The 60,948-nt window shown below is 32.0% G+C and overlaps 4 protein-coding genes and 1 long non-coding RNA gene across 8 annotated transcripts; 4 read left to right on the top strand and 1 right to left on the bottom strand.

Annotated features, from left to right (window-relative positions):
* Positions 1 to 235: 235 nt before the first annotated feature.
* Positions 236 to 15,155, top strand: LOC105339751 (uncharacterized). 3 transcript variants are annotated; one of them, XM_066071854.1, is made up of 5 exons: positions 236 to 377; positions 10,357 to 10,559; positions 10,744 to 10,957; positions 11,993 to 12,151; positions 13,299 to 15,155. In XM_066071854.1, the coding sequence occupies exons 2-5, from the start codon at positions 10,521 to 10,523 to the stop codon at positions 13,349 to 13,351; spliced, it is 465 nt and encodes a 154-aa protein (XP_065927926.1). In that variant the 5' UTR covers positions 236 to 377; positions 10,357 to 10,520; the 3' UTR covers positions 13,352 to 15,155. The 3 variants fall into 3 exon arrangements, with proteins under 3 accessions (XP_065927926.1, XP_065927924.1, XP_065927925.1); XM_066071852.1 differs by lacking the exon at positions 236 to 377 and adding an exon at positions 7,314 to 7,463; XM_066071853.1 differs by lacking the exon at positions 236 to 377 and adding an exon at positions 7,344 to 7,467.
* A 3,895-nt stretch (positions 15,156 to 19,050) lies between these two features.
* LOC117691140 (uncharacterized) lies at positions 19,051 to 21,339 on the top strand. Its single transcript, XM_066071939.1, has 3 exons — positions 19,051 to 19,653; positions 19,874 to 20,046; positions 20,321 to 21,339. Exons 1-3 carry the CDS (start codon positions 19,430 to 19,432, stop codon positions 20,563 to 20,565), a joined length of 642 nt encoding a protein of 213 aa, XP_065928011.1. The 5' UTR covers positions 19,051 to 19,429; the 3' UTR covers positions 20,566 to 21,339.
* LOC136271602 (uncharacterized) lies at positions 20,648 to 21,915 on the bottom strand. Its single transcript, XM_066071938.1, has one exon. It carries the CDS (start codon positions 21,797 to 21,799, stop codon positions 20,759 to 20,761), a length of 1,041 nt encoding a protein of 346 aa, XP_065928010.1. The 5' UTR covers positions 21,800 to 21,915; the 3' UTR covers positions 20,648 to 20,758.
* Positions 21,916 to 24,739: 2,824 nt separating this feature from the next.
* On the top strand, positions 24,740 to 29,286 carry LOC136271132 (uncharacterized). The gene is made up of 5 exons (XR_010708972.1): positions 24,740 to 24,831; positions 25,797 to 25,949; positions 26,125 to 26,165; positions 28,529 to 28,732; positions 28,989 to 29,286. It is a non-coding gene; the product is annotated as an uncharacterized lncRNA (long non-coding RNA).
* A 1,291-nt stretch (positions 29,287 to 30,577) lies between these two features.
* On the top strand, positions 30,578 to 42,325 carry LOC117691354 (uncharacterized). 2 transcript variants are annotated; one of them, XM_066072052.1, is made up of 5 exons: positions 30,578 to 30,721; positions 39,566 to 39,837; positions 40,001 to 40,217; positions 40,345 to 40,500; positions 41,152 to 42,325. In XM_066072052.1, exons 2-5 carry the CDS (start codon positions 39,784 to 39,786, stop codon positions 41,217 to 41,219), a joined length of 495 nt encoding a protein of 164 aa, XP_065928124.1. In that variant the 5' UTR covers positions 30,578 to 30,721; positions 39,566 to 39,783; the 3' UTR covers positions 41,220 to 42,325. The 2 variants fall into 2 exon arrangements, with proteins under 2 accessions (XP_065928124.1, XP_065928125.1); XM_066072053.1 differs by lacking the exon at positions 30,578 to 30,721 and adding an exon at positions 31,870 to 31,982.
* Positions 42,326 to 60,948: the final 18,623 nt, after the last annotated feature.

Here is a 60,948-nt window from a genome sequence, read left to right as displayed (position 1 = left end):
TATAAGGGATCCATTTTTCAAAATATTTGTTTTTGTCTTCTTTTGTTTTTAAAATAATTATTTCATTACATATACTTTGCATCATAAAAAATCTTTAAATAATGAAACAAAAAGAAATGAATAGATAACATTTATGTTTAAGAAATATTTTTTCTAATAGTTAGTACTTAACGTGAATCACTCTTTTGGCATGCTCTATAAATAGGTCATATCATTTGGTTTAAATTTACAGTGGGAAATATACACATCTGAAACCTGTTTCGGTTTCGATGGGTCATTCTGATTGGAAAACCCAAGTTAGAAGAAGAAAAACGCTAAGAAAGCTGGGGTTTCTGACTAGATGTTCAGCCCATTGAACGGAGAAAGAACTCTCGTGTGTGAGTGTCATATTTCTCATGGAATAACAAGTTATGTGGCATTTCTAAAAATAATATAAGGAATTTAAAAGCGTACATAATTGTTGTTGGGACTTTATGTGAAACCTTTTCTCACAGAGACACTATATGATTTCAACATGCGATTACTATTGACAAAGGATTAAAACTACGTTCAATTCTCTCGTCTTATTAGCTCACCTGAGCTGAAAACTCAAGTGCGCTTTTCTGATCAAATTTTGTCCGTCGTCTGTCCTTCTGTCCGTCTGTCTGTAAACTTTTTTCAAGAACCATTGGTGGGGGGTCAGTTTCAACCAAAATTAGCAAAAAGCACCCTTAGGCAAAAGGGATTTAAAGTTGAAGGACCACGCCCTTTACATCGGAAAATAATGAGAAATAAATAATTTTTTTTTTTAGAAATTTTCAGAAGTCTCCTTAGAAACTAATCAGTCAGGAAAGCTGAAACTTATATGGCAGCATCATCAGGTTGTATAGATTCAAAGTTGTGATTATCATGACCCCGATGGGTAGGGTGAGGCCATAATCGGGGGACAAATTCTTACATAGGAATATATAAAATAAATCTTTTTCCCAGAAACCTATCAACAAGGACGCTTGAACTTGTGTGGAAGCATCCTCATGTATTATAGATTCAAAGTTGAGAAATTTATGGTTTCCAGGGGTAGGGTGGGACCACAATGGAGAGTCAAATTTTTACAAAGGAATATATAGAGTTTATTTTTATATTAAATCTTCTTCTCAAAAAACCAATCAGCCATGAAAGCTGAAACTTGTCTGGAGGCATTCTCAGGTAGATCAGATTTAAATTTGTTAAAATCCAGTTCCCAGGGGGTAGGGTGGGGCCACATTGGGGGTCGAATCCTTAGCTAGTAATAGAGAAAAGTCTTTAAAAATATTCTACTTAAAAACCAATTGGCCAGAAAAGCTGAAACTTGTGTGAAAGCATCCATAGGTAGGGTAGATTAAAGTTTGTTCAAGTCATGATCCCCAGGGGGTAACGATGGGGTCACAACGGGGGGAGGCGGGAGGGGGCAAATTTTTACATAGGAATATATAAAGAAAAATCTTTAAAAATCTTAAAAACCATTTGTCTAGAAAAGCTGTAACTTTAGTGATAGCAACTTTTGATAGTGTAGATTTAAATTCGTTAAAATCAAAATATTAAGGGGTAGGGTGTGGCCACATATATGATTTAAATTTACAAAGAAACACATTTTAATTATTAATAAAAACTAAAATGTTTATCATATATGGTTTTAATTATATGCAAACATTTTGATATATTGCTGATTCTTTAAAATTGTTTAGACTCTGGCCCTGGACGATTCTTGGGCCTCACAAGGGGGTTCAGAGTTTGATGTAGGTTTATATCCCAAGTATAAAATTTGTTTAGGATCTTTTTTAGAACTACAATGCTCAGCATGTGATATGACTATAAATTCATCCTGTTAGAAAAGGAACTTGATTATAAACGTAAGAATATCCAGTGGGAAATGGATTTTTATTTATACAGGACCTACATGTATTATACCATATTGTCCATATATTTTGTATTCATTTATCATGCCTATTGTTGAGCAGGTGATCGACGTGGCCCATGGGCCTCTTGTCATTACTCTTATTAATTTGGATGCAAACTTGTGTTGTATAAACAAAAAGTGCCTTATTGTGTTGGCGAAATTAAGGAAGAAACAAACATCAAATATACAGATAACTAAATTCAAAGACTTATAGGTTTGAGAATAATGTGATAGATATTGCTTCAACTAACGGAGACAATATAATGTACTTATTATAAAGTGTGTTAAATTTATAAGAATATAAAGTATAGGTGTTGAAAAATATTTAATATTTTTTTAAAAACTAAATATATATCTTTTAAAACAAATGTCGCATAAATTATCCAAAATTTGTAAACATGGAATTCTCGTAAATGTTCCCAACCTACATAGAAGTGAACGTGAATGTACACTGTAATTTGCATAAAAAGAAGACGAATTTTTATTTTCGTTTTATATTTCCTTTCATCTTGACTCTTACGACTTTTACTTTCGGTGTACATGTACGAAGGAAATATATATTCTATACAATGTACCCTTAAACACTTTGAAAATACAAGGGATTAAATACTGTGATAATTGAAAAAGGGATAGTTTAGATTTTCAGTAAAATGAACTGTTGTGATTTCAGTGCCAGAATTTTCAACTTGTTTAACAAGTGAAACCTAATGTTCGTATATGTAGGGCAACTTGTCGATACTGAGTGCCATTGTTGTACATTGTAAATTGAGATCCTTTACTGTATTGAGAATGTGAATAAACATAATAAGCATGCGAATAAACATGATAAGATGACGTCTCATTGCAATTTTAATTGTTTCCAAACTTTGATAGGTAGATTATAGAGATACGTAATTAGTTTCAGTTTTGATTTGAATATAAAAATCCAATCCAACCAAAACTGATACTTAATACTTCACTCTATAAATAATTTATCCAAATATACATACTCCCTAATTTTGTAATTTCTCAAGTGTAAGGTATAGCTTACAAAAAGAAAACAAAATTACATCTATTTGAATATCGAAATTATAAAAGCGCCATGATAGCAGAACAATGAAGAGAAATTTGATCATTAAGATACTGTACGTAACTGCTGTATAGATTATTTACGTTAGCGCTAATATATTTTTTTATACTAATTATTTTAATGAGTTAAATAAACAAGAGGCCCACAGACCTTTACGGTTACTGAGTACCATAGCCCATAGATGTTTGGACCTGTCAGGGAGTATCATGTATGAGGGCTTCATGGACATAATAAACATGCATTTCACACTCCCCCCCAATATATATGGCCATATTGGCCACGTTCTAGGACCTGAACCCCTGAGCCAGGGGCTATGAATTTCACAAGCACGGAAGAGGGCTTCATCAACAACATAAACATGCATTAAGGTTGTTTTCAACAAATATGAGAGTAGAGAAGAAGAATATTCTAAGATTAAATACATGTTCACTATATGGCCATATTGAACCCCCTCTTAGGGCCTAAAACCCTGACTCATGGTCCACAAGAATTTCACAATTTCAATAGAGGGATTCAAAGACATCATCACCATGCATTTATTTTTGTGAAAATTTTGTCTTTTTTGCATATTTGGCCCCAGGTCAACTAAGTCAACAAGTCATAAAACACGATATCTATTATTGTGTAAATACTGGTGAGGGGAAAAATGATTGTTCTAGAAAATGTTATCATTAATGTAATACATTTTTAATCTTTCAAAATGAGCCTTGTTATGCTTTTTTCTAACATGTCATTCACAATGTTGAAGGATCCGTTTTAATTAGAGGTCTATTCTTTAAAATGTTTTCTGGGTTTTTTTTGTCCAATATTTCATTCATCTTACTTAACAACAAACAAATCTTTAAATAATGAAAAAAGGAGAAATGAATACTTAATATTTATGATCAGAAACTGTATTTTCTAGGTTCATAATTGATTTAATCAGTAGATTTGAAATACCGTCGATAGAATGTACATAACAAGTATCATTTTACTGGCATGTTCTATAAATACTTCACATAATTGCTTTCGGTTTCCAGACGGAAACAAATTATTTATGCAATGTACACATCTGAAACTTGTTTCGACTTTAATGGGTTATTCCTTTGGGAAAACCCAAGTTAGAACAAGAAAACTTTAAGAATGTCGGGTTTTTGACTAGTTTTACGACACTATCAGCGGAGAAGGAACTCGCGGGTGTCAATATCACAGTCCGTGTGGAATAACATAATGTGTCAGTTCTTAAAATAATTTTGAGGAATGTGCAAGCGTACATAATTGTTGGGACGTGAATCTTTTATCACAGACTAACTATCTGTAGTTTCGATATTCTTTTTGCCGAATGACTAAATCTACTTGAGAATTTACCTGTATTTAAATAAGTATCTGTTATATAGATATTGGGGGCTTCATTGTTATATCGATGTTTATAAAGAAACAGAAATTATATGTACTTAAATTGTCAAATTTATGGATAAAAAAAAACAATTCTTGAACTTGAAGTCTTGGTGGCTCGAAAAAAACTTTGAGGTGATGAATTTTGCCTCAACCAACAGAGGCAATAGTTGTAAAGTGTTTTAAATTCATCCAATTTAAATTATGAATGAAAATAGCTAATAGTAAACCATTATTTGAATATCTGTCATCCACTTATGTGCGAGATATAGAGCTCTCAATTCTTTGTTATCTAAACAAAACCTAACAAAGAAATTATCCTTTCTGCAGAACCTTAATTTACCATTCTCCAGTCAAAATAAATAGACCAATATGAGTTGCAAGGATAAAACAATGCATTTTGTCAAGGTAGTCTTAAATTCCTTTATCTATGTAGGATGGATGTTATATTAGTAACTGAGTCGAGTCGTTTACCGGGTAGGTATTACCTGATCAGTTAAGTTAAATATTATTACGTGACTTTAACTGATTCGGCGTTATCCCGCCTCAGTCACTACATGACTATATAAACAAATTTACCCCACCAATGACCTTGATCACTCTCAAACTGGTTTGCATTCGTCAATATCTGAGAGGGGAGGGGGGTGGTCAACCAACTGAAGAAATCCCTTACAAAAGTAACAGAAAATGAAACAATTTATTTAAGAATGATTCGGTGTCGTCCAGTTCCCAGTCACTACCTAACTGCACAACGAACTTACCCCACCAAAGACATTGATCACCCTCAAGCTGGTTTGGGACTGTGTGGCAAGTCATTGTTGGCTGACCTGAACTGAAAGCTCAATTGAGCTATTCTGATCACATTTTGTCTGTCGTCTGTCTGTCTGTCTGTCTGTCTGTAACCTTTTTCACATTTTCAATATCTTCTCCAGAACCTCTGGGCCAATTTCTACTAAACTAAAGCTAACGGAATTCAAAGTTGTGAAAAGTAAGGACCACGCACTTTTTAAAAGGGAGATAATTAGGGATTATTGAAAATTTTCGAGAATTTTTCAAAAATCTTCCTCTCAAGAACCATTTGGCCAGGAAAGCTGAAGCTTGTGTAAGCATTCTTAGGTAGTGTAAATTAAAAGTTGTGAAAATCCTGAACCCCGGGGGTAGGATGAGGCCACAATGGGGGGTTGCATTTTTATATATGAATATATAGTGTAAATCTTTAAAAATCTTCAAAACCACTAGGCCAGGAAAGCTGAAACTTGTGTATACGCAATCTCAGGTAATGTAGATTTTTTGGGGTAGGGTTGGGTCACAACGGGGAGGGGGGGGGGGGGGCGAAGTTTTACATTGGAATATCAATATATAGAGTAAATCTTTTAAAATCTTCTCAAAAACCATTTGGGCAGGAAAGATGGAACTTGTTTGGAAGCATCGTCAGGGAGTGGGATTTCAAGTTTATTCAAATCATGATTGCCGGGGGGGGGGATGGGGGGGGGGTAGGATGGGGTCACAATGGGGCGGGGACAAATTTTTACATTGGAATATATTGAAAAATATATGTAAATCTTTTTTTGAAAAAAAAACCCATTTGCCTAGAAAACTGTAACCTAAGTAAAAGCAACTTCAGATAGTGTAAATTTAAATTTGTTTAAATCACAATCTTTAGGAGTAGTGTGGGGCCACATTGGGGATTCAGTTGTACAAAGGAAAATTTTTTAATATTCACAAAAACTGAAATGTTATTATAAATGCTTATACTTATATGCAAGCATTTTTTCTACATTGCTGATTCTTTCAAACTGTTTAAACTTTGGCCCCTGTACTATTATTGGGCCTCACAAGGGGTTCAGAGTTTGATGTAGGTTTATATCCTGTATATAAAGAATTGTTAAGGGTCTTTTTAGAAATGCAATGCTGAATGTGATATGACTATAAAATCATTCTGTTAGAAAAGGTACTTGATTATAAATATAAGAATATCCCGTAAGAACAGATTTTTTTGGTATAGTATCTACATGTATTATACCATAGTGTCCAGATATTTTGTATTATGACTCCATGTAGCTTATTTAATCATGCCTATGGTTGCTCAAGTGAGCAATGTGGCCCGTGGACCTCATGTTTATCATTTACCATAGCGCAGATACTTTTATATGGTTTTTATTTTTTGACGGCCGATTTGATGCTTTGCATCAAAATCAGACCCCGACAGAATATACGAGGGTTGTCCCAAAATTGCGTAGACTGAGCCCAATACTAAAATTCCGTTCACTTTAATTTCGTCAGACGACTGGATTTTGTTTATTGATCTTATGTCGGACCATACCCAAAAACGCAAATGCGTGCCTAATATATTCATTGAGAAATAGAGTAATGTGTTCTGAATCATAAGTATGTCACGAGGTTACGAGATGATAAGATAATTGTAAAGCAGGATATGATTAAAACGTGTGGTATTTAAACTTCCCTGTGTATACGAATTTTTTAAAAGTACATGTAAAACGTCGCTATTAAAAACAATAATCTAGTCTGAATTTTTACAAGCAGCTTCGACGTAAACTGCAAAGATAAGGTATAAAAATTAATCAATGTTTCTGGAACGCCTTAATATTGATAAAATTTTATCATGATACTTCTAATTGTATGCTGATACCTTTCATCATCGTCTTTACTGGATACTAGTACATTGACAATAGTTGATGATATATTTCTATAAATCCTTATATTTTGTTATATGCGGTTTTAATTGTTTTGAACTTAAAGAAGATCCTCCCCAAAAATAAGGATAATAAATACTAACACTGTGTCATATATTTAAGCATTGAATCATTATTTTTTGAAAAATATAGTCTCATAACTGCAGCGGTGTGTTCATACAAATTTTCATAACGCGCCAGCGCGCGTTACTCAATTTGTATGCTCATACTCCGCCTACTACGATCTGATTGGATAGAGGTCAGTCAAAACATTACGTAAACCGTTCAGGAGTTAACGCCCTATTAAAGGTTTCTACGTAGTTTGCTATATCATATTCATAAACAGTGTCTCTTCGGATAACACAAGGACATTCGTCAAAGACGGTGTGCATATATTGGTGCTTTTGATAAAGTAGGTAAATTGGTATATAAAACAATTTATTTGTATGCAATACTTTATTTTATCATAGATTATTTTGATATAATTGACTTCCGGTTTTCTTTTGCTTCGTCTCAAGGCGCTAATTCTGGCCTGTAGTGTTTATTGTCTGAAAATATGCAAGAATTCCAACAACACTGTATTAAAACAATATCAAAATAACTGTCATATTCTTTGGCTTTGGAAACTGGTGCAAATGGGGTCAGACAAAGAGCTATATTTACATTCTGCTGTGTTTTTCCATTAAATTTCGTGATGTTTAAATGCCTCTAAATGCAACACCTATTCACTGTGTATGAATTTACGAGTAGTTTACATAAGTAGTTCTCAAACAGTGATTTCTATGTTATCGGTTAAAAATGTATTTCATGAATGTTGTCAAAAAACCATGTTTTATAATTATTCAACAAGAAACATTTTAAGAGTTATTTATCATGGATTATATTTTCATGCTCGTCGATCTCATCTCAACAGTCTATGTGAAAACCAGTTTAAACCGGTTGTACAAAACAGCTGTTCTTGCTGTTACTTATTCACTCCCTCCGTGATCTGCACTTTATATCGATTTATTTAAGTAAACAATTGATTTCTTCAGTAAGGGAATGTAAATATAAGCATTAAATGATTTATTTTTGACGTCGTCGTGTCAATAACTGCCGTCAGGTGAGCAGACAAATTATCATAACGCGCTAACGCGCGTTATTCAATTTGTCTGCTCACCTGACGGCAATTATTGACACGACGACGTCAAAAATAAATCATTCAATGCTATAATATCAACAAATCTATTTATATATTTGACCTACAAACATTAGCAGTACACGAAAAAGTCTTAAAACTTTATAATTTACAATATGCTTCATTTAAATGCACTGATCGAATGACATTCTTTTAAATCGTGCGACCTGTTTGAAATATAAATGGTCAGGAAGAAGCTAAACTAACTAAAGTCTCTAATTAATTTAATTTACCTTCTGTAGGAATGTTTTTATTGATCATTAACGAAAATTGATATTCTATATACTTATTCATGTGAAAGATGATGAAAAATAATAGCTGATGTCAGTTTGATAGAGTATACAAAATGAATGTTATTTTTGTAAACATAAAAACTGGTGTAAATTTTGTTCAAAGCAAGAAACAACTGAAAAGTAAGTAGGGGTTTTGCGTTTAAAAGAGGAGATCCAAGCCTCAATCACGAATATTTATCTACAGAGACGTTTAATGGCCTACACTTGTTATGTTATAACTTATACTGTCTAATACCTTTCATTGTCTTACCAACATAAAGCTATTAAAGAAGACACGTCTGTTCTTTCCTATGACATCATATTAATCAAAGAGATTACATTTAACGCATTCTGTAAACTTGTATAATTAAGACTTAATGAATGTATCTATGAATTTTAAAAGGATATTGAATATTTTGGGACTAACCTGGCTTCTCTCATTTATGGTATATAATACAAATAGCATACTGTGTGGACAATTTGTAACTGACGAAATGAACAAATTATAATAAATAGCCAGCAATATTGTTAGAAACGTATTCATTCTTTATACTTTGTTTTAATTTCTTAGTCCTGTTATCATTAGAGAGAGGGAAAAGAGAGAGAGAGAGAGAGAGAGAGAGAGAGAGAGAGAGAGAGAGAGAGAGAGAGAGAGAGAGAGAGAGAGAGAGATAGATAGATAGAGAGAGAGAGAGAGAGAGACAGTCACCTTTTCTTTTTTAAAACTAATTTCATTAGAAGTACAATGAACATTCATTTATCTCTACATTTATGAATTAAAACATTTTATTGATAAATATCGATCTTAAGCATAATGGCTTAGTATGGTCGTAAAAAATATTAAAGAACATTAGGAAATAAATCAGCATAATTTTATCGATTTCTGTAAGATAAGTTTAATATATTCTAGTGACATATATTCCACATATATTCCACTACGAAATCTTTATACAAAAGATTATAATATAAAATATATAATATAAGAATTGACGCTGTATAAATCTTACAAGATTATAGGGGCCGCCATTGTCTTGAATAGTAAACATTGCAAGCTATATTTGGTTCTTTCTTTACCTCTTGAATAGTAAACATTGCTAGCTAGATTTGGTTCTTTCTTTACCTCTTAGAGTAAAAATTGATTTTTTTTTCTTTTTCGAAAATGCAGTTTTGCTATATACTCTAATATCAAACATAAAAAATACAACTCTAAGTTACATAAGTACTTTTATCTAAATTTCAACTATCATATGTAAGTTTGCAACACGTTTAGCATGCATGAAACAATTCATACTGTTAACTGTACGAAAAAAAAGTTCCATATTTTGTAATAGATACACAAGTCAGGTAACAGAACTTCCCATTATATAGTCAAATTGTATTCTTGTTATGGCTTTAAAATATAAACTGACATTTTAAAATTTACCGTGTAGAAATTTAACGGGGTCTTGTGTTTGAAGCTCAAAAATATTGGTTATGAAGTACAAAGGATTTTGTATAGAATTTAGTAATTTTCTGGTCTAATAAATATTTTTGTGTATCATGTTCTTGTTTGTTTGACTACAGAGCTTGATTTTACGTGACTTTATCGGTAATAGAAATACAACGTATATCTAGGGCTTTTGTTCAATTCTAAAGAATTAACTGTGTAAGCGTGCAATACCTCACGACCATGAAATAAATTTCATTAAGACAAACTACAAGATTTAAGCTACTTTTATAAAGATTTGGGTTTTTAGAATAATTTAGAAAAAATAGACATCAAGGATCTGTGAATATCCGATGAAACTAGACAAGATTCACAAAATGTTGTCATGCTATTTTTAATATTTCAGTATGATTTGATTTTACTTTTGCAGAGCAATGGTACTAAATCGTCTAACATAAATGGCCTGGGTACCTAAAACCTTACCTACTGCATTTAGACGAGACGATTTTTGTTTAACACTGTTAAGCCCTGTACGAAAACACCATATTCATCTAACAAAGATACGTTTTAGAAGAATTTGGACAAGTGCAGATCATGGCATCGTCTATGACACCCTGGACTAAAGAGACAGGGGTAAAAACAACTGCAGTTGTTTTAAAAAAGGGCGTTTCATTATATATATAATAATTGTTTCATAGATCAAAATATAGATTTTAAACAATGAACTATAATGAAAATCAAAAAATAAACAAATCCAATCTATAATGAGTAGTTATATAAATCATAAACAATGAATCTTTTTCTAAACCATTTGCAGAGATCCAATAAAAACAGGTCGAACAAAATACTTCCCCAGTTTGACCATACAAGACGCAGTTCTCTCAGACGATTGTCGACGTTCTCGACTATGCCTGTTGATGACGCTCGCAGAATATCAGCCGTCCGACTTGCAGGAAGCGGATGTGTCCTCAATCCCGAAAATGTTTACTTTGATTGTATCGGATGTGGAAAAATCACTATGCTTGCCGACGGTATGATGATTCTGTATTTTGTGTTTCGTTGTGCTATCAGTACTAATATAAACAAAAGACTGAAACAACCAGCAAACTAGTAATTTAAAAATCATCATATTTGTAATTTGTTTTCATTTTATCTACTTTCATAAATTAAATTTTATCAAGAAAAGTCAAGTAAAGTTAGTCTCTTTGATATAATTAAGCATATCCCTTCGGGTCATCAATATTTGCCCGGCAAAGTAAATGAGAAAGTTGTGAAATATATGCATTTATTTATAATTATTGCAACGGAACTCAACTGTGATTTTATCATCCTTAATTACTGATTGCAGGGAAATAAAACATAAAAGGGTATTGTTAAAGTAATTATTATCTTTATCTTATCACCATTTTCCAATATCAGCTTTATTTGTAAAGTAAAGTGGCCCTCAGTCTGCCTGCATTTACAGTACCTTATTGGCCAAGCTTAACGAATTATTGTAACCTTGCCGACAAAGATGAAACAAAGCCACAATAATGTTTCCTTGCATTCAATTCTGTCTTCTTCCTTATGTCCCTCAGTTTGGTCATTTACAAGCCTTCCATGTATTATCATTGGATTTTCTTTTTAGATGTGTCGTAAAAAACAAATCTATTTTGCACTCCATGCTTTATAACAAAATTTGAACTGTCAATTCAATTACATGTTGGCGCTGATTTGAATGTCTAATATATCAGACCTTATTTGAGTGTCTGATATTTGTCTGATATTTCAGACGTTATTGTTAGCGACTAAAGTTTCGAAAATGCTTCATGAATTTAGATATTTTGACAAGTAAGTTTTCTATCAAAAATGAGAAATTGTCAGACTATAGACTAAAATAGTTAAACTACATGCACTGACTTTAAAAATCAATAAACATAACAACGTGTGATTTATAATCTAGCTAGAGATCTGACAAAATTTTATCATGAAGAATATGTGTAGTTAGAAAAAAGATAAGATTTGTTAATTTGTTTAGCATTTTACAGGATTTATCTTTTTTTTTTCAACAATTTTACATTTTATAGCTCCTACAATTATTACCCTGAATGACATTAAGGTATGTCATAGCCTAACGTGCTATTGCGCAATGGTGTACATAAAGAAACAAGACGAACGGATAAGTGAAAGGGATATAAATCTCAATGAACTGGAAACACCACCTCCACAGCGTTCCCAGCAAGATGGTTGGTATATAGATAGGGGCATATAATTTTCTAAATTCTCGAAATAAATATAATGAAGGGTAGGTTTGAATAAAGTTTACTAAAATGATAAAATTCTAAGTTAAATAAGTATATATTATTAATCACAAGACAATCTGAATACAAGTAGAATATATGTGTTATTGATCTTAAAAGGAAAGAGATACTGTAAGCGTATTATATCTGGCCTGTAAATATTTGGCGGAAATATGTTTTTGATCAAGTTGGCATGGATTTGAATTAGCTTATTTCTGAATTTGACTATCCTTATACATATATGCATGATATTCAGCGATGTACTTGAGCGCTAAATAGAATACACAGTAAAATGTAATACGTTTACAGTAATATTTCATGAATAAATCATGGTTAGATTACAATACTAATAAACATAGATATTTTCTTTTTCCTACCTAGCATTATTTTTTTAACTTTATTTCCTATCCACATAATAAAGCTGTTTTTTTTAACTTACCCAGGGCTAGCAATTATCGCCCAATTAACTATATGTAACGTCTTGTGATTGTTTTGAATTCACGTTTAAAGTGACTTCCGTCGAAATGCATAATGTTTGTAAGCTGGCAAGGAGCATGATCACGATTTTGTTTTTTATTATTTACAATTCTTTAGGAATGTATTTCTAATAATCAAATGAAATTTGAGAGTCAGTCGTAGAACTATAAGCAAGACACAAGGCTCTCAATTCTTTTTCTTGTAAACAAGGCTCGTGCCCTGTTGTTATTTAGTTCAATAAACCAGTAACAAAAATCTTTTTCAAGCTAATTTGTCTATCTTTTTATTAATTTTGAGACACTTAAATTATAGTTGTCGGTTAAACATGCTTTACCGAAGCAGTGTAAACATTAAAATGGGAAAAATAATTTTTGATAAAAATCGTGACCATGCCCCTTTAAGGAGGTTTTGTGGTCAATAAATTACCCACCAGAACTACCTTTAATTTTAGCACACTTTTGCTTAGCTGTGAACTGTTTTTTAGCAAAGAAATATACTTTAGCTTATAAATTTGAGCAATTTCCTCTATCTTAATACAAAGCTTCTCTTGTAAAGGGGATCAATATAGTAAAATAATGACCACGATTCTCATATCTTTTAAAATGTTCTTTTTTAGATGTACGAGGCTATGAAGAGGTAATTAATGAATACGGCATTTTGCAACGCTGAACTACAAATTTTTTTTTTGACTTGGTAGTGTTTCATAATTTTTTTGATATGAGTTTGGTCTGATTTTTTATTTCATTGTGGTTTTATGAATGTTCGTTGAATTAATTTTCATGGATTTTGTTTTGTAGACTATTATTGAAATTCCATTTCTGGTAATATATTGCATTGATCACACGAATTTACGTATTCCTAAAATTGTGATTTTGACTAAATTCACGAAAAAATGATACCAACGAATGTTAATGAAATCAAAGGAAGACTGTTTGACAAGGTCAGGAATAACAATATGGCGTGTTACAGCTTTGATACTTATTATTTTGTGAAGAAATTCTACTGTTCAAATTTTAAGATACATTTTTACTACATTGTTTGCAGGAAAAGCAGGTAATAAATAATGATGTAACAGAAAACCTAAGTCAGCACTAAAATTAACTGATTCTACGACTAATATGAAAACAAATAATTATTGAGACCTCTCTAAAAACGATATAAAACAAATAAAAAAATAACTATGCTGCTTTATATGCAAAAAGACATCAATATTAACGTGTAGTTTTCAAAATCTTGAAAAAAATATAAAATAAAAAGAAATAGAATTTGCTAATCTTAAAACTTCTTGTCTAGGATGGGCGTTGGTGTGTATTCAAAGATTAATCGTTTTGGTAATAACTATATATTTTTTTATGCTCATGGTGGGTATGTATCAAAGGTATTTTTTTAATATAAGATAAATTTATAGACTACATTGATATCAAAAGTCATTGTTTCAAACTAAACCATCTGTTTTCCAGCTAAAATTGATATACTGCCAACTTTACGTAGTTTTTGAAAATACTCCATACAGTGTAATATGCAAGAAAGTTCTATGCGAATTATTTGTACATTTTAAACGTGTTTGATATTGCCACTCATATGTATATTCAGTTAATATTTTTAATATCCTTGAGAATGAAGAAAAGAAATATAACATGAATACTTTCGAAAACAAAAACCAATTTGCTTATTATGTAAACAACATGTTGCTGACAATAAGGCCAAGATCTAGAAAATAAAATGTGCCTACAGGTTTATGAAATTCAAGATATAAATTCCTTCAAGTATGCTTAAAAGATAGCAATGTTTGAAAGGGTGTATCGGGACTTAAAGATTTGGTTAACACTATGCAAAAGCATGTTTTAACTGTCATTTGCTATGAAATATAAAGAAAATAAGTAACAAGTTTTGTCCATTTTGATTAATGAAAGATATCTAGAATGTCAATAGTCTCTCTCCAAATACGGCATTAAACAAGCTATTGATGACCTCCTCTTTAAAATAATGTCAAATTAAATATGGATATTGAGATTATTTCCCCAAGATTTAATGTACATGTAAAATGTCAAAAAATTATTCCATTTTCAATATAATTTCTTTAAAACCGTAAATTACTAGGAATTTTTATCAAATCAATTATGGCGGCAAATGGTTCTGGCACCTAAAAGACAAGATCTTGACCTTAACAGCACAAGTACATAACTCTGTATTCTTATTTTATTAGCTTTGAAGGGACCCATAGTGCTGTTTCATTGGTTGTTTTTTTGTTCGAAAAAACATTTGAATGAAACACTTTTCATTACATGTAACTAGAATACACTGTAATTGAAAAGTTTGAATTTATTTGTAACGTTTGCTAATGCTTTCACTAAGCTAAAGAATTGCAAGGTACATCATTTTTTGAAATATTAATCTAAAGTTAAAGTTTAAACAGTTTGCTTGTTCTTGATAAGACAGAAATATCGATAACTAGATGTATTAAACAGTTTGCTATATTAATATAATTTTTTTGTGCATGATATTTTATGTCATATAATATTTTTTCTCTAGCAAAGTCTGTATTCACCAATGTATTAATTAAATATCATTTAAAAACCTTCGAAGTTGTTTTGATTTTTGTTATCAGTATTGGGTACGCGTTAAAAAAAAAAAAAAAAAAAAAAAAAAAAAAAAAAAAAAAAATATATATATATATATATATATATATATATATATATATATATATATATATATATATATAAGTGTGAGCTGATTTTTCTGTGATAACAAATAAAAAATAGATAAAGCAAACAATTTATTTTGTCCGGGCTACCGTTTTTCACGGAGTAATAATTTTTCACACGTAGTTTTGTGGACTCAATTACATGAATATCAAATAGCAGATTGTTTGTTTTATTTTGTGAAGACGATTGAGGCAAGTGAGATTTAACCCTCGAAATCAACCAAAATAAATTAACTACAAATTTAACAAGGGCACTGCAAAGCGGAGCATCCCCTCGCGAAATGAAAATAATGTGCGGGGAAATGCATTATTTATGAATATTTACATTTGCATAGATAATTCCTTATACAGGTAATAGATTTCCAAAAAGCTTGCCTGACTAAACAAAATTATTCACTGGTAGCATACATGTATCAATTAGACTATCTTATCAGAAATGAATTTTAATTGTCGCTGCTGATCATAAATTTATAAACGGAACGTGGAAAATTAAGACGAAATGTAAGTTTTTTCTGCGATCTAGAACATATATATCACTTGAAATTCAATTATTTTATCAATTCATTTTTTTAGGAATGTAAACATATCAAATAAGTGCATGTAAGCTTGAAAGCTTGAGATTAAATAGTCAACTTTTAAACATTGTATTTGTTATAATTATTTAACTTATGCAAAATCAAATGAAAGATATTTTAAAAATATTCCCAACCATATGAAATATGAAAGGGTATAGAAACACGTATTGTTTTTTAAGGGGGATGTCTACACCAAATAAGTGTAGGAGATTTTTGTTGCATGCATTTGTTACTAATAATAGGCAAAGTATTCAACAAAAATAGACCTCAAAGTACAATACTCTATTTTTAAGAGAATTTTTAAAATATCAGTCTGCTTCCAGATAACCCCTTATATGGCACATTTTAAAACATTTTTGTTTTAAAACTCCAATGAAAGCGAAATGTTATAAAGTTTGAAAATGTAAAACAAAATAATCATGAATGAAGTGTGGAAGATTTTTATTGCAATCCACATAAATATGAAACTAAAATATTCAAAAATTATTTTAAGGCAAACTGCTGGATGAATCCCACAAAAATCTGAAAATAGAAAAATATTCGTTGGTTAATGAGATGTAAAAAAGAAATTGAATGAAATTGAAAAAATTAAAAGAAATGCTGAATTATTTCAAAAATCTTGGTTTGAAAGATCCTGTTTAAGAGTTGTCTTTCTTGATTTTACTTGGTCTCAAATATCTGGGGATTTAAAAAAAATCACGAAGAAAAATTTAAAAAAGGTAAACGTATATGCTAAAATGTAGGAATAAGGTTAGTAGTGCTTATGATAATGTTTGAATCTGAAAAATTATACTTTTTATGAATGCATTATATTTATATTTAACTCTTTAAAACAAAATGTTATACTCTGTCCAAAGATATTTTGGATTCACATTTGGCTTAATTGCTTGATATTTATAAATACCTCAGGATTCAAACGATGTTCATTCAAAAGTATGAAAAATTTCCAAGATTTCTCAGTCAAAACGCCCCTGTTAGCTTATCAGGTTTCAATACAATGCTAAAAAATGTGATGTCTACGGAGATTTTGTATTGCAGCAAGCCCGGATGATAACGTTGAAATATTGCGCGATGTATTCCGAGTGTATTCCGAATGGAGAAAAGATGTAAACATTCCCCATTATAAATCTCCGTAAGGAATCTGTTTTCGTTCCTGTGAATTTTTCCAAGTGAAAGATGATAATGTGTCAATGAAATTATCTTGGAAAATATCCCTTTCAACTATTTCAATTGCACTTCTTTCACAGGTAAGTGTATTTTTATTAAAAATCGTCCAAATGTACTGCATAAATATCTTGGGACAGACTATAGTAGTTACATTGCTTTTACTTTTTTATATACAATACACATTATAAACAACCATATGCATATTTATACATACATTAGATGTCCATAGTGATACACATGTATGTGTGGTAATTAAAAAAATTCAACTGCGTACAAATTTTACTTTGTCTTTTATATTGTTTCTTATAACGCACTCCTACAAAGCTTCATTTAAGAAATAAACAGCAATGTTCAAAAGTTAACGGGATATGAAGTTGGTTGGTCACGTGATCAAATCATGTGAAGCCCGAGGGGCTTCTTAGTAGATTTGATCACGTACCAACCAACTTCAAATCCCGGTAAACTTTTTAACATTGTTGTTTATAACTTATTTTTACGTTTGAAAAAGACAAATCGTTAAGGTTACCGAGATTATATGTTTACAATAATCCAAGCGACAAGCGATAAGCGTGTGCATTGATTATTGTGACGTCACGAAAGAGTTCATACAGAATTGAATGCATTCTATAGGTTCATATAAGGAAACATATTTGCAAATGTAAATATTTGAGAAATGAACTCAATAGAGAGGTTTAGCAGACCAACGTGTACGTGTACTTGTACGTGTAGGTTACAAGTTAGAACTACGCGTACCAGCTCAATTACTTTTCTTTTTTGGCAGTTGTAACGTGTACTTGTACGTGTAAATGTTTTAATGTAATAATTATTATGGATATTATGGATATCCTCTCCTACTAAGCTGAAAATGTTGGTTATAAACGAAAAGTAGGAATTCTGCATGTGTTAATTTTATTAAACATCATTTATTATATATGCACATTTTTATTTATCGCAAATTAATAAGATAACAGAGCCATTGCATGTTTTGGAGGAAGAAATGCGTCAAATAAAACTCCAATAACATATTAAACGCTAATGAAAATTTATGTTGGTAGATATCAGCATTCGCATTGAATATTCAGGCTTAAGAAAAGTTAACATATTTCTTAAAATTAATAGACAACAGGGAAACAGAGGCTACAAGTTCGACCTTACGGGTACTTTGCAATTTACACGTATGTTCAGTCGGGTACATACGTGTAGAAATTCGTCATTACACAAACTGATGACGTAATGCACATATTTTCCGTTCTACACGTACACGTACGCGTACACGTTGGTTTGCTAAACCTCTCTAATGTCTACCAAAGTTATACTCGTATAACCTGGGTTGGGGCAATTTACGCTTTATAATCTGAGAAGTGGTTAAAGGTTAAAAAATGCGTAAATTGCTCCAACTCAGGTTATACGAGTATAACTTGGATAGATATTAGAGAGGTTAAGCATTTGACCGTGTACGTGTACGCGTACGTGTGACAAGGGGAATCCCCTTATTTACTGCGTGTTACGTCATCAATTTTGCATACCGCGTAATTCTACAAGTTGTCAACATCGTGTAGATTCAAAAGTACACGGAGGTAAGAACTTCTAGCTTCTCACACTCAAAATGAATTTTTTTTGTATGAAAACTATATATTTTTTAAAAGAGGAGGATTCATTTCATACGATTGTATTTCTAACTTGATTAAAATCAGAGAATTTTTTGATCAAATATGATTTTAAAATTACATTGGTAAAAGACGTTCATCTGTAGAGGAAATTTAGTTTAAAAAAACCTTTAATCGTATTTTTAGCAATTAAATTGACACCATAAATTAGCAATATACATTCGAGGTCACATATATCATAAACTGTGATGAATCTTTAAACACAGAACGGGATGGGGGGGGGGGGCACGAACACATTGCCGGCGGTCCAATATAACTGTACTCTACTACGTATGTTAAAATTTGATGTAAAAATGATCCGCTATACTGTTAGTTTAAAAATTGATAGACGATAGCAGATCAAAACCAGCTAATTTTTAATTGATTATCATTTTTTATGTGCCTGCATGTTCAGCTGTGCAGGCGCTTGTGAATTCCCTTAAATTCTTATTATTAATACTTTAACAGAGATTGAAAGAGCAATCACGAGCACCTGCTTCGCTAAACCGAAGCTAAACTCACATGTAATTGTATATGTACAATAAAACAAAGGCGTTGTCGGGGGAGGGCCAAGGTGATGCTTACCTCCCCCCTTTTTATAAATTTGATTTCATTGTAAAATTACATGTTTTATTATTTTAGGTGAGATTCGAATATGAACTTCGACAGGAAAAAACAAATAAGATTTAAGAATGATGATGACATCAGGCTTCTGAGGGAAGTTGTTGCGAGAAATCCAATAAAAAATAAAAACAAATGGACAGAAGTCGCTGCAGTTTTGTCAACGCCTATGTTTGTGCTTGATGCTAGGAGAGTAAGAGAACGTACAAACCTCCTCATTGAACAACATAAGCGAGAAAATAGAGAAAATCTTAAAAGGTATTTTAAAAGATGGATTTATCCCCCCCCCCCCCCAAACATAGAGAGAGAGAGAGATAGACAGACAGACAGTCAGAATTATAGTATCTCTCTTTCTCTCTATCACACATGAACATATACACAATTCGCAAAATAAATCCTTGCTTTTTCTCATTTTATTTAGATCCATGAAACGTGTTTGATCCACTTTTTATTGTTTTTATCACGTTTAATTTTTCAGATCTGGCGTTGATGAAGATGTTACTGAAAGAACAACTTTACTAGATGAAATCATGGAACTGAAAGAAGAAGAAGAGAGAGAAAAGAAAGAAGAAAAAGAGAAGAAGGAAAAATCTGAAAACTTGGGGAAAGAAATAAGAAAAAGAGCCCTGGAGTGTTTAACTCCAAAGAAAGGTATGAACATGTTATTTTTATTAATAAAAGATGTACTAGGTTTATAGTAAAATAAGTATTTGCTATATATTACACTGTACTCAACTGTTGGCAAAATGAAAGGTACGATATCCTTAATCATAACCTCAAAAAATGTTTTAGAAACGTTTCTGAATGAAACTTTTTGAATATGAACAGACTCCCGTTACATGCATATCGCATGCGCCGCTCGATAATTTTTCAGGGGGGGGGGGGGGGGGGCTAATGCATTGCTAATTTCTTTCCTTTTTTACAGATGATGAGAGTGACATTCCAAAAAGGAGAAATTCTCAAACCTACTTAGTTGATTTTTTAAAGGAGAAATCAGAAATGGAGATGGCAACAAAGAGAACGGAGTTAGAATTGAGAAAAGAAGAACTTAGATTACAGAAGGCACAATTCGACCTCGACCGGGAGGAGAGACTCCAAAGGATGGAAATAGAAAAACAGGAGAAAATTGCATTCATGGATTTGTTGAAGACACTAACAAACAATAAATAAACACAAATAACAATACCCTTTGATATTGTTTTTTTCTTCAATTTAATAGATTGAAACACAAATTCAATTTTTTTTCCTGTTGGAAATAGTCCATTGTTTTCATTAAATAAGACAGCAACATAAGGTAGTTAAAGGTAAGCGGAACAAATAAAATACTTAGTTAGTTTTTTCAACTGATGACAAATGAGTTATTTTAGGCCAAATATTCGTGAAGAAATGGCGGGGAGACATCAAAGAATGAACCGGTTTCACTACCATACAAAATGGTGTGGCAGTTGGTTAGAATAGTTGCTACTCTGTAATATTTTCCGACAGGCTGTAAATACAATTTTTGATTTTTCTTATAGTCAAGAAAAGCAAACAAAGTTAGAATTTTGCCGAAAGTCCATTCTACGCATACTCTGAGAGCTGACATCTTTTTGTTAAAACGCATCTGATTCGCTGATATAACAGCTCCTCGAAAGGGGGGAATTACGTATGGGGATAATGGATAGGCGGGGTCACCGTAGACTGAGTAGACTTCACCATTTGCTTTTGTCATATGATGTTGCATTTGTTGTTCAACACCGCTTTCTCTTAGCATACCTGCATCATGACGGCGGCCTTCAATTGGACCAAACATATGAGCAATCATTCCGTCAGGTGTCGTAATGCATTGGAATTTAAGACCATGTACTCTTTTATGTCCATTGAATACCAATTGCTGATGAGATTGTGGTCTGCATATGGGCCTCACGGTTCCGTCGATAAACCCCCAGCAATTTACAAGGGGTGCCCCACATTGGTTGACAGCTGCAACCATCTCGTCAAGTTTCGCGTGGGACAACCACGGCTGATGCAAGTTTTCCAATTTATGTCCGTGGATTGAATCTATAAGGTCTAAAACCGTATTAAAGATATAGGATATTTCAGCTGTTGATCTTCCAAACACGTGTGAAAGATCTTGCAATCTATTCGGGTATGCTAATCTACGTATAAGGATGCACAAACCTTCTATTCCCGTGCATACAGTTCTATTCTTGCAAACAATTTTGACAGGTATGCCTAAAGCATCGCACAAAGCACATATGTCTTCTTTCTTAAATCTGAATAATGTACGGAATTGTTCTTCGCTGAGTTCATCAATTCCTAACTTATGATAAATTGATGATTCTTTGTCGTCATCCATACATGAAAGCAGTAAAAGGTCATCATCACCTTCCAGCGATGCAAGCAACATCATAGATTGAGCCATTTTTATTTACGATCGTATTGATCAAACACTGATTTTGATTAGTTTATTTCAATTTTTCATCCAATCAAATATGACGTGACATCTTCCTCTACACGTAGGCGTACACGTGCAGTTTGCTTAACAGAACGCAGCGTTAGATACGGGTACTTGTAATTTTACTTCTAACTCTACACGTACGCGTACACGTACACGGTCAAATGCTTAACCTCTCTATTAAGTTCATTCCGTATAATTTAATTTTCTGTAATTTGCGGTACAAATTGAGTCAAAGATGATAATAGTCTGTTCAAATTTCAAACGTAATGTAAAGCGGATTAGTACGTTTTTGACGTTGGTGCATTGTGACGTTTCTTGTGACGTGCAAACCAGGTTATACTAAATTTTTCTATCGAATGCCGCGTTACAACCATAATTAAATTATTTTATCATAACGTCATAAAAGCGCAATGGCAACGCTCCCCTAACGCATAACGAAAACATTTCCAAAAAAATATAAATATTTCTATCTGCATTTTGTTTATTGTGTTAAAAATTGACAGTAGGAAAATTTAAGCTTATCTGTTTTGTACTACCTTAGTTTTGTGAACTAGCTCATATACATGTATACATGTCCCAAACTGGAACTGTTTATTTTATTATACTGAATGTCTTAATTTTGGATAATTTTTTACTGCATGCTTTTATTTATAGTCTGTCCCAAGATATTTATGCAGCACATTTGGACGAATTTTAATAAAAATACACTTACCTGTGAAAGAAGTGCAATTGAAATAGTTGAAAGGGATATTTTCCAAGATAATTTCATTGACACATTATCATCTTTCATTCGGAAAAATTCAAAGGAACGAAAACAGATTCCTTACAGAGATTTATAATGGGGAATGTTTACATCCTTTCTCCATTCGGAATACACTCGGAATACATCGCGCAATATTTCAACGTTATCATCCGGGCTTGCTGCAATACAAAATCTCCGTAGACATCACATTTTTTAGCTAACAGGAGCGTTTTGACTGAGAAATCTTGGAAATTTTTCATACTTTTGAATGAACATCGTTTAAATCCTGAGGTATTTATAAATATCAAGCAATTAAGCCAAATGTGAATCCAAAATATCTTGGGACAGAGTATAGAAATGACGTATAATTTACGCGCATGTAACAATTCTTTGTGTTACCTGTTGCTTAGTGTGTCTTGCAGGGAAAACCGAAGTTCTCCACCACTTGAATGGTATATCATTTCAGCAATATATAAGTGTATTTCAAATTAAAACGTATACGTACGAGTTAGATGTTAAAAGAATTAATACCTAAATCTGAATTTTAGAACTCCGAATGCCCTTTCAACAACTATTCTCGTCTTTGAAAGACATTCATTGTACTTTTCTTCTTGGGGGTTACTTGGGGACAAAAATGGTGTAAGGAACTATTCTTGCATGGGGTAACCTGGATCCTCAAGTAACCATCCAGCTTCTGGCATAGATTCTATTATTGCTTGGACGCTAGAAGACGGGAGCACATACGCGTCGTGGGTGGCTCCGGGAAAACAGGTGTTGATAAAAATAAAACAACTGAACTTTATTTATTTTACAACGATTGATAAGCAAGTTCTACAGCTTATATTAATTTCTCTCGTTGGCACAGATGTTAGCGCGAGGGGGTCTTTGGTATGGGAAGAAGCCGGAGTACCCGGAGAGAACCCACTTGTCCAAGCGGGCGAATGCCATACCCTATTACAAACAACCGCTGTCGAACTCGGGTCGCAGCGGTGAAAAGCGAGTGCATTGTCCACTACGCCACTTGGACATCTCACATGTGTTGATGTGGAGAAATCTTTGAATAAAATCATTAAAGTTTTTTTCAGTTTACGAAAATAAGTTTTAACTTAAACTCATTGTTAACACCATCTCTAGACAATATCTCGATCACATGTACAATATTAGATTGTTTAATCATTATATTTCAACAAATACATTTAAATTACCGCATATTTGGGTCAGCCACATCCTGGATGTTCAAGGCGCAGACATTCTTCCTGCAAATAAATGCAGGTTCTCCCAACCCACTCATCCGAATTGGAAAAATGCTCTTTCTTAAAGAAATCAGCTTTTAAAGAAGGTAGTGTATTTGTATTATTGGTAAACATGATGTTCTACATCGTCGAATTGGTGGCTCCACATACTAAAATGTACATATATACATGTGTAATAAGAAAACATCATCTGTAATAACTTTATCTATATATGTACAATGAATCATAGAACGTATACTCTCTCTCTCTCTCTCTCTATCTCTCTCTCTCCTTATTATATTATAACTTAAAAAGAAAGAAGGCAACATATTTTAAAGCATTATACTTTGCAATTTATTATTATCATTTTTTCCAAAGTATAAAACTGACTACATTCATGAACAATTCTGCTAATTGATGCACGAGAAATGCCATACAAGTCCCCCACCTCCGAATAAAAATCTCATTTTTTTAGCTACCTTAGTGTCACAAGCACCTTGCATAGAAAGGGCAAGAATAAATCTAATGTTTAATATAAACAATGCATATAGTTACTTATCATTATAAAAAATACTGGTATGTATGTAATAATTAAAAAACAACCCCTACAACCCCCCCCCCCCCAAAAAAAAAAAGAAAGATAAAAAATTGGAATTAAAGTTTTATAACGCACATGGAAATATCTTTGTGTTTGTTTAATATTTCACGCATTTTCATCACAAGATTAAGTGCTCTTGTATTGGTAAATGATAAAGCAATCATTTAATGTGTTCTATTATTGATTTCTTTTTTCAAATTTACAAACACATTAAAATATGAGGTTTCATATATATCGAGTTTGACATCTCGGCGACATGTGTATACAGAGAAATGTATCCACAGTATATAAACTTAAGCACGCAACTAGGCAAAAAGTTTTGTTTATTTCAATTTCCAAACAACAACGTTGCTACTAAAAGAAAAACAATGAAATCCGTGTACATAGTGAATTGGTTATTTCTAGTCATTCTATATTTTGAAAGGTAGGTCAGGTGTTTTGAGCTATAGTTCTGTTTGGTGATTATATTGAAAGCTTCGTTTGAAACCGTTAAGTTTGATATAATTTTGGTATATTTCTTCATGTCCGGATGTCCTCTCAGTTTGTAACTTCACGTTTCTACCTCTTCTCCAGAACCTTTAAGTTTCAAGCAAACTTGGTATGACGCATTCTTAGGGTTTAAAATATTGAATCATTAAACTAAAGTGAGCACAAATATTATTTTTTTCGTTTTTAATATGAAAACTGTCCCACAATAATGATGGTTTTTATTTGGCTGTAAAATCAAAGAGGCAGCAATGAAGTATTTACAAGCATAAAAATTCTCATGATGTTTTTAAAATAAAGTTAATTTGCTTGATATTAAAACATTTCATGTCATTGTTTTGAATTAAGGTAAGCTAGAATTACATTGTATCTATCAGTATATACATGTATTTGCTTTGGTAAAAACAGTTACATGTGCAATGTGGCAGTTTTATGTTCTTTTCAAAATATGTTTTGTTTTTCGATGCACTCTCTTCTGTTATTAGCTATTAAGTGGCAAGTTCTTGTCCTAGAGTGTTATAAATAAGATGGTTGCTGTACTCAAGTACTTTAGGCTACATAAACATTTCATTTACAATTTATATAATCAAAATAAAATTGATAACAATGATAACTCATTTTCACATTACACTTAACTGTTTTGAAATAACTCAATTGATTCCACTTAAACAAAAACAAGAAAAATAATTTTGCAAATGACTTTACATATCCTTAATCAAGATAAAATTGTATTCTTTCAAAGCTAATATTAAATGAACAACAAACTTTGATTTGTAACATGTTCATAACTCTATATCTATTTTCAACTCAACATTAGATAAAACATATAGAAATAAGTAAATCTTGAATAAAATTAACTCCATGCAGGTACTGAATTTTCACTTATTATTATTTTGGCTTCAGAACGGAGACGTCAGGATGTGAACCTGAAATAAAATCGATCCCTTGCGATACGTACACCACGATATCTACTATAAAGACGAAATTGGTGGCATGTGGCAAAGGATTTTGGTGGTGGGAACCAAAGATAAAATATTGCATAAACTATATGAAAGAGTAAGAAAAGAGAGTTGCTTTTAGGCATTAGACACCTCTATTCAATCAAATTGAAACTAAACTAAACAAAAAACCAACTGTGTATGTTTTTTATCTGAATCACTCTGATATTTACATTGAGATAACTTTCTCTTTCAAGTAAACAGCAATGCCCTTTTACATTTGTGTTTTGCAGATATATTGAAAAGGTCATCAAGAATTCATGTCAGAAAAAGAGTAGGTGGTTTTAATCCATGATTTATGTAAATACCTGGTCCCAGGGTCATGAAGCTATCTTAGACTTAAGTTGGAATTTGTATGCATTTTATAAATTTTATAATAACATACAAACAAATTTCGAAACATGCTTTAGGATTATTTCTCTATCTTGTTGCTATCTAGATACTTCCAGTAAAAACTATGGTTAATAAGTGTTTAGTGAATGATTATAATTTTGACTTAAGTCTAAGATCTTTCATGATCCTGGAGCCAGAATTTGTCGCGTTTCTTATAATCAAGATGTTACTGATATAAATAGATTAATATATTTAAAGAAATGTTATTAGCCACACGAAATAAATCTACCTAAAAATTGCACATACAAAGATAATGAAAAGGTTTGTTTAAATGTGTGTAAAAATGTTTTCATATCGTTAACTTTGTGTATTTAAATATTTATAGAAAGAACAACAGAAACAGATAAAAGGGATTTTCAAGCCATGACATTTTTTATCGGATTTGAATTCTTAAAAAACTAATTACATTTTGTTTGGTGTCCGTCTGGATGTTTGTCTGTCGTGGATGTCTTACATTTTAGTTTACTTTTCTCTAGAGCTGTTTTGTTTGTTTCAAGAAAACTTTTCATATATCACCTTTTGCTAAGAATATTTTCAGTTTGTTGAACCGAATGGCCAGCTCCCCTCAAATTAGATTCATGAAATATAGTCAGGTTTGTTAAAATTGATTAAATTGTGAATGCCAGGGGGTAAGAAATACTCCCTTGCTTAAGAAAACAAACCTAAAAGATGCTTTAATCTATGTAGTAAACATATAAGAGATCAATTACAAAATCAAAGTACTAAAATACTAGAAAGGGGTTAGCAAGCTTGTTTTCATGCGTTAAGATTTTATTTTGGGGCACTATGTAGTTCCAATAAAAGTTTCACCATTAAATTTTAAGCTTTTTAAGTTGTTTATTAACCCAGTAGGATGCATATCGGCTTTCTACTGAAGTACAAAAAAAATCCAAAAACATATCAAAAAAAAAATCAACAGGTTGTGATTTAAAACGGTACATTTTAAAGTAAACCGAGTCTCGAAGTTCTGATACAGCAACTTGATAACGTGCAAAAATAGTCCGTTGTAATACTGTTCACACAATCGATACCAAACTGCAGAAATCCAACAACACACACTCTACTATAATGCAGGATTCCAGCACAGTTAGCCAAACCGCGTACTCTTTTTGGTCTTAAACTATTCCTTTATCATTATGGGACTGGCATTGGGTTTTTATTTAAGATGCCATGTAATGACAAGTCAGAAAAATAAATATTAACATCAACATGTAACAGTTAAGATAATTGTCCAGCAATTATTTAATTTGCCAGGAGATTAAGTTAAGAAGATATCTGATTCATAGACTAGGGTCGGTAGTGTTTACATTTTCGATTCTAAATATAAACTATCACGCACGTTTATCCAACTAATAATGCTTTAATAGCAGCTGGTACAATAGTAACAAATTAAAAAATTAGTTTCTCTAATGTCTACTTATTGTTACGAAGTGCATATATCATTTATAAAAACAAGTGTTTACATTCAAATTGTGTCGAGTATAACCCAAGCTCAAAATATGTTACATTTTTGTGTGAGAAAACTCAATACCATCACTTTACCGTAATACCAATATGTTTTATTTTTTATCTCTGTATTAAAATTCACTATATTGGATCTCCATCTCCGCCCCGGCCGGGGCTTGAACTCGCGATTTATAATGGAACTCATTCTCCAAACGGTGAGCGGCCACCGCTCTAACCACTCGGCCACTATGCATTCCAATAAGTTTGCTCGATACTTTGTTCATGTATGCGAATACATTATTTGCATGTTGTATTTACAAGGTATGCTGACTTTTAAGATTTCGGCAATTAACGATGCCAAGTGATATGCAAACAAAATATGTCCGTTTTATTTTATTTCTGCATATGCATATCGTCTATTGTACCAAAGCAAATCGATTCTTTCTACTTTATTCATTTGAAGCAGAATTACACTAATGTGACAAGATTCTTGTTTTTGGATCTAAAAATAATTGGTAAAGCGTCAAAAATAACAATAAGAATGATCTGACGCGGAAATCATAAAGGAAGAAGTGTAGAAAGAAGCAAAAAAAAAAAAATTAAATTAACATATAACATACACCTAGCAACACATTGAATGAAGTAATCAATAACTAATTAATATTTAACTTCTGCTAAAATTGTTTATTGAGAAGGATTAGATAGTCATATATTTTTGCATAATAAAATACGTTGAAATAAAATCAAAATGTTGCTAAGATGAGCGATGTGGTTCGCTCATGGATCCTATTTCTTTAGTATTTCATGGTTGCTGGAGCAGTTGGTCACTTTGGAATGATTGGAGCTTTTGTGCTGCTTCAACAGAACACAAGTGTATTGGTGAACAAAAGAGACAGAGATATAGACAATGTAACAATCCAAAACCAAGCAAAGACGGAAAACACTGTCCTGACTCTAATAAACAGGATGACAAAAAGTATTGTCTCTTGAAAGAAGCCGCAGGTCACTATACTTTATTTCTAGGACATATTATAATTACACCAACCTTTTCAACAATTTCCTATTTATCATTTACAAAATATTGTGTTTAGCTATGCTTGAAATATATTCACTGGGAATATATTAACTGTTTAAAATCTTTCAAATTTATCATTTTTATTTACTTAAAGCGCTTACTTGCCTCAACTTTTGAAATATCAAAAGAATTGAAACATGTTTTGTTGACGCCAAGAACTAAGAATATTTATTCACCATCTAGTAAACGGGGGTTGGACTACTTGGGGAAAATGGACAGAAATTAGCCAATGCTCAAATACGTGCGGAAAAGGCTGGGCAATTTTTATCAGAGAAAGATCTTGTACAAAACCCCAACCTCAGTGTGGAGGCTCCCAATGCAATGGACCGTCCTATGAGCATTCTACGGAAGATTGTAACACTGAAACAAAATGCGGAAAGAGAGGCAAGTGAGAATTCCTTTGAAGAGGAGCACCGCCGACGGCATTGTTGAAACATGTACGAAATCAACATGTTGTTTATTAAAAATTGATCAAATTTTGTTTATGCTTTGAAGTTTGGTTTATTTTTTAAAGATCATTGAAGAACTATAGCCTGGTAAAGACCAATTTATTCCTATTAGAGACAGACCGCTTGTGTTATTTTATTTACAATATACAAGCAATTGAACGCAACAATGAAAGTAAGGAAGAGAAGAGCTTTTAGATTTCTGTTTGAAAAAAATTCCGATCGGTCTCAAATATGATTTATTCATCTCAGTATTTAAGATTATGCCCATGCAGTGCACAAGACAATGAATATCGTGTATTTAAAAAATAGGGATAAAATATATAAATTGTTGCTCTTTAGCGAAACATTTTGCACGAGGAACGACGAGGCTACAGGTACATGCACGCTGTACTATTTGCTGTTTTTGTCATTGTTATTTGTTCTCCATAATACACATGCAATTATCGATCGTGTATTAAGCAAACTTGAGTTTGATTTATGTAACTATTTTTTGAGCGTCAAATTACGTAAAAACCTAAATTATTTAAAAATTGCTTTTGTTACAGACATATTAAACAGGATCCAAGCGACTCCATTGAAAATAAAGGAACATTAAAAAAGAAATGGTGGTGTATCTACTTTAACAAGTTCGTTTAACACAGACTCGTTATATTTTATGTCTTGAAAGATATATTATGTAAATTTTTTTTTTAGATGTTACTGTCAACATTCAACTGATTACACATAGTATGTGTATATACCAAAAATAAAACCCTCGGTGTGGATTTGTAATTGGAGAGGAGAGTGGATATGCAAATATATCCTAATACCTATACTTCTTTAGGGTTTATTATTTATTTTATAACATTTAGCAGACGTAAAACAACATCCATATTTTGGTCTTTTTGACGAACGTTTAAAGACGCAGGAAAAACGTCTTTGGTTTTTTTTTTCAGAACAAAAAATTAAAAACATCTAGATCAGTTTGAAAATTCGAGAGTTCTATGTAAACCACCACATGTAGTTTAAATGTACTACTCAAAATGAAAACACGAAATTAAATCCATACAAGAGATTAAAAAATAAAGGAAATTGCAGGTCACCGGTTTCATGTAGTTTTGAATTTGAATTTTACCAAAAATGTTTTCTACTTTCATTTTCTTCATCGTAAATAAAAGTGCACTTTATAAGAAAAAATAGGTGAATTGTTAAAAATATATGAAATTATATCTTTTAAATGGCAAATAAATTGTGTATACAATGAAACGTCTTTTTCGAGGAATAAAACTTGTTGTTCTTGGTAACCGTGTCATGTTTATTTATAACAAATATGGCGTGATCTTATGTGACCAATAGGCGTGACCGACATTTAATTTTTTTTACACCAATTGTTTATGGTTCCTATTAGGATACACAAGCAGGAAATTTCGCAAACAACAGTGTGAATATATACTGTCAAGAGACAGATTTTGCCTCTGATTTAAAAAAGTAAGCGATTCATTATAAGTAATTAACAGTTGACGAATATATAGAATGCATTGTCATGAAAAACTGAAAAAATGACTTCCTTGTTTCGTTGTTTACTTACAATGTAGATGCTTATCTTAATGTTCTATATTTGAAAATGAATAAGTCATTTCTTCATATGAAATAAAATCTATTACATGCCATAGCTTTTGATAAAATCTTCAATTAAGACTCACAATTAAAAAATCAATAAATATGTCAATTATTTACATACGATAGCTTTGTCTAGGATCGCGATAGGCCTCCCTCTTTTGATGAATCACACGCGGATGGTTTTAAAAACATACCCAATAGGTCAACGTGTGAATGTTTACTTTAAAAAAACTTAGTCTTATTTATTTTTATAGTAAACATACAATAAAGGAAGGACTTATACGATTTTTGATTAATCCAGTATTCATGTAAAATGATTCTTGATCCTTCTTGATATAAGTCCAGTCTAGATCTGCTTAAACTTAGACTGAAAACCCATTATTGTACTTCAAGGTGACTAATAACTATAAGTTTAACAAACTTTGGCATGCTTATATTATATCTGCTCAGATACCGTGACCTTGCATCGTGACCCAAATAGCGACACAATTACATCATCATTGTGTATTGTTGGAATTTCATTCGTTCTATTTCAAAATACAAAAATAAAGCTACTTTCTTTGCATCTTTTTTGCTGCCTATGAAAACCGTGATGGATCTAAATGTTAATTTTAAAAATGATTTTTTATTTCTCTTTACACTAACAGTATATTAATAATGTCATTTTATGAACCTTTACCCTCGTTAAATTAGAATTTTTACTTTTCAAACAAACTTACAATATTATTTTCCTGTGTTTTAAAGTTAGAAAAATCGAACATATGCATGTAACATATTTATTTCAATGATTTCAATAAGGACATTTCAATGCAATCATTTTTATAATTTTTAAATATATTAACAATTTACTCTTTCAAGGTACTTTTGCTTTTTTTTTCAAGCAAATTTATTACTTTTAACAATTCATTCAATTTCTAAACTGATAGTAATTATTTAAGCCAATGCACTCGATGAACTATATCTATTTATGGGTGCTGTTTATTATTCATAGCGAGATTATCTGATTGGCTCTCCGGGTCTTCAATTACTCGCCTTTTGTCGTATATATATGAATAGAGTACAGACAGAGTGTGAATTGATATATAGGACTAGATCAGCTGTGAATAGGATTAATAATTCCATAAACTAAGTAAGCTTGATTTGACTTCTATTCCGTATTTACATTCATCAATGTTTTCGATGAGACTTTGTTTATTTTTAATTCCCCAATGCTGAAGGAAATCGATCTTAGTTTGGTCTTTGAATGTTTACGGAAGGAAAGAGATATCAAATCAACATATGTTTTAAAAGCTTGCTTACATTGCACATTTCTACTGCAAGTGACTTGTAAATAATCAGTATGATAAATTTGTATCTGATATTGCTGATTGGTGTAGGAAAAATGTGTACATGTAATATTTTTTTTTTGTCAATGACTTATTATTAGTATCAAAACACATCCAAACAATTATACCAAGGTTGGAATAATATTTTTTTTCAAAGGGTGACCTTTAACGAAAGTACAATTGAAAAGAAAAAAGAACAAAGGTCATCGTTACTTTTCCCCTGATTAATCGTTTTTAATGGATAGTCTAAAATAGTGCCCCCTATGTAAACATATACATCTATAACACTATAAAAATTTTCAGAGTTTATTACTTGTAAAAAGTAAAAATTCAGAACTATTTACATATACAAAGAAAGGAATAGTCAATCCGCTTTGATATGTATGCAACAGTTTCGCGTTGATATGTATGCAACAGTTTTTAAGAATCTTGAACTTTGCAGATTGAAATCGATAAAAAATGCCACTTTAAATTGATAGTTATGAGGTATTTTATTAGGGTCTTCCGTTTCCGACGGGAGACCCTCTTGTTTTTCTACTGTTTCTTTCTATAATTATTATTCTTAACATTCTTTTTCTGCCTTCTTTAAAGCTTTATTTCTCGAAAACTATTCATCCGATTTGCACCAGGTTCTCAGGATTATTAGAGCATCAGAGGGGATAAATGTTTTAGGTACACTTTTTGATGACGTCACTTCCGGTTTAAGATATAGACGATTTAATGAAATTTTAAGGGTCATTTTGCCCACGCAACTCATTTAAAACTAATCATGATAGAATAGAATTTTCAGTGATTGTAGATGAAAGTATGTTGATGTACCGCATTGTTTTAAAATATGGATAATATATGGATAATATCAACTGGCGTTGAAGCTCGCCTTAAGTCGAAAATCGGCACCATTTTTTTTCTCACAAAAATTTTGTACATTTTCTGATGTATTTTTAAAGCTGTAAATATTTTGTTAAAACACTTACAGCAAAAGTTGTTTCAATTTTTTAATGATTTTCATTTGATTTCAGGAGAAAGAGGCTGGCCCTTCAAATTAGGGGCCAAGAGGGCTCTAAATTCTTTCTGCAATAACTCTTGACTAAACAATAATTTGGTATCAATAATAGAGGCAAATATGTTCATTGTACAGTTGTTTATCTATACAGTACCATACCTAAGTCATATGTTATGTAATTAGGGGTTTCAAAGGATCTAGAAAAAAGAGAAATATTTTGAAAAGCACTGTAGAACTTAAATGCTTGGAACAATGTTCTCAACAATATGCTATCCAAACAAATGCGTTGGTGGCCCCGGTTAGGAGTTGAAGGTTCGGCCCCTAAAACACAGTTATACAGATATCTCGAAAACGGTTTACAATCAGTGAACACTTGTTGAACAAAATATGATTATATATGAAAGACCTTTCATTTGATATCAAGGAATTAAGGACCAACAGGGCTCAACTCTTCTTACATAATTATTTATTGAACAGTAATTTGCTATCAATTATAGAAGCAAAAATATTCATTGTACAGTTGTTTCGTACCATACCTCAGTCATATATTCCGTAATTAGGAGTTTCAATGTAGGACAAAAGTTGTTCAGAATATTGTTCTTAACAATAAGATACCGAAAATTTGGTTGTTGGTAGACCCGGTTAGGATTTTAAGGGTCGGCCCCTAAAACACAGTTGTTTATATACCTCGAGAACGGTTAACAAATCATGAACACTTGATAAATCAAATAAGTTTATATTGCAAGAACTTTAACTTGATATCAAGAAAAAGGGACTGACCTTTCAAATTAGGGGCTAGAAGGACTACTAAGTCTTTTAATAATTACTCTTTCCTGAACGATAATTTTATATTTAAAACTTTTGTAGCTTTTTCTAACGCTGAAATCCGATTTAAAATCGGACGACGCACTCCAGAGATATAAGGGTTTATAAAATTGATAACTCCGAAATCTTGATTCCGCATTCTTGGTGAGTAAAAAGTATTAAGTTCAAAGTTAAATTAACTCGTCCCTAAAATAATTCGATAATTGTTAAATCGTACTTTAATACATTCGGATTTTTATTTGCTAAGTCGTTCTTGAAATTAAAAAAATGGTTGTTAATTCATGCACAAAATTATTCGGATTTTGTAAACTCATAACAAACATTATTCGATTTTTTTTTTAAGTTACTCGTGTTATTACTTTAAGAACTCTGCTTCTTAGAGGTACTTCTAGCTTTACTTTGGACATTGACGGAAAACCCACTCGTTGCTTTGCAACGAGCTTTGCTCTAGTATATATTTCTATAAAAAATGTTATCTTCAGTTTAAAGAAAAATGCTAATATCTGCTTTAATCTTTAAAATCTTTAAATAAACATTAAATAACTTAAATGATTAGACTCCACCCAAGGTAAATCGCTCTGTAAGAAATAGGTATTTGATCCTAGGAATTCACCCACAGATTGTACAGTTTAAAGTTTTCGTGAAAACAAAAAACTGATATCAATTTTGATAATTTTATTGGCAAAAAAGTGTTTAGATATTATTATTCGATACCAAATCGGAGATAATTTAGCCGCGTGAACTTCATTCAAGCACAGGGGCATCGTATCCGCTCTACACTCTATGACATATATATAATAATACACAAGGGAAGAATCGAAAGTAGGACACGATTTGTAAACAATGTCAAAAACAACTTACTTCACAAAGGTTACGCAAATCCTCGCACACAATGTTGCAAATGTTGTCAAAAAACACGTTCACACTCAAATATTCCTAATAAACTCGGTAAAAAGCGTTTTTATCCCATTAAAACCGCTGTCTGCTGCAGAAACCCAATCTCTTCGCCCAAGAAAAGATAACTCTGTACTTTCTCTCTCTATATGTTCAGTAATGATAGTAGAAATTTCGGCGGTAAACTGTAAAATGTCTGGGGAAATTTTAAATATTTTTTTCTTCTCTAAAATGTTAATGGAAAACTACGTTGGTGTTCACATAAAAAAAAAATATATTATTTTTTTATTCAATAATTAAAATACTCATAATTCATATTTTGTCTTTGCAATTATTCCAATTTAAACCTTCAAAATTAATTGTCGTTGCCTAAGAATTTCACCATTGTTTTAATTGTCAATATCAAATTACTAGCCTAGTATATTTACGTTTCTACAAAAGATTAAATGATAGGAAATATATTAATTTGTTTTTTAAATTACGCTAATTAAAGAACATGCCAAATATATCGGAACGCATGTTAACTTATTATGCTTACGGTAGTAACATATACGACGAAAAATTCCCCAGACATTTTACACAGTTTACTGCCGAAATTTCTACTATCATTACTGAACATATATATAGAGAGAAAGTACAGAGTTATCTTTTCTTGGGCGAAGAGATTGGGTTTCTACAGCAGACAGCGGTTTTAATGGGATAAAAACGCTTTTTACCGAGTTTATTAGGAATATTTGAGTGTGAACGTGTTTTTTGACAACATTTGCAACATTGTGTGCGAGGATTTGCGTAACTTTTGTGAAGTAAGTTGTTTTTGACATTGTTTACAAATCGTGTCCTACTTTCGATTCTTCCCTTGTGTATTATTATATATATGTCATAGAGTGTAGAGCGGATACGATGCCCCTGTGATTCAAGTATATGAATAAGTGTTATCGACCACTTTCGATACTATAACAGGAGTCCGTGAATCTTTATCCACTTTACATAACATGAATTTATTAATGCCTGTTCTTTTTAAAAGAGCGTTTCATGAAGGATGCAATTGTATTTTGTTTGCAAAATGTACACTCATCTGACTTTTTAATAATTATATAAAGACACTCTTCCTATGACACTCTTGCCATTGCTAGAGTGTCATGAGTAAAATACCAATTATCAGTGTTCTTTAAAAATCATCTCAGATGCTCTCATTGTTCCTCTTTTATTGAAACTCTGTAAACAGGACGGAAATAGTAATGTGACAAAACCTAATATACATCATTCTGGAATGTGTGTTCTTCTGAACTCGGATTTAAAATCTTTAAATGAAACCTGTGAACACGGAAGTTATGAGATGTTTATATTTCAATGCAACACATCTTCATACACATATTCAAACAACTACATATATTTTTCGTAAGAAATGCTCTTTATCAAATTAAGTACATAAGTGTTAGCGTTACTTATCAACAAATCAAGAGAATAATTAAAACAAAGCCCGGGCACCTTTTGATAAGGAAATACTGTTCTCGATTATATAACCTTTTACAAATACTTAGGAGTCATTATCATTAAAACAGTTTTTCTATTGGACCGAACACTATGTGGTAAACAAAGTTGGAGCCGGCACATGATGACTATGCTAGATGGTGTAGATCTACTTTTATCCTATGACAATGTGTAACTCATTTTATCGGCAAACAGCAGTTAGAACATGAAGTCAAAGGATATCCAAAATACTCCTTAATTAAGAACCCACATACCTTTAGAGTAAAAATTTGCCTAGTAAATTACATCTAAATAAACATTCCTAAACATGTTTGATCACCAATGGCACAATGTTGGGTACTACCGCTGAGAATGGACGATTTCAGGGTGAACCTGTAACTGGTCGCACTTGCAAATTCCGTAACTTGGGCGAATAGAAGACGAAACCCACTTTTCTCTAAAATGTACTCTATAAAGCAATCTCAGAGGTGAAATTTATCAAAGTATTAATTTTTCAAATAATTTTTACTTAAAAAAAGACATTCTATTTCAAGCTCTCATTTGAAGTTTTCCAAGACAAACTGCAAATTTTACATATTCTGCATTTGAATTAAGACAAAGTAAATTTTCTCACATGCATTAAAATGATTACGTAGCGTAAATAGTGACTTAAAGGTCCAATGAGGTGAGTGTTTGATTTATTTAACTGCATACTAATGAATTGTAAAAGATACACATGTCCCTATAATTAATGATTAACTTACTTCTTCTATACTAAATATAACATCTTATTACAAATATAAAGTAAAACAAATGTTATTTAGAACCTCGATGTTTGGAACACTTTTGATTAATGGAGGTAAAGTAGGATGCCAAGCCCTGTGTTCTATTTTATTGAATTTATTCAATTTGTTCATCATTCATTTCTTATTAATGATAAGAACAATACTGGATGAGTTGCTGTCAATGTGAATTATAAATTATTCAATCAAAAACGATAATGTTTATTCTGAAAATTTTCACTATACGCATTGAAAATTCACATACCTGTCTCGTGATTTAAATGACCTCATTAAGCGCTGGAGTATATGAGTTTCTTTCATTTATACAAAACGAAATCAACAGAAGGGTGTGGTTTTAAAATTTTCCACTGCCGAGAACATATTGTTTAAAGGATTTATATTGAGAGGGTTTTAATTTATAAAGTAAGTTTGAATGACATCTCTGAAGCCTCTATCTTTTACTTTTAACTACATTAAAAGCTAGTTATTATTGTTTACTTTTGTTTTGACTGACGTTATAGTAGTATTGGTTGTTTGTTTAGTATTTCGTAACATTGAATACGCACACAGTATCAGATGGCTGAATATAAAAAAAAACCTAGACGTATTGGAAAACAGGCGTGTTGATTGTTATAGAACATTAACACGTTTGATCCGATCTACAGAAGAACTGCCTTTAATATATAAGCTTTGAACAAGACTTGCAAAAATGTTTTCTGGTTCTTTCTTTTTAACTTATAAATTTGCGTTTTCTTTCAATTCCAAATCATGATTTGTTTTTGTATTTATAACCTTTACTTGTTTCCCTTTAAGTAAAACACACAATACTTGAATTATAAGGTACAATGAAATTGTAAAACACTTGAACTAAACACCATATCATATTTGAAGCCAAGTTGAAAAAACAATTTCCAACTGAATAATTTTTGTTAAAATGAACAGTAGGAAATCACACATAAATGTACTTGAAAACTGGCACACATCCTATCTTCTCTTCAAAACGTTTCTTGTTGCTGACATACACCTATCAAAGAAATAAACTACTTCTGTAAATGTTTTTAGCGTGAAAGTACAATTTTAAGAACAACATAAACTTAATAATTTTGATAAACTTAAAATTAATGTTGTTTTTTTTTTTTTTTTTTTTTTTTTTTTTTTTTTTTACATTATATCATTTTATTTAAGCGTTACACCACATTACAAGTTACCGTAGAAGAAATCCGGTAAAATTAAATAGTATAAATACAGGGATTTTAATTATTGAACGTTTTGTCTGTTGCTTGTAAAAGAAATAATTTGAATCATTGATCAAAGATACATTTGAATGGCTACTAGTTAATCGATTATTCAAACGATAAAAAGATCTTTTTGTAAGTGATATAATTTTTATGCAAAACGTGTTTTTATGAAACGAGTGACTTTTACAATTTATTAAGGTAGCAAAATTAATCCAATTTTCTTTGTGAATAAAATAAGAAAAAACAGGAAATTTTGCTAGGGTCATTTGTCAACAAAAACATGCAACGTTAACAAACCCATATTTATGTTAGTTAATTATAAACTTAAATTGAATATATACATAACTATAATCGTCACGATTGATGAATAAATGCTAGTACAATACAACTTTTATGAATAAAACTGTTTATTAATACGAACATCAATAGAATAATTGCTACATTGTATATATTGTACTAACAATTTTTTTTTACACACGAGATTTAAATGACCTAAATGAAAATAAACTTCCTAAAATGATTAACCATTTAGTATGAAAAAAACCCACATTTCATTGTGTATTTGAACTGCGGAGACTTAAATTTTCCAAATTTTAGGATTACCATTTCAAGCCAAGCGTGGCTAGCGAGTTGTACGAACTCTTTGTTAAGTACGTAGTTTAACGAAAGCAGACAGTATTATCGCTCTTTGATAGGACAAAAATATCTTTTAACTTTCGTTTTGGCAACCGTTTTACTCATCATATCCTACTGATATATATCCTAGAGATTATATTTTGTTATTTTAACTACATTTAAGCGTGACAATGATTTCAAAGAGTTGCAGATAATTTTCCATATATTCTGTAATTTTTGCAAACTCAAATATAGTCCGTAATATAATTTGCCAATTCGCCAATCTGATAGCTTCTTATAGCAAATACTAATATTGTACCATTTAAAAATATATCTATGTTATATCTTTTGTGTTTTACACATAATATCGTTAATAAGATACAAAGGACTGTGTGCTGAAAATTAGTTTTGTTCTGGTCTTGATTAACATTGTTATGCATCGTTTTGTTATTTAATTACATCAATTAATTTTACATAACTTTATCGCTAACCCACCTGTTCCAAGTTTTAGTTCTATGATTAAAAAGGAATTGTTTCAGAGTTGCAATTTTTTTTTGCAGAGCAATGGTACTACACCGTTTGGTTTAAATGGCCTGGCTACAAAAATCATCAAATAAATTTCACCGAGACGATTTTCGTTCAACTCCTGTCCACCTTCTCCTAAACATTGTCAACAAAACGCCATCTATTTCCTATGTGTCTGAGTTAAGCACTGTAGGGAAACACCACTGCCACCTAGCTAACGGAAGTTTTTGGGGGATTTGGGCGAGTGCGGATCATGGACTCATACATGACAGACTCGATTAGAGAGATTTCTGGAGAACATATGCTTGTAAGCTTGTATATCTTTTTATCAGTATTTGGATTAAGATATAATTTTGATACAGCCACATATCATGGTACATGTAATAGATTACTAAGAAAGAATTCTAATTCTATGAGTAGCCAAACACAAAATGCCAAAAGGTATAATGTGCTTATTATGTGTTTTACAGGGAGGCAATACAAACAGAAGGAACAGAATACTGCCTCTATGTGAATACACCGTTAGCACTGACCTACAAAGGTTGTCGACGTTCTCCAAGTTGACAGACCAGGACGTCATGCATAAAATATCAGCCGTTCGCCTCGCAGCAAGTGGATGTGTGTACAATGCCGAGGAGGGTTATATTGAATGCACTGGATGTGCAAAAGTATCCATGTTGAACAACGGTATATAATAATTTCAATAACTTTATTAGAAACAAAATGTAAGTCAAACGTTTTATGAAGCTATGTTCTCATATTAGATTGTTTGAATTATCTTTTTATATTCCCGATATACATTTTCAACTTATAGTTCCGCAAATGAACTCCGTATATGACATTAGAACATACCATCAGCAGCCATGTCCTCTTGTATTGGAATACATCGACAAGCAGGAGAAAGAAATACGTGAAGGAATGATAAACCTTCACGAGCTCAAAAGATTCCACACACGTTCTCATCAAAATGGTTGGTATACTTCATCTTATGAGTTGTTTGAATGTAGGATGATATAAAATTGCGAGACCTTGAGAGATGTTTATGAACATTGAAATGATATCTAGACGACATTAATGCGATGTAAAAAAAAATATATAATAATTTTAAATAATTACAATTATCATATCCCAATTTCGAAAATACTTACACTTTATTGTTAGGCCTATATTTAATTGAAGTAACTTGTTACATATATTACCTGGAATATATATTAGACCATGATTTCGCATTATTTTTCCTTTTTGACTGAATGGAATATCTGTAAATCGAGAAAATGAGAAGGTTATCAGAGAATACTGTATACATGAATGTTTTCGCTCCGTGTAATGTTCGCCCTTTTACTCTTCCAAACATTTGAGCTTGTCTTGAATTCGCCCAGACACAGATGTGTTTAAGATAGATAAATAAGACATATTAGATAAATAAGACTCATATTCTCCCGCTGACAAGGAGGGCGAAGAAGGCGAAAATAAACGAGGGCAGATACTCCCCTTTATACAGTATATTAAGACAATTTTCGTACAATTGGTTTTCATCTGACTTATGCAACAGTTTGCATACTATAGATTTTAAGGTGGAAAATGTTCATAAATGTTTAAAGATATTGTATTTTTGTTCCAGAAATGCCCAGTTACGACGAGCTTGTTCAGAGGTATGGCATTGACCAACGTTTAATACCAAGTGACTAAAGGTACTTGAAACAAAGTGAACATACACTGGATAATATTGATGGGGATCCCTTTGATGTGTTTGACGTTGAAAACATTAGATTTCAAAAAAATGTTTTATGTATATTAATAAGTTTTTTCTGTTTAGTTTGCAAGAGTTATTCCTCTTGCGCTATTGTCAGTGTGATTTTATCATATGTTATGCTATAGTCAATAGAAGTATAGCATTATTTTTAAACAACAGTAGTTTAAACAACAGTAGCTAACGTAATGGATTATTCTCGTGATTCATTTACAATTGATTTCACAATTTGATTTATTAAATAATGAAAACAATTTGTTGCATGTCATTGTGTATAACCAATTTAAAATTTAATGTCTACATATTGCAATGTATCTCACATAAGTTTGAGTGTACTTATATACATAAAGTGTTGTTCAAAATTAACTGACAGTGTAAGAGTGACAGCTGAAATCGTTTTTATAAGTTGTTTATATTTTTTTAAATCTATAATAAGGTCCAAGGTTTGAAGAATTAAATCTAGGATCAGATTGGTTTCAAACTTTTTGTATTTGTTTTAAACGCTTTTGTTGCAATTTGGTAAACTCAAACGTGTTTTACATATCATACAGAGATTTCTGCGCAAAATTTTATCATTTATCTTTAAAAAAACCCATTAGTGTTCTATTTGGATGACTAACCTTACTTATGCCAATCAATAACTACATCTTAATTAAACTAAAATTAAAATTAATTTGTTGCTAAAGATTAAAACTTTAATTAGTTCTTGATACTAAAGAATGCTTTGGTTTTGTTTGATATTTAACACTTAAAACAACTTAATAAATCTTCTTTGATACAGTAAGGTTTTATCAATTTTTCAAAAGTATTTCAGAAATCATACTAATAAGACATAGTAGACAATTTATATTGATTGTACATGTATGTCATGAGAAGTAAAATTGTGTTGGTTTCGTCAATAAAAGTATAAAGGCAATGATAGCAATCATCTGGTAATAATCTGGTTGTTAAGATAGATAGTCATTTGTTATGAGTAATTTGGCTTAATCTGAATGTAATATGGCTTTTTTATGTGGATAAGATGAGCTTTTTTGTGTAATAAAATTTACTTAAAATATTGTGTTTATTTTTTATCATGGAAAGAGGATGCATTGCTTTGGGCGAGAAAGAAATAACTTAATTCAAATAGAGAATAATATTTAGTGGTATTTTAACGGCGTCCTTTTTAAAATGAATCTCGAAAAAAGTATTGTTTATGTTTAATGTTTTAAACAATTTATCAAATTTCATTATTCATAAAAATAAAAATTACAGAACATTACAATTTGCCTCTTACTTTTTTCATTATATAAGAATTCATTAACTTTATGTCTAACTACAATTTTTATAATAAGTAATGGTATCCGGGTAAGAATATCTGCAGAATTCAACGACGCATATAAAAAAAACCCCAACACAAATGCTACAACGATTATTTTGTCTCTTTTTGTAATCAATTATTTTAAAGAATACATGTATTTCTTTTCTTTCTTGATCGCAATGCACTTCTGATGATTAACCAAAATTTCGGCGAGTTATAAGAAAACACAGAGCTATATGAACCAGATAGGAGATTCTTAATCTAATATTAAACTCCTCTCTGATTTTATTTGCTATTGTAGAAAGGGTTAAAAAGTATGTCCGATAACTATTTACAACCCCCTCTCCAATGACAGATATCATAGTTTAGCTTTTACTGACTTAAAGATTTTGAAAATGACATTTTTAAGGTCTTCTGTTTCCAAGGCTCTCTTGTTTTCCTTTGCTTTCTTAATATTATTTTATTTTTTCTGACTCATTCTCGACTTTATATCTCAAAATGTTTTCATTCAATTAAATGAAATTTTCAGAGCTTTTGTGAAGTAATTGTGCCTCAAAGTTGTTGAAGTTTCAACAATTACGTCATTTCCGTGTATATTCGACGTCAGTTTTTAATAACTTAATGAATAATTTTGTCCGGGGTAAATCTAAATATTTGACAAGGATACCGCTTTAAATGTTTTTTTTTTACTGCTGATAGATGTATCAATACTATGTGGTAAACTGAAGGGTGTTAAATATTCAGTTATAAAGTTTGGTTGAAACCGGAAGCATTTTCGATTTTTGAAATTTTTATCTTTTGAACAGAAATGTTAAGAAAGCAGTGCTGAAGAGTTGTCATGCTAAATTCAAATCTAAAATCCGTTTATAAAATCAAACAATCAATAGCAGGGATATTGGGGTTTAAAAATCTACCTTTCCGATCTGATTTCGCGGTCAGGATTAAGAAAATGCCTAAAAATAAAAAATAAACTACTAAAAACAATTCATGCTGGCCATACAGTACCTAAATTTACACCAAAGTAAAGCCATACTAAACCCCGGGTTTACTTTTGGGATTAACTCTGTGTTTACTTTTTTGATAATTTTGGTCCACTAGGGGTTTACTTTTGGTTTACTTAGGAATTGATTTCGGGGTTAACTGTAAGCTCTGAAGTGGGAAGCAGACCCGTCTTCAATCTTAACATCTTACTGCCTGCAATTCCTGACCCTTGTATATTCCGGATACACTTTACAGGAAAATTTAGCTGATCCAATCGCAGTGCTGGTAAATATAACTTTTAAAAAAGAAAACACATGTGTGATCTTTTGTAAAACATTCGGTGCTTTTAAAAGTTGAGACACAAATTCTCGAGTACAGTGCCTCCCCAACGATGGTTTAACCAGATCGCCTTTAAAAACCTGTTTGTTTTACTGGGAATATTTTTACAAACTTGTTAAGGCTCGTGTGATAGAAGTAAACATGGCGAATATAGAAGTTGCCTATCCCGTTAGTATATACGTTCCTGCCTAGATTATTGCTTTTAAAGGTTCGATGAGCTGCGTTTTATTTAATTTCGTTGGTCCGCAAAATTCACGACAACGATACCTGGTTTTAAGGCATGAAAGCTTGCATAAAAATCGGCGACTTTTTCACTCCCGGTACAGGTCCTTACAAAACATTATGAATAAAACATTCCATGCTTTCCCTGGCATCGGTTATAACTTAAAGGATTACGTTTACTAAGGGTTTGATATTTCAAAAAATATTTTTACAAAAGTCAATATCTGAAGTCCAAAGTCGTTTTAAAAACACAAAATAACAACGTTATTAACAAATATCGATATTGATATCTATGATTTGTTTATTTGAGGAAGATAAGCTCCGACAAAGGTAGAATAATATTAAAACAGGAAATTCAAACTATTTTTTTCATTTTCTTATTTTCTCTTAAAACTTTCTGTTGCAAGGTAACTGCAAAAGTTAAGTTTCTATATGTTTTTTCATATCATTTTACATATTTATGGTTGTATTTACTCGTCTATGAATTTATATCACTGGCTGGCACGCGATTGGAAAAATCTTTAAAATACATACAATTGATTCAAGATAAAATATCTCAAAATTTGATCACTGACCTTATATAATGTTAATGTCAACATAAAACAGACAATGAAAACATTTTTAGGCAATCAATGGTTTGGCGCTCCTATTAGTCATTTTTTTGTAAAACTCGATCAAAAACAGATACAATTTTGGAAACTAATAGAGGAAATTTGGACTAAATTAAACTTGAAATATGAGCTAACAAAGATTCATTTAAATGTAAAATAAGTAAAGCTATTCATATTTTATCATTTCCCAACCTAAATATTGTTTTATTATTTCCGGTAATTACAAAATAAAGAAAACCTTGAAAAGTTGGACAATTTTGACAAATTTTGACAATTTTTAAAAAAAACATTCAGAGGTCACTAACAGAAAAAGTAGGTCATTGACCTAGTTATTTGAAAGTGACAAATGACACCTCAATAGTGGGGCTACAATGAACAATAAGTAGTTTTCCGTTCCTATTTGTGGATTTTTTTGTCGCCCCTGAGTAAACGTAATCCTTAATTCGTCTTTAATAACATTGTTAATAATGTTCCGATATTCGGAAGTCAGCATGTTTTCAAGGTGTATTAATGCCATGATGTGTATATAACCCGTTGTTAAATTCGATTTAAATGTAAATATGCTAGGGGCGCAACTCAAGTTGCTCGCTAGATAGCGCCATGCACCACATCACCGAGTTCCGTCTAGGGCTTATGGGGAGCAAAGTGGACTGAAAACCCTTGGCTAGCGAAGATGCGCTGAGCCTAATCATAGCAATAATCGAAGAACATGTACTGGTTAGTGTAATATAGTGTCTTTACCCCCTAGCCATCTTTCCCGCAGGAACATTGCTATATAGCTGCCCAACCCCCACCGGAAAATGGCTATATATATATATCAGTTTTCACCCACGGAAAGCTTTACTATATAGTTAGGTTTCACCTCTTATATAGCCAGATTACCCCCACGGTAAACCTTCTTTATAGTAGATTTTCCCCCGGTTTACATTCCGGTCAAGTTTATGGTGGACCATTCATGTCTATAATTTGTAATATCTTAGATGATATTGATTACTCATAATAAAGGTAATTAATGCATTTATAAATACATAGTATTAAATACATGTTTTTCACCCTTGATATGAACAAAGACACGTGCATTCATTACACGTTATTTCAACCTTTGTTATTACATATATGTATCATGAAATCGGAATAGTTGATTGTTTCCCGTGAATCCTTTTTCTTTTTATCGATGCATATCTGTAGTTTGGACTTTGACGTTATGACATGGACATTTGTTTTGTAGAAGACGTCACAATACATTTGAGCGTCAAAAATATGTGGGTTTGGATATTGGAAAACTGGAATTAAGTTGGATAAAGTTTTTTACATGAAAATATAAACGACTTGTATGTATCTATCAAAAATATGATCAACAGTACATGGCATCTGTATCATACTCAAAACAAACCTCAACCAATATCAGCCACGTGCACATGGCTTTTGGGCTGACATTGGAGTCTCGGGTTGATAATGGAGTGCATACATGGTACAGTTTTTACTATGCATTATTTTCTAAGAATCGTTCTCCTCCCAGAAAAATCTTGACATAGTTTTGCGGAGGATGGATTTAATACTCCCTTTGTCAAAAAAGGCCATAGATTTAAAGTTAATACCTTTCGATTAGAATTGAAGATTTTAAATGAATTATATATATATATATATATATATATATATATATATATATATATATATATATATGTATATATATATACTTCTAAATATATATAAAACAGGAGACCAGGGACATTGATGATTGATGAGAAACTGAAAGTGAATTGAATAAATATTTTTAAAATAGTTTCAATTTGAAAAAAAAAATTACTTAATTCAAATCGCTCAAAACTAAAGTAAAAAAAGTCAAATTCGGAGGTTTATTTTAAATCCCTACGAAACATCTACAACAAAGGGTTTCGTAATAAGAAAAATATTCAAGTTTTAAAAACTATGAAAACTAAGATCAGAAGGTCTGATGCCCGGAAAGGAATAAAAATAGTGGTTAACATCTCTTTTTTTCTTTCGAAACGAAGTTTTAGTAATGTTTTAAAGGAAGTGATTTAAATGCTTTTGAACCATATTAAAACTAAAAAAAATCGTCACTTTTAAGATAAATTAAAAGAAAACAAGACTTCAGTTACTACGAGGATTCGACGCGTGTCACCATATGAGAAACCATTAATCAGGTCACCGAGACTGTCGCTGGGAAATTTTAAGGACAAAAATCAAGCATATGCAATAATCGATATTTTAATACAAAACCATATTCAGCATTAAACATCAAACCTATATAATTTTACAAATGTTACAGATTAAAATTAATCAAAAGCTCCCGGTGACGACAGGATGTAACTACGAACGCTCTGGTGTATTAAGTCTGACCGTAAAGATATAACAGGTACATTATATAACTCTGAAAAATAAAAGATATAAGAGATAAATCAAGGATATTTTGATTATTGTTCTCGAGTATCTATAATTTAATTCAATTCAATGTTATTTCATACGAAAGAAGAATTAACAAAAATGATAAATAATTTGATTACGAATTTCGCACATATGCGTAAAATTACCTTCGTAAGTCCAGAATATCAAATTAATAATTCTTACCAAATCTTAGATATGAACAAAAATAGCTCATGCCAGTCTGATTAAACCATTTCATAAATGTCTTTTTTATCTACTTGGAGGTGATATATACTTTCGAATGATATCAATCATTTTGCCTTGATAAAAATTGGTTAAGGTCTTAACACTCTATTACGTCATGAGCAATCCTTGAGTTCTTTTAAAGATTCTCTATAAACAAAGGTTTGGCCACAAAATTGCACAAACAGACACACGGACTAATAGATTTATACAAACATTAGCAAAATATTTCATTAACAAATTAAGAAGACTTGGTTAGGCATTATGTGAATTCTATTATCTTGTTAAACCAGGCAATTTATCAAATTATTACCGAAATGAAGTCTTATGTATTTCATGATACGTATGTTCAATTTTTAGCATTGTCTATAAAAAAAAAAATAAAACAGCAAAACGAAAACAACCTGTACAGGTTGATACGGGTATACGCACCTGGGATGTTGAACATTGATTTTAATCCTTACTGGGTTTCCATTAATATTTTTTTGTCAAATCTGAACCAAAATTGTGAGGGAGAAACCCTACTATAGGTGAAAACTACTATATAGTAGATTTCCCCCCTGGGAAAAACAGCTATACAACACTGAACTATTGAACGAAGAGTTTGTAGAAATTTCAATAAACCTAATCACCATAATTATAATTATTTAGTTGAAAAAAAAATGTATTTAAGCAATACATATTAATATTTCTACTCTCTCTATCATACAATTGAACAATTGATGAATAATGGCCTTTGTTATTTAAAAATCAATCAAAAATTAATCAACGTTACTTGAAAAGAAAAGGCAGACTGAAAGGATGAAACAGTCGACTTGGAGGTTTTTCAGAAACGCACCATTTTATATAAATCTTTTCTCGTAATAACGTTATCTTTTCTCGTAATTACGAGATCTTTTCTCGTAATAACGAGATAATTAACTCGTTATAACGAACTCTTTTCTCGTTATTTCGAGATAATTAACTTGTTATAACGAGATCTTTTCTCGTAATAACGAGATCATTTACCCGTACACGTTTTAAATCTCAACCTCTCTAGTAACTAAATAAATTCATGTCACAACACTGCGTCGATGTACGTACACGTTTATATCCTACAAGTTAAAAAATCTCAACTGATAAATTACAAAAACGTGTACGTGTACGTGTAGTTTTAACACACGTACGCGTACCCGTACACGTTTTAAATATCAACCTCTCTATTATGAGAAAATTAACTTGTAATAATGTGATGATTTCTCGTTGTTAAGAGATATGTTCTAGTAATAACGAGATAATTAACTCGTAATAACGAGTTCTTTTCTTGTAATTAGGAGATAAAAAAAACAAGAGGCCCATTGGGCGACATCGCTTACCTGAGCAACAATGACTTTAATTTGGCATGTACAGATTATTTTGTCATGTGGTCCCTCGGTACAATAAAACAACACCGTAAAATATCCAAATATTAACCTTAGTTTTCATACACATATCCTTTGACACTGTACCTTTCTGAAGTACCTTCTTGTTTTTTTTTTTGGTTTTTTTTTTTTTTTACCGAAAATAAGATCCTATGCAAGATATTTTACTAATTTTTGTAGGAGTGAACGGTTAACCTCCGGTTCTCTTTATCTTAGTACCCCCCCCCCCCAAACCACTTTATAAAAGAATCAAAATATATGAGAGCATATAGGTACTTCTTCGCCCTAAGTTACTTACTAGTTATTTTATTTTATTTTTAAAAAAATATATATTTGAAAAAAAGAAAATTGTATCTCAATGCGCTCAATTCACGAATAAAAAACATTCAGAGATTTGATTGGTTTTCCATTATTAATGATTGTCGTTAACCTGGCGTGAATAGCACCGATCGATAACTCTTGAGTGTGCTAAATATAACCAGATCCCACAATGCATTGCGCGCGACGCCATACTTTCGGACAATAACAATGGATGTGCAAAGTGTATCTCATGTATCAGCAGTTAATATTAGTGAAAAACACGGGCGTAGAGGTGCAACTAAGCATTGTGCTTATGGTCTATGTAAAAGTGACTCTAGATACATGGATAGACCAGGTATGGAAGGCGTTTACTTTATTCGCTTTCCACAATTTCATCGGGAACCGGAGAAATGTACTCGATGGGCCAATGCATGTCGACGAGAGCACTTTACTGCTTTATCAGTAAAGAAGGATACCTACATATGTAGTTTGCATTTTAAGGGTGGTAGAGGCCCCACGGAAGATTATCCTGACCCAATTCCGGCAACAGCTGCCAAATATGAGGTAAACAGAGCTGACCTACATGTAACAACCTTTTTTTTTTTACAAGACATGTAAAAGGCCGCCTTGTCAAATGAATGATTAATATCAGCTGTTTATCATATGGTATTATATTCATTAGTCTAAACTATCACACTAAGATTGTTGGTAGATATCGGTGAAATTACTAACAAATGCTACAACAATATACACATATATATCTTATTTCTTATCATATGCCAATGGCAATAAGGATGTTAAAATATATGTCATTGTGTAATTATATATGTGCTATTCTAATGACACATCACTGTTATAAGGAAAGTATGGCATTTTATCATAATTTTAATTTGTCATCGTGATATCAAATACCATTAATATGCCAAATTATATACATATCTAGAAGATGTGAATTCTTATTTATATATTTGTTTTAGCTTGACAAATTTGTCAGAAGCAAAAAAAGGCCGTTAATGCGGAAAAGTTTGACAAGGTCCCCAGAACCCAAACGCAAGAAAAGTGATTTGGTAGATAAAAACTTTGTTGAAATCAAGGCTGCTGGTGTACCGCCGGATATGGATCATCACATTACTAATCATGATGCAGTCCAGGCAGCAGAGGCATTATTAATGTTGCAGAATTCTGAAAATGACCGAGTGAGTTAAACTTAGGGGTTTTGGAAATTTTCTAGATTCATATCAACAGGTTGCTATCTTGTGTCTATGGTGTGTATTTGTAAGAAAATTGTACCCTTGAACACACTGTCAACTTTCTCCCAAACAGTCTTTATTGTTGCATGTTTGGTAAACTTTCAGAAACCAATAGTGAAATAAATGTGATGAAAATTTTAAAGTGAGTAAATTTATTAGTAGAAGTTAATAAATTTGATTTTTACTTTTTTCAGTGGCAATTTCAGAATTTTCTTGTTCTTGAGGGTTTCGTCTTACCTGAAAGATTACCTGTATGTACTTGTTAACTTACCTGTGAATTTGCAAAATAAAAACAGTATGCAAGAATATGAATGAAAACTTGACGTTTTATTATGTACAAATGTAAATTAATACTTGAACTGTACAATTTCAAGTTCACGAGGAAGTCGCATGAGGAAATATTCTGGAACAAGATATTCTCTATGGAAAGCCTCAAGTTGAGGACACATGTAAGACCACAAGTCATTATTGACAAATATTCTCTCCACTGACATACCCTTAGGAGACCAGACAACAAAGTCACAAAATTTTAATTCACACACAGCTAACTGCGTTTGAATCTGATAATAGTATTTGTGATTCTTTTGAGTCTCAATTTTCCTTGATTATCTTTAACACAACAAAAATTTCTACATTGCTTTGTTGACAAATTTTCTATGAAGTTCAAGGGATTGCAATTTCTAAGTACATATGGGCATTTAATCTCAACTAGACCCTTTGTTTCATTTAATTTATCAATGAATATTCCATCAGGACTACATCCAAGAGTAGGGTGTTTGGGGTTCAACCACAAACCAGTTTCCTGCACACTGTAGTTTGGATGTTGCTGTTTGTAATGTGAAAGAGCATTAGATTCATGTTCACGCCCATACAGTAGGGCTGCTGTTACAGGGGTATCTGACCACAGAAGTCTATTTACTATACTCGTCATACCTGTTCTGACACATTTAATATCTTTTGCAGTTGATGCTGTTACCCTGCACCATCTATTTACCTGCCAGTCCAGAGATGATGCCTGACCTACTGTGTTATCAACTGCAAATGGGGAGCATTTGTCAGAACACATATCTTTTAAATTATCAATAAATTGTCTACATTGAATCTTTAGAATATCTACATCATATTCATCTATACTGAAATTTTCATAATAAAAATCTAATAAATTTGTCCATCCACATTCTTGTCCATTTAAGACTAAATTTGATAGAAATTCATTTTTCTGTTCATTTGATAATTCATCCTCCCTCAGCTCTTCAGGTCTTGGATCAGAGTTTAGGATATTTTTCACTGAGGTTTTTTGACGGTTAAGAGTTTTTTTCATGGACTTGTATTCCTTGTTGAAAATCGTCTCAGGATTCTTTTTTTTTCTTCTACCTTTGTTCCACTGAAGTAGTTTGTCTGTGCATGTAGGCAAGTCAGTCCCAAATTCAATCGTGTAGTCTTCCAATGCAAACAACAGAGCTGCAACATGAGAACATCTACCCATGCCAGAAGCAGAGCAAGTACATGTTCCCTCTATTATTGATCCAGATGATTCGGATAATGTTACTGTACAGTTGTAGGAATGTTGTGAGTAGGAAGCCAACACTGATGCTTTGACAAAATAGTGTCCTTTACAACTGACATCATGTATGTTTTTCACATGACCACTCCTAAAGAAATTCATACCCTTAGTAAATGGTTTGCTAGTATGTACATCATCTTCACAGTCATCATCAAAGCTGTTTGAGTCACACTCTACTGATTCCACATGGTAATAGTAGATATACCCATGATTAAAATGTTTTGGTATAGATACAGATGGAAACTTCTTCCAGCCTTGAATTGGAACATAGGGAACTTGGGATTCAGCAGGCGTTGGATTCTTTTTAAGATTCCGCCATTTACCATCGTCAACTTTCAGATCAATTTTCACGTTGTTGTTTACAGCATTCTGACATCTGTATAATATTATAAAAATCGTTAATTTTACTGGCCAAAAGGTCAAAACATGTGTTTTTGTAGATGCTATCATGTATCCATTTAACTGACACAAAACATTACTGAGATTATTTTTTTAAAATATTTCATTGTTTACGTTATTGTTTCATTCGTGATAGCCATGACTTGTGTTGTTTACATAAAACGTAATCAGACTTTGGGTACCTTTCTATTAAATCCGGTCGTTTTCCAGAAGTAGGAAGACCCCGACATTTCAACCACCTTTTTAACTGAATATTTGTGTGTTCCTCTACAGAGGCGTGAACAAACTTTGCCCCGGGAACGTCCTCCTCTAATAACAAATTGGCCGCCATCGTAACTTTTGTCCGAACCGACCGCAGCGCCTCTAGCGAGAAACTTATTTTAATTTATGCGCATAAATTATGACGTAAATGTCTATCGATGCTATTCATTTCGTATGACGTTTCATAAACTAACTCACTTGACAAATGAAAAAAAAAATAAAACTGAACAATGTTGTCACATGATATCAATTTCTAATCAATGTACAGACAGGCATATCGCTCTATTGTACTAAGTCCCATCCATTATTTTCATCTACATTAAAAAAAAACAAATGGCTACAAACAAAGATGCTTTTCCGCTGCAATATTTTTTAAATAACAACGATAATGCTTTTATCCTCAGAATAATAATGTGTCATAACTATGGCAACTGTTTGAAAGCCTTCGTTTTTATTTGTTTTAAAAAAATTATATATTTTTTTGTATATTTTATATATATAATTCATATAAGAAAGGGCACCAAAAAGTAGTTACTGCATATCACCCTTTTGGCCAGACATTTCTAATGATTAACCAAAATTTCAGCGTCAATCGTAGAATTACAAGGAAGATACAAACCTTGGTTTGAGTCATGTTTTTGTTTACATGAATTTATTACATCCAACATAAGATTTTTAAACTTGGTATTTCCTATTCAGCATTTAAAATATAAACAAAATAAAGCATGACCTCGGCTCTTTGTACAAACATGGTATTGTGCACAAAGCTCTGTATCTTGCTTACAACTCGAAACTTGACTCTTAGATAAGTCAGCAAATTATAGAAAATCGTAAACAATAATAAAAGAAGAATACATACACTCAAACAAAGAAAGGCTACAGTTTATTTTTCATCATAAATATACCTTTATATTTATAGCAGCGAAAACAATCTCCGTTTAGACTGAAAATGCTGAGCATCTTAACATATGACGCTGCATTATTCAACTATTACGTAGAGATCGTATCGAATTACTAATAAAATGAATAGTACAAATGAATTATATTCTATAATATGTTGTTAGTGCATCAGATTTTGCTTATTTGACGCAGGTAAACAATCAGCTGTCTATGTTTGATTTGAAACGAAAATATTCCAAAATACAAGCGATAGTGCCCATCAAGTTCAAAGGCATGATTAACGAAAATGAATCTAAAATCAAAACAAGCTAAAACCATCGTCACAAGTGGACATGTCAACGCATTGAAATATTAAACCCCAATTTACTTCACACAATCGGCACAAATACATTATGCAAGTTTCATATATTCCCTTCTCACGTAAACATTTGCACAACAAGCAAATTTATCTTTGTCAGTTTGACACGTTTTCGTTTGTCGAATATTGCTTCCTGATTTTCAAAAAATGGTGCAAAAGTAGTCCGGGATATATGTCGAATCTGCACTTTTTGCGAAGGGAAATTGGCGATTTTAAACTCATTAGTGTTTTAAATGAAGCAGAAATGATACAATCGACTAAAGATGCTTTTTGATATCTGGTTAATAGTATTTGAAAAAAAATAACTGAAAAATAAGTTAGACGCGAAATAGGAAATTGGGACAGCGCGGGATATATGGCCTGGACTTCTTTTGCACCGTCCCGTTTTCAATATACGAAATACAGAACCCGAAGTTATAAACATACCGACACCCATTCTTTCTGTCTTATTATTATTTTCGTAAATTACTCAAATTTGAAACAGGATAAGCCATTATTTTTGCAATTAATATTTTTCTTTCCATAAGGAATATTATGCTAAATTACATTAGATTTGACTCTGTAGTTTTTGAGAAGAAGATTTTTAAAAATGCACCCCTTTTTCTACAGTTTTGAGGTTTTCTCCGCTCTGAATAAAGATCGGTCTTTCATTTCTGTAATTTATATATGTCTTACCATAAGGATGATTTGTGCCGAATTTGGTTGAAATTGGCCAGGTTGTTTACCAGAAGAAGTTCAAAATGTAAAAGTTTACAGACGGACGGACAGACGGGCGACGGACAAAATGTGATCAGAAAAGCTCAGGTGAGTTTAAAAATTATGTAGTCCTTTTCGTCTTTCGTAGGTTACAGAGATCAGCAAGACACCAAAAACTGTACACCCTTTGTGTATGAAATAGATGACTTCTGTTATGAGTATTCGAGTCGGGGGTTAATTGCAAAATCAGACCAACCACCAAAGAAGACAAGGAATTTGATGAGGATCCACCAATGGACTTCAACGGACTTTAATGAAAACAATGCAGTGCTCCTGTCATCCGTGAAAATGAAGAAAGTGCCGAAATGTATTTTACAAGGGTATTCGTCAAACAATACTGTATATTATGATGTGGTTGACTCCTTTGCTGTTTGGAGAGAAGGGTCTAACATTGAGGATCTTGAGCCTAGAATGGAACTACCAACAGAAGATTCAGAACAATATCCAATTCCCCAGAAACCTTCCTAAAATCCGACAACCACAAATTTAGCTTTGATACAGAAAGCCCCGCTAGGAAACTCCCTTAGGAAGAAGAAAGTTGTTTTCAAGACATGAATGATCCAACCTCACATCTTTGTGTCGAGTCAACCTCACATAGATCCATTAAAAACCCAGGACTATGATTATGAAAGCCTTAGATTACCACTACAATTGCATCGAAGTCCCACTTACTCCTAACAACAGAGTATGTGATTTGGCAAGACCCTCAGTGAGGACCAAAACAAAATCTGCTCCTTTTATTCCATTTCCCAAGGAGAAGAAAGGGCCAGAAAGATTAGGAAATAGTTGGTTACCCGTACTGGACTTTGCTATTCTTCCATGCATGTCACCTGTCTCCCGAAAAAGCATCTCAGGCCCAAGAAAAATACACCATTCATATGCCCGGTTTGTGTTGTTTGATTGCAGGGAAACACCAAACACTTCTTGACATAAAACTTTATGAACAGAAACTTGTTTTGATCATATTTTCAATGTAGACTGTTCAATGATATTGTATTTCTAAAAATCTTATTCTTTAAGATATCTCTCGGAGATTATTCATATGGTATTATGCATAATTATTTAACAGACCATCACGGTTCAGCAAATAATAAAATTGAATGCATTTTTGCTGTTTATATACTCAGCATGTGCAATACTTCAGTAAATATAAATGTAACCGATTTTTATCGTTCATATCCATTACTGTTGCTACAAATTGATATAAATTATTGAAACAACAAGAAATACAAAGAGATAATTTAAAGGATATCACAGTCACTCTAAATTATTCCAATAATAAAAAAAATATTAATCTTTCTCGGTAACAAATTGTAGAAGTCCAGAGTCACATAATTCACGATCCAATAAAATATACTTCACTTGACCATGAAACACAACAAGTTCATCTCTTTTAGCCCTTATTGCATTCATGCTTGAATACTCGATGTACAGCTTATGACGCATTTCCTCGTCATGTACGCCCCCGAAAAGAGTGTTAACAGCCTTTTCTTCTTCGTTTGTAACACAAACACACATTTTTATGGGTCTCTCAGTGGTGGGCAAATCCCAAGTAGAAAACTCGAAAAGTTACCAAATCGTTGCTCAACAATTTCCAATCTAAACTGATCGGGTTTGAACTGGCATCACTTGGATGGAGCAAATACTCTTTCCTGCAATTTAGTGTCCGAAATGCATAAACTTATTCTTCTACATCCATTTGCCTTGTTGATGGTACATTAATGGATTATGTAGAGCCCATCATATCTTTGAGTTTTGTTGGATCTAAAAAGAATTATTGCATAATGAGAAAAAAAATTGATACATTAAAACTAAAATACCAGTTGATTGAAACGTTTTATTTCAGTATAGATTTAAGTTACCTCACAATTAAAGTAGAAAACAAATTTGCAAAATAAGATATTACAAACCTTTAAAAAAGTTTTATTTATTTGAGTTACATGTAGCTGTCATCATCTTCTAACCATGTATCTAATTACCTGTTCAAATACATTTAAGTTTCTGGTAACTGGAAGCAAGTGTTCTCCGATAAGAACACTACATGACATCCATGCTTAGACTTTTTTTTAGACTTCGGCTTTGAAATCAAGACCTTCTTATGCAGGAGTTAAACAAGTTTATTGTTGTAATTATTATATAAAACTTTATTTCCAGCATGTATAGTCATAGCATGATCCCTTATTAAATGTCAAAAATAATTTCCACTTGGACTTACATTCTCTGTCTCGTTGTAAAACTCTCATACTTCGTCTGGAGCACACTGCCTTTGAATGAATTCCATGATATCTATCTCCTGGTATTTGGATGGTTTCTTGCAAGGAAAAGTGGAACAAACACCGCTTTTGCAGACACTATGGCATCAATGTTTCTGTAACGCAGTCCTGTATGAAAGTTTTGGATTGCTTGCAAATATTTCATGCCCGTGGTCGACATTTGCACAAAATGTTGGATTTGTTGCCTCTGCTATGCTGTAACTGAAGAAACATTGTGGAGTGGGTGGCCCTTTTTCCCATAAAACTCTTACATATGGGACTAGTAACTTATCCGATATACTTTGATGGCATCATCACTTGAGGTTGTCGGTTCAGCTCGCGGGGCATTCTGCGATTTAAATCCCATCAATTTGGCCAGTTATCCAAAGAAAACATCCCAATTGACACCAATGAAACTTTTGAACATGTTCATTTTATAATGTCCAAGTTCGGGTCTTAAAATAACCCAGTCAAATTCTTTCACTTTGATTTCATCCTTGCCAATGTGTATCGAGTAATAGTAGACCTGAAATGTGTCTCGCTGGCGAAAGACACATCACTACACTTACAAAGTGTCTCAATGTCTTTACGATCCCTTTGTTGTAAAGTCCAAATGGTCCAAATCATACAAAACAAAAAGCCACTCCAAATTGTCTTTCCCGTAGTGTTTAATGGCAGTAATGCCTGCAATAAGTTCAATCTGGCGTAAAATAAATTTCACATACTCAGTTTAATTTGGGTTCATAAAGGCCGGATTACTGATAGATATGGTAGATGGTTATTAACGATGTTCATTTTTAAATCCATAAATCAATTGCTGTGCCTCTGTATCGGTATAAATTTTCTGTGTTTTTTCATTGTGATTGTTTGAAAAGGTGTCTTTATTCTCTGCATAGGTAAATGTTCCATATATATCTGCTTGGATAGCACTGAGTTGAGCATATTTCAGATCGATTTTGCAGTTCAAACACACACGTTTAGTTTTTGAGTTATTAAAAGTTACATCTATAATCGCTGAAAATTTCAAATTTCTATTTTCAACCATTCTCTAACTATTTGCCGGGCAAAATGAGTTTTGGAACCAAGGAAATTGAACGACGTTGACGAACAGAACTAACGTCATAAGCAAAAAGATTGATAAACATAAGTTTAGATACTGACTTCTATCTGTGAAATTTTAATGATAATCTGTTGATCCGTGTTTGAGATATTGATTTTTGGAAAAAAAATTGTGTAAGAAAAAAAGGTAGAAATAATAGGTTGAAAAAACAAAACAAGAAATAAAAAACTATAAGATCTTCTGTTGGAAACGGTAGACCTAAATAAGAAAAGAATAAAAATAAACAGAACAATATCAATAGGTCTTAACACTGTGATGTAGAGACCTAATTATATAAAGAAAAAGTGGGAGCATCCAATGAAGCTAAAATATGAGTGTGCCTGCTGATCCAAACATTTTGTTTTAATTCTTTTACGTCGAAGGTCAAGGTCATCCGTTACCCTAGAAAATGAAAAATGGCTTTCAGGGACTAATCGCTTAAGGATTACATTTACTCAGAATGGAAAACAAATCCTATGATGAAAATGAGAAACCATCTTGTGTGTGTTATAGACTCTTCATAGTAGTGTTATTTTCCACTTTCGAAAAAGGAGGTCATTGACCTATTTTTTGATTATAGGGTCATTAAATATTTTGTTAAAATTTAAGAATTTTCTTTATTGTAAAAAGATACCAGTTGATAAACTGTTAAAAATGAAATACAGTTTGTAATCGGCAGAGACACTTAAAAGAAAAAAGCATTTATTTTTTTTATTCACAATTTTTATGAATATTTCAGTCCGAATTTCCTCTACCAGTTTTCAGATCTCCACCAATTTTTGATTTAATTTGACAAAAAAAAATAAATAATGATAACTCTAAAACATATATATTTTAAAATAAGTATATATACCTTACTCTGATGGCATAAAATCTATATGAGGTCAATGATAACAATTTTGAGATAAACATGGTGTCGTTTTATAGCATTTTTTCATATTTTTGTAGTGTGTGTCATACAATTATCTAAAAGAAAAAGTGTGAATAAAATATGCCAAATTATGTTGCCTTGCAAATAAATATGGTAAAATATTTCAGTGAAAAAAACCAAATCTAAAAAAAATTAGACCGGATTTCTTCTTTTTTACAAAAAATCCAACTCTGGTTGAGCCCAATTCCTAATATAGTAAACATATCAAACCGAATAATTATTTATTTTATAAATACCTTTTGTGTTTACAGCAAAATTTACTCATGACATTTGATAACTTGATAACGATTCGAGTTTGAGAACACAACCCTGAGTAAACAACGTCATTATGATAGAATATTGAAATTCAACGTAAAGGATTCTTTATAGTCTGAGGTCAAGGTAGCTGCAATAATGTAGCCCTTTCCGATTTTTGTCTGATATTTACTGTTGAGGGCTTCAATGCCATAGGATCTCCGTAATGGTGCACTTTCTTTTGCGACTGACTTCGGTCTGAAAAAAATGCTTTTAGACTTCTTTTTTTTAATTCAAGTTGAACAAACTAACCGTAAATAAACCAAAATCAGATAAAATACACCATTATGTTTACTAGTCGTCTTCTTTAGCAGCCATGACAGTTCTCGCGTGCTTTTATGAGATTTTGGCTTGAAGTTTTAATGGGCCTAATAAAGTGAGTGTCAGTATAAATAAGCGACCTTTCGTTCTATCACTAAAACTTCATTTAAGGAAATGGTATATAATGGAAAATTTATATTTACCGCGTAATTTATCTTTAAAATTGGGGATATCCTATATTCAGTTCAAGATTCGCTCCTTAATTCTCATTGGCTGTCAAAAAACCGATCAAGATCAGTAAACATGGCGGACACATTTTACTTGCTTTGTTGACATTTACGAAAATAACCGATTTATGGACCATTCCTTATATATTTTGATTTTTTATGCCATACATAACTGCAATGTTTGAGTTCAGGTAAGAAATACAAATGTTATTGTCATTTATATACGATTTTTGCCGAAATCGTTGTGGGGGTGAACACTCCCGCACTTGCACCATTACAGAGATCCTATGGAGTTGTAGTCCTCCCCCCCCCCCCCAAAAAAAAAAACCAATCGGGATAGGGCTTCATTATTGCAACTAGGTCAAGGTCAAAGTGCAAGGTCAACTTTCAGGGGATACGCCTGTACCGAAAGATAACACTTATTCCAATTCTTAGTTGACCTTGACCCTCTACCTTTATTGCATTCATAAAGGTCGTAGAAGCCATCGCAGGTAGCTTCGTGTCCCTATGATCAGTTGTTTTATTTTTTTCCTCATAAACTTAAAATTTCGGACGACAGTAATTCCAAGAAGATACTGCCAGACCTTTTATCTTTCAAAGGTTTGAAAGGCTTGTCGGGCCGAGATCTTTCGCAAATGTTTCCTTTCTGCAAGCATCACGGCTTCAGAGTAGGAGCGATAACAAACTACATTGTATTTGACGTACGAGTCAATGGTTTCGAAACCTGTGGTGTTTCCGAGACGCTAGGTCAAATGACCTAATGACTTTTCAAATGCATTTCGATGCACATTAGGGCGTTTTGATAAGTTGCAAAACAAAAATTTCATTTACAGAAGAAAAATTAAAAGAACTAGAGCCGAACTCGTTGCAAGCAACGAGGAGGTCTTCCGTTACAACTTCAAGTCAAGAAAGGATTGTCAATCAGTCTTAATAAAACCACCCCCCTTCTCCTTACACTTGTCAGGGTCCTACAGATATTGATAGGAGGTCATTTTCAACACTACCTTAACTTCTAACCAATCAGGGCTTTAGAAAATTAGTTTGAACTCTTGAAAATTAGTTCTTGCCTATTTTCTATGTATTAATGAAACCCCAGACTGCAGCGTATTGAAGAGTTAGATCTCTCTCTCTCTCTCTCTCGAAAAACAGATAAAGGCATGTCTGTGTTAAGTTGGGGATATATTTAGACAAGAAAAGCATTGATTGCTACTTTAAAACACTATTACGCACAGGGAGCTATTCCCAATAACCAAAATGAAAGCGGGTATGTATGTCTTCATGTGAAGCTATAACTCTCATATTACGCAATATCAAACTATATTACAATTAGATTAA

This window comes from Magallana gigas, chromosome 9 (assembly GCF_963853765.1).
Source record: "Magallana gigas chromosome 9, xbMagGiga1.1, whole genome shotgun sequence".
NCBI classification, from domain to species: domain Eukaryota; kingdom Metazoa; phylum Mollusca; class Bivalvia; order Ostreida; family Ostreidae; genus Magallana; species Magallana gigas.
The sequence above is the reverse complement of the archived record's forward strand: the minus strand, read 5'-3'. Positions and strand labels throughout refer to the sequence as shown.

Bases quoted from the DNA above. Each gene is read 5' to 3' on its own strand.
- LOC105339751 (XM_066071854.1), top strand. From the start codon at position 10,521: ATGGCATCGTCTATGACACCCTGGACTAAAGAGACAGGG. The intron at 10,958-11,992 runs GTATGATGATTC...TACATTTTATAG, and splicing joins AATCACTATGCTTGCCGACG to CTCCTACAATTATTACCCTG. The intron at 12,152-13,298 runs GTTGGTATATAG...GTTCTTTTTTAG, and splicing joins ACAGCGTTCCCAGCAAGATG to ATGTACGAGGCTATGAAGAG.
- LOC117691140 (XM_066071939.1), top strand. From the start codon at position 19,430: ATGAACTTCGACAGGAAAAAACAAATAAGATTTAAGAATGATGATGAC. The intron at 19,654-19,873 runs GTATTTTAAAAG...TTAATTTTTCAG, and splicing joins AATAGAGAAAATCTTAAAAG to ATCTGGCGTTGATGAAGATG. The intron at 20,047-20,320 runs GTATGAACATGT...CCTTTTTTACAG, and splicing joins GTGTTTAACTCCAAAGAAAG to ATGATGAGAGTGACATTCCA.
- LOC136271602 (XM_066071938.1), bottom strand. From the start codon at position 21,799: ATGGCTCAATCTATGATGTTGCTTGCATCGCTGGAAGGTGATGATGAC.
- LOC117691354 (XM_066072052.1), top strand. From the start codon at position 39,784: ATGGACTCATACATGACAGACTCGATTAGAGAGATTTCTGGAGAACAT. The intron at 39,838-40,000 runs GTAAGCTTGTAT...TGTGTTTTACAG, and splicing joins TTTCTGGAGAACATATGCTT to GGAGGCAATACAAACAGAAG. The intron at 40,501-41,151 runs GTTGGTATACTT...TTTTTGTTCCAG, and splicing joins CACACGTTCTCATCAAAATG to AAATGCCCAGTTACGACGAG.